This window comes from Diuraphis noxia, unplaced genomic scaffold (genome assembly GCF_037042655.1).
Source record: "Diuraphis noxia isolate RWA-SAM2 unplaced genomic scaffold, SU_Dnox_SAM2 contig0001, whole genome shotgun sequence".
In the NCBI taxonomy this organism is placed as follows: Eukaryota; Metazoa; Arthropoda; class Insecta; order Hemiptera; family Aphididae; genus Diuraphis; species Diuraphis noxia.
In genome coordinates this window covers 78,857,306-78,929,394 of record NW_028301711.1, presented here as the reverse complement: position 1 = coordinate 78,929,394, position 72,089 = coordinate 78,857,306, and the positions used below count along the sequence as shown (strand labels likewise).

Sequence of the window (72,089 nt, the reverse complement as noted above, 5' to 3'; positions counted from 1 at the left end):
AGTTGGCACCGCGTCAATTAAAAAATAGTTTATTACGTACGTGTATACCTAAGTATAATATGATATGAAATTACCTGCAATACCACTATTTCACACCGCCGAATACTTTTACATATTGATTAATTACACTTTTCCAAAATATGTCATAGACGATCATGAACATGTCAAATGTAAGTATTGCAAAAAATGAAAAAAAATATGATTAATATAGGTACAGTGTATTATATTTACGCGTTCGTCATAACATTATCATATTATGATTTATTTTATAGCGAATGATATATAGGTATTGATGATAACACCATGACAACTGATAGAAAGTGCAATAAATAAAAAGTTTTATAATAGTAAATTTTAAATTTACCACCTGCTGCAGCCTATAAAGACGCTTGTTTGTGTCAAAATATTTTTGTCATAAGCGTTGATATACAAGGATAAAATGCTTTACTAGCTAATAGTCTTAACATCGTCGTTCAATGCAAAAACACAATATTATTTTAAACAATCTCGTCTAATAAATAATAATCGGAAATTATTTATCGAACAATAGAACACAGAATAGGTAGCAAACCTCATAAATTTCAATTAATCGGATTTGGATTATCGAGACACTTGTCCGAGGAACATATACAATATTATATTATTGTATTTTATATCGAGGGCCGAATTGGGGAATCGGACAATGTGCTAGGAATAACGCCTGGTCCTTGTATCCATACAATAGCCAACAAACACGTGCCAAATACATCGGAAATTTCTAACAATACTCCGTAATTTTACACTACCAAGTTCGCAAGCGGTAAGTTAATAATTGTGTCGGTCAAAACTATGAGAAAAAAAAAACAATGACTATGCGATTATACTTTTTTCCTAAATTGAATTATACGACATCACTTTACTGCGTTTATTTGTTCGCTGTGCAATTGATGGATAATTTATTTTGATTCGAACCTTTTGAAATGAGATTTTCAGTGTACCACATCAATTACAATAATATATAATCATCTATACTGATTTTTATTTTACTAAATTATAACTTTCGTTGTTTGCCATCAACGCGCAAACAATTCATTTGAATAATAATCTTCGATTTGTCTGAAAATCTACGATAATTTATTATATTACTCGTTTATTTTTCATTATTGAATAGTAGAACTTGATCAACGAATTCAACAAATTCGATGGGTCATCCAAAAAATAATTAATCAAATAGATATTTTGTCTTATAGGATAATAATGTTTTTCCCCTTAACACTCGTTTTATTGCATGATAAATACAAAAAATGCTTTCAAATATCCTTAGTTCTTGCTGGACAGTTTCAACAATAGTTACAATCTATTTTAATCGCATATACTTTAATTTATAGTCTAATAGAATTGCTAAAATGTAAAATTGTTTTCTTTTGCTATTATTAGGCGATAGACGCTAAACATTTCAGTAAAATAAAGAACATTATGAGTTAATAATTAGCAATAAAAAGCGAAAAGTACTAATTTTTCAGACTAAAGATAATGAAATTCAAAATCGCATTAATAATTAACCAATAAATAATTTTTAAATTTTAGAGTAGAGAAGAAAAAAACAAAATTGATATAATTTGAGTAGGTTGGACAGACCACGACTTCTTCACTTAAAGTATTTTATTCATCATTTCATTATTACATATATAAGTGTTGATGTTTTTTAACGACTAGAAATCATGTGAAAATTTTGTTTCAAAAATTTCAATACTTTTTGTCTTAAATAATGAGTAGTTTATGATAAAAGAGTCACTTGCTATACAAACATTATTTTAAATCACTGTCTTGGATTTCACCGTTTGATATCAATGTGTTGATCCGGATGGAGTCCGTTATAGGAGTGTGGTTCATTCTGATTGTCAATCTTACATAACTTATATTTATAAACGTAATACCCATAATCTAATGAGATATATCATATGGTTTTTGTGTCAGAAAGGCTGCTACCGATATTTTATTTCTACATTTGCTCTTCGTCCCCCTTAAGGGTTTATGCGATTTGCGTGACCTTGAAACTAAGTGTTTGTACCCTATGCCCCGTAAAAGGTTTTCAGATAACAATTTCGTTGTTATATTACTATGTTTTTTCGGCGTCGTCAGCAAAACGCATAATTTATAAAATACGTAAAGGTTGAGTTTATTTGTCGGCTTGTGCTCTCAGTGTGTGTTATTTTATAAGATTCGGTGAGTATTATGGTCAATTCACATGTGGCAACATTTAGGATGGCCAAAACGAGCAATATGCCCCAGGTGGTAATTTTATTTCTGATACAGTATTGAAAAATTTTAATTCAATTGGTTTTTTTTTATTATGTGTTCATGACTTATACATCGTTTATACTTATCTATTCGAAATGCATATTAAGATAAATAGATTATGTGTGGTGTGGTGGCGAAAAAAAGAATTTAGAATTTTTAATAGATTTCATTCATTTAAAAATCATCTAAATCAACATATAGACACGCATATAAATACACCTATGTCTTGTAACTTGCATGCCATAACAACAACTTCTCGAGGAAGCTCTGATTTAAACGATCTCCATTATTTCATTGAAAATGATAAATACCCTCCAAAACCTCAGGCAGAACCAATTACAATTACTGAATTTGTTGAAACACTTCAATCCAGTACAGTATCTTTAGCATCAAAATGGTATACTAATAATTCAATTCCCAGAAAAAATAATTAAAACATTTTTGATGACGTTCAGTTTTTTAATGATTCGTTTTTATGTAATTCAAAACAAAAATGTTAGAAATCATAAATTTAAATCAGATTGATCCTAATCAATCAAAAGATTTATTTTGTACCTATGTTTGATGAACTTTCCAATACATTTTCTAATATCAAGTCAGAACATCTTCGTTTTAAAATGTTTGATAAAATGGGTGTTTTAATTCGTCTAAAAATTATTGAGATTGGGTACAGATTAAGTGACAAGCTGAGAAATAGAAGTTGTGTTATTTTTGAACTCAAAACAGTTACAATGTCTTTTATTTGATTGAGGCCCGTTCTTAAAATTCTATTCCAAAATTGTAAATTTATTTCATGTGATTCTTGAATTTATGAATCACTTAGATTCTAGTTCAGGCAGGGATCGAAACCGGTTTTTCAAAAACCGGTTAGAACCGCGTTTTTTTCATTATTGAACGCCGGAACCGGAACTGACATCAAAAGCTTTAAAACACCGATTAAAAAACCATAACTGAAACCCGAGGCCTTTAAAAAACCGTTTATAAAACCCAAACCGAAATCATAGAATTGAAAAACCGTTCTTGATAAGTTCTTGAAAAACCGATTAAAATTTAAAATCAATATCGGTTTCTTCAAATTTTAATAATTTTATAGTTAATTATATTATTTATAATTCTAGTTAAAACGAGTATTTTCATTTGAAGAAAATAATATTATGTTGGAATTTATTAATAAAAATCCCGATGCTCTTAGGTTATCACTAATCAGTATTACGAAATATTAATATCTATTGGTAATACGAATATTGTTCTATTTATATTTTATATTATTCCTATACTTATTGTATTGGTTCTAAATTAAAATATAATAAAACTACTATTATTTTGTCCGCCCCTATGCGGTTATACATGTTTGTAATCAATAATCAGTAATCTGTATTGTTGTTATTTGAAGTATTTGTGTAAATTATGATATTAGTTATTTATAGTACTTATTAGTTGTTACAATAATTATTGTTTCGTATTTCGACGATCCTTGTCCGTCCTGCAGTCTTGATCTCTGTGTTATTCTCACGATCTCATCAGTAATACTATGCTCAGAACTACTTGAGAAAATAATGTTGATACGAGCAAATAAACCTGGTACCTACAATGAACATGATTACAAAAGTACCTACATATTATATTTAATACTTCTTAAGTATTTACAAACTATTATTTTATTTATACATTTAACAGACAGTTTTTTTGTTTATATACTTATGACCTATGAAGTAAAACGTAATTACGTGCCTACCAATAGTTATAATTTATGTTTAAATAAACACTGGAATCCACAGTTAAATGTATTAGCTTTTCTTAATAATTTAGCTGTATATATATTGTGGTTTATTTTTTATAAAAACAAGTATTGGCATATGAATAAATAAATAAATTAATATTACACGAAATTAGTTCTGTTGATCATAACTTGGCATATTGTATGTACATTCTACACAAAGTGTACAAATCGGATACCTATATTTTAATTTTTAGGGCTTTAGGCTCAGCCCTCAATAGTTAATAGATGGATAATAAAAATTGGGACAACGGTTTTTAGATGTAGAAAAATATAATGAAAATTTAAAACACCGTTCCAAAAACCCAAAACCAAACATTTTCAAAAACCGTTCTTGAAACCGATAAATTTTTTTAAAAACCTTTTTTGAAGCCGGAACCAAAACCAAAAAGTATGAAAAACCAATCTTAAAATCTAAACCAAAACCAGAAAATTTAGAAAACCGTTCTCAAAAACCGAAACCGAAACCGTTAAATATGAAACGGTTTCGATCCCTGAGTTCAGGATGTAATACTATTAGTAATTTTGTACAATCACAATTTTGACAAAGTAAATCTAAAAAAAATCCAGGAAAAATATTAATACCACAATTTTTGTACTTTGACGATTTTGAAATAAATAATGCATTAGGATCCCATGCAGGAAATACTAAACTAGGTGCTGTTTATGTATTCTTACCGTGTTTGCCTCCTGAATTGGCATCTTCATTGGAAAATATATTCTTGGTACAATTATTTAATTCTAATGAAAGACAAGAATTTGGAAATCAAGTTATTTTTGCAGAACTTATATCTGAATTAAATTTTGTAAAGAATGTAGATATTGATATTTTATATAATGGTGAAATGCATAGGGTATTTTTTTCTTTAGGCTTAATTTTGGGCGATAACTTGGGTTTGCACTCAATATTAGGCTTCACTGAAAGTTTTATAGCTCGATTTCCCTCTCGTTTTTGTAAATCACCAAAACTAAATTGTCATAGTCAAGTTACTCAAGTTGATGAGATGCTTAAATATAAAACAAAATATGGTGAGGATATTTCAATAAATAACATTACTCTCACTGGTTTAAAAGAAGTGTGTGTTTTCAATCAAATAAATTCATTTAATGGGACTCAGAATTTTGCAGTTGATATTATACAGATTTATGATTTTAATTATTTCACAATTGATACATTAAACAATAGAATTGAATCTTTTAACTATGAAACATTGATATTTGTAATAGACCACCTCTTTTATCAACTGCTCTATTAAAAAATGGTTTAATAAAAATGTTTGCAAGTGAGATGCTTTGTTTTACTAAGTATTTTGCTTTAATTATTATAGGAAATTTAATACCATCAAATTCAGAAATAAGTATCATTATAATTTTCACTTTTAATTTCAATTTATAATGGAAAATAAAAGGAAAACAATTAAACTTGAATGTCTTAAGTGTGGTGGTGTATTTAATAAAGATTATCGTGCTAAACATGAAAATCAGTAACATAATGGAAAACGAGTTTCAGTAAAGCATTTCGGTGCACCAGAAAATTCATTCGTAGCTTCAATTAAGGACCTGCCATAAGAAATGGTATTTTTATTTAACTTATTTTTTCAAATGATAGAAAACCAGCACAAGTTTTACTATGAAACATTCCTATAGGTACCTAATTGATAAATATAATGATAAATAATAATATACATATATCTTAATGTATATTGCATTGCATTTTAGACTACCCATGCATAATATGTACTTATGTAGTATTTAATTTACATTAAAAGATTATTTTAAAATTACATTCGTTGTTATTACTCCGGTTTAAAATTTTTTTTTTTAGTTTGCAAAGATATTTGGAGTCATCAATTTTGGTATGACAACCCTCCCCCTCCCATCATATTTTTCTAGTGTCTAGTGTTTTAAAGAAATAATGAGTCAGCATAAATTAAATTTCAGTCGGCAAACTCTTGAACTCAACCCCCCGTCAAAATTGTATAACGCCGGCCCTGCCTAATCCGATATAAATAAATAAAGTACCAACATATATTATTATTGTAAATAGCAATCGCAGAGTACGATCACATTTAAAACCTACACCCTATAAAATAAACAAATAATCGGTATTTGTATCCTAAACATTAATGTTTATTATACACTAATGGAGTACACTTAAATATGTATATACATTTCTTTTATCAAACATTTTGAATATTAAATTTCATATTGAATTTGTAAGCTTACTAAAACTACAACTATGGCCTTTCCTTTATTGTCAAGAGGACGGGTTGCCTACCTCATCTGCCTAATTGACAGAAAAAAATCCTTAACTGCAAGCGAAATTCAGCACTTTGAATCAAAAGCATCGACTCATCGGGTGTGCGATACTACACGTTCCTTATATTTGTGTTATCAATCTTTTAAATAGAAACAAACCAACTGATTACTTATAAACCTGAAGACTAAATTATTACAGGGCGGTGACTTACCACCCGTGAGCGCCGTCATAAACATAACTATTTAAATTTTACATCTGTTTCAATGCTAACATCCATTTTACATCTGTTTCAATGCAAATACCTATTTTACATCTGATTCAATGCAAACACATATTTTTCATTTATCAGTTTCGAAATTTAACAATAACATCCAAGTAATTTTAAAAAAGTAAAAATTAATACTTATCTAAAACCCATCGTTGTATCATGCATTATATATAAGAAATATTACAATTAGAACTATTAATAAATTATTTATTATATAATTAGAACTAGGTTAAGTAAATAATCGTATGTAACTGCCAACTGGTAAAATACTAAAACAATTAAGTAACGGCGTAATACAATAACAATTAGTATAATTTTAAGCTTAGTCAGTAAGTATAATGTAACTAGGTTAAACTCAATATCGATATTACGCGATAGTGTTTCGATTGTAAAACTTATATTTAAGGAATATGTGAAGACAGAAAAGAGGTCGTTGGCGGTAGTCGTGTGACTCGATTACCACTGACCACCAGTGTCAGAGCCAGGTGGTGATCGTGTGACTCGATCGCCACTGGACGTCAAAGTGTTCAATAAAAGTGCTTATAATTAATTTGTTCGTTTATTTGTGTACGCCAGTGATCGGCGTATACGACACCATATAGTTTTTAAATTAAGAGGAAGTGATACCCGCATGTAGTATGAAATATAAAATACTTTCTGTCTTCATTGTTTTTAAATCATTAATATTTGTTTCAGATAAATAAAGTAGTATTTGATTATATAATTGAGGAAATGAAACCTATTGTCACATGTGAAAAACCTTCTTTTTCAAAAGTTAATCATGGAGTTAACTGGGATTACTGATACTGCTTTATTACCAAATAGAAAACAATAAATTAGCGTGTTATTTAAAAAATAGATACATACGTAAAATGTATACAATATACAAAGATACACTTACAGATTGATAAAAAAAAACATTTGTACATTTGTATCACTGCTGACATATGGACCGGCAACAATAAAAGCTACATGGGTATGACATGACACTTCATTGACATTGATTCTTTCATACGCCGTTACTCCTATATTCTTGGATGTAGAAGAATGAAAGGTTCACATTATTACTTAAATATTGCTAAAGTTATTACAGAAATAATGGAAACATACAATTTAAATAATTCGAAAATCACACACATTGTTACAGACAATGCTACAAACTTTGGAAAGTGTTTTCGAACTTTTTCCAATGTATTAGAACAGTCAAATGAATACGATGTTGTTAATTTTAATACTGATGATTCAGATACTGAGAGTACAATCAATTATAATCATGAATCATAAAGTGATAATGAAAACAATTAATCTAACATCGAAAGAACTAATGTCAGTTCAGTGTTAACAAGCTATTATGGACTTGAACTTCAAGCTTTTTGGAACCTAGTTAGTAGAAGCTCTGTAGTATCAGATAAAGTGTATGAGCATTGTAATTGTAAGTTTCCAATTCCAGTTGTAACCAGATGGAACTCTAAGCATGATGCTACAAAAAAAAAATGTTATTTCATAAAAAAAAGTTGAAGGTGTATTTGATATACTAAAGTTAAATAAGTTCAAACCTAATGAATGGTTGTTTTTTGATGAATACTGCAAATTGATGGAACCATTAAAAAGTTCGTTGGACAAATTACAAGGTGAAAAACATTGTTACCTAGGTTATGCTTGCAGCCATGCCCCCTGCGGATCTGATCGGGCACGAGAGACAAAGAATAGCGTCTGACTGGCTGAGGCCAGAGAGCCTGGAGCGACACCATTGTCAAGAAACGCGATAAAAAGAGAGTAGAGGAAGATCACAATTCGTCACTGGCAGGCGAGATGGTTGGCTACGAGTAAAGCGTCGTGGACGCACACGCTCATTCTGGACGTGGGAAGGTGGCTCGGGAAGCCAGTCCCCAATGTGCCCCTGTCATTCCATATGACTTTCAGGCATACCTACACAGAATGGGTAGAGCCTCCTCGCCAGATTGAATACACTGCGGCCACGAGTTGGACGACGCCGACCACACGCTCTTTGAGAGCGAGTTCTTCAGAGGGCATAGAGACGAACTCAGAGATCGTCTAGGTCGGATCCCGAGCGCGGCTGATATGGCCGAGTTGGTGTGTGGCCCGGACTTCGAGGGTCTTCCCGCCAACGACGTTGAAAGGAACAGGATCCTTCTTGAAGCCGACGAAGACTTCTGGCAGTTATACAGGATGGTGGAGTCAATCTTGACATTGAAAGAACTCGAGGAGAGAACGAGGCAAGCCGCGGAAGGAAGATTTCCGGCTGTTAGATGAACAGCCGTTCCCAGAACGGGACTTCCAGACCGGCGGGCTTCGGCCGGGTCGAGAAGAAAAAAAGGATGGTACGAGACTCCAGGCCGGCGGGCCAGGTCGGCAGGATGTCCAATCACTGTCAGTAGATAGCCAGAGAGATCCGGAGACCGACGGCACCGCATTCAACCGTTATTTGTAAATGTACATATTATTGTAATCGTTCTCATGTAACTCTATTTAAATTGTGAGGAGATGAGGTGGGGGACTGTCCCACCTTCCTTCAGTTGTTGATGTTATTTATTGTTTTTAAATAAACGATGGGGGCCGGAGCGGAAGCAATGCGAAAGCAGTCTCCGCTCCGATCCTCGATACCACGGGGGGGGGGGGGGAGGTTATGTTGCTCCTACATTAACAGGTTTAAGAAAATTGTTGATTCAGTCAAGTAATAAAAAATATTGCAAACCATTAGCTTCAGCATAAATAATTTCTTTAGAAAAAAGGTTTAATTGCATTTATGATTTGAGTAATGCAAAAAGCAAACATTATATTATTGCCTCGATAAGTCATCCAAAGTTTAAAATGAAATGGGTTCCTACTAGATATATAAGCTTATGTAAGGCATTATTTTTAAACGAATGCAATACATTTAAAGATCGAAATTCCGTACCTGGATCTTCATCTGATAATAAGAATAGTGATGCTAGTGATGACTTCTACAACAATTTATCGGGACAAACTAAATCGTATCATTCATCGTGTACTCAGTTTAACACTGAAGGATTTTTCAACTGGAAAAATTCTAATGAATGACTTCTGGAACATGAACCTTTAAACAATTATCTCAATACCTTATAGAATTTATAGATTGTTCAATCATTCAATCATTCTAGGTCGTATTGATGTCAAACTTCAAAAACAAATGGACAAAGAAAAATGTTATTGGAAAATGGTTTTGACGAGAGTTGTGAGTGTTTATAAAAACGCGGATTGGCTTTATGAGTAGATAATGAACTTATTGGTTCTCAAAGTAATAGAAACTAGCTTGATTTACAAGTAGGTATACTTATTGCTGAATATGACGAGTTTTTGAAAAAAACATATTCAAGAAAACGGTAATTGAGGAAGTGGCAATACTAATTTTTATCTTCAACTGTTTATGAAGAGTTAATACAATGTATGTGATATCAAGTATTTAACACTATAGTTTCACGTATAACAAAATCATATTACTATTCTATATCTATAGATTCAAGGCCTGAAGAAGGTCATGTCGATCAATTTTTAGTTTTTTTTTTTCTTTGGAACAAAATGTTAATTTTTTACTGCTAGGTAGGAATTTCAAAAAATCGATTTGCTCCAGGCACCCGAAAGTGTAAATCCGGCCCTGGAATCAAAACCGGATGATAATTGAGTTACTAAATTCAGATTATTTAGTCGATACATAGGTACATATCTAACAACTAATATATGTGAATCATTTCATACACATCTTCATTCAAGTTTCAATTCAACTCACCCCAATTTACATTGCATCATTACAAAACTAAAAGAAGTACAAACAGAAACGTACATTAAGATCAACAGCCTAAATGTACCATTTCAATTTCAAAATACAAAGGCTAAAAACAAAAAAGAATTCTTAGATAGAACAATTATCACTTGTGGTTGTGTCCTCTGGGTAATGCTAAATCTAAATGGTTCCCAAAACTATCATGAGAAATTTATATTTTTTTTCAGACCAAGTTTACACGTCTATCATTTTTAACTGAAAAAAAATCAACTATTTAATTTATAAAAATATATAATATTCTGTTAAATATTACAATTTTGTGGTCAGTAACAAATCGTCACGGTATAACGTTTATACACGAACTTTCATACAGTTTTTGCATTAAATTTAGTATTTGTACTTAAGTGTAAAAGTTTTAGCAATCGTGTTCTACCCAAAATGACATGTCGACAGAATATATAGTATATACAAACCATGGATGCCAAACTACGGATGGCGCCTGAAAGTTTTTATAATAATAGGTAGCCTATATTATTCTTCTTCCTGCTTTATATTTTATTTTTCAATAAATTGTGTTTCTCACAAACCTATTTCGCTGACCACCTCTTATAAACAATATATTTTCATATTATACTGTAAATGACATTGATGTTTGGGTGTCAGAAACGTATACGAAATAATAATCAGACTGATTAATGACTATAGAGTCAACATTATACTTTAATCGATATAAGTTGTTTTATTTATAAAAAAAATGCATTAAACAATTTAAACTTCTTAACTGCAGCAGTATAAACACATAGGTTTGTGTCAACCTACTCAACCTACGATATCCGTCGCAGAGGTAGCTATTGTGTTTAAATCTTCGGCATCCATTTATTTTCCGATATATCCTACACCTGATTGTTTTACCTGAAATATGCAGGGAGGACGTTTGAAAGAATTTCGTAAAAAAAAAAAAAACGACATAATGTTCATTTACGATTATTATACTATTCTTTATTACACATAAAACATTCACTTACACGGTATAATAATATATATTATAATTTCAATAGTGTTACACACTCGAGTAAAACGGTTTAAATATTTACAAATCATACGAGATATATATATAATATGTAGGTACGACAGAAAATTCAAACATATACATATTATAATAATTATTATATTTAAATTTATATTTTTATTATTATTATTATTATTGTTTTGTTAAAAATTAAATATAATAATTAATATAATAGCGAGATATATGATTTAATAGAAAATATCTAATAATTATAATAATATAATATAATAATTTACATAGACGTATCGAGCCACGTACGGTAAATAATTAAATAAATAAAAAAAGATTTCTAACGATATTTACAGCGTACGTATAAATAAATAAAAACACACATAACACATTTCGCGACAGCCATCTGCAGAGCGAAACGCACAATAATAATAATATAATAATAAGAAACATCTTTGGTTACCTAGTTTTTATCAATCCATTACACCTATTCATCTATGTATATCTAAAATGCAATGTACATTCATTTTATGTATATAATCTTAATATGTTATGTGTGTGTAAGTAATTGAATAAGCCAATAAATACGAATTCTAAAATGTTTTTTTTTTTATTATTATTTTTTTTTTTTTCGTTAATGTGTCAAAGGAAAGAAAAAAAACCAAAAATGTATAATATAATAATGATGAAACATTATTAAATATAAATAATAATAGTTATTGGTAACTGCGAGAATTTCGTAAATATAAATCATATTGATCGTTATTGTAACAAAAACGTCATTCTTGCTGTTCGTTATTGCATACCAACCAATGCGTGACTCTATTTCAGGGCTACACACCAATGAACTGACTCTACAGTTGACAACAATTTCCGTCAGTCTTAATAGATATTTAGATTATATTATGAGAATAAGTTTCCATGTCGCGTAGTCTACCTGCGTACGTAGACTAGAGTAGTTTTTGTAACGATTGTGATAACTAATAAAAATTACAACTAACACAAAATGAACGAATAATTACGACTTCTTAAAACGCTTTTTACATTTTTTTTTTTTGGCAAACCGAAGAATATATATCATAATACATAATAATAATAGTGTACAACTGGAAGAAACGAAAAAAACACGACGAATTAATATTCTAATAATATATTGCACATAAATCTCGCGGACCTCACCGCAGTACCATCAAAGCCGGTCGTAAAGATTGTGGGGGTGGAGGGGGGATGTTTTTCGATTCCCAGGTATTGACGATATATATTTGCACGTAAATCGGAAAAAAAGTGATTAGAAAACGAAAAAAAATGTCAGCTCCCAGACACGGGTTGAACGCAAAGACCGGCTTTTGAAGGTGATTGATCCTGCAGGAGGCGTGCGGAAAGAAAAAAAAACGGGTATTAAAACAGGACTTGTTCGCGGTGTCACAAACCTATACCCAATATAATACACCCCAAAAAAAAAAAAAAAAAAATGAACTATGCAGATTGTCCGACATCGGTAGGAGGTAAGCGGTAATACAAAATACATATTATTATTATTATCATCATAAATATTAAGTAGTAGGCAGGTAAATATATAGTAATAGTAATAAGTAGTATAATATAATAATATATATAACATAATAATAGTAGCTTCCGGTGGATAGATATTATATATAAACATGATACAATATATATTTACAAAACGGGTTAGGACAAGGGGCGGGGGGGGGGCGTTAGGGGATGACGGGTGGGGAAATTTGTACAGAAAAACACGGTCAGGACGAGCGGAACGGATTACGATTCGTCGGCCTTGACGGCGTCGAATGGCGAATACCTGGCGACGGACGGCGAACGGCGCTTCTGGTACTTGGTGGCCGACCTGCCGTCCACGTCCGGCGATGGCAGCGACTCGGCCGACGACGAACCGCCAGCGCCGGGTGGCGTTCGCGCGGGACTGTACGCCCGGTGGTGGTGGTGGTGCTGCTGTGGCTGGTGCAACCCGGCGCCGTGGTGATGATGGTGATGGACGACGGCCGCGGCGGTGGACGACGACGCCGCCGATGACGACGACGACGACGACGTGGACGACGTGGATGGCTGAGGCTGTTGTTGGAGAGTAGGTGGCGGCGGTGGCTGGAGCGACGAATGCGGCGGCGATTGCGACGGGCCGGCTGCGGTGGACGACGAAGCCGCGGGCTGTTGCTGTTGCGGCGGCGGCGGCTGAAAAGCGGTGGCCGCAGACACGTACCTAGGGTATTGCGACTGCGGTGGCCACGTGAACATGGATGACGGGTGCGGCGGCGGCGGTGGTCCCGGGTACGAAGATGCCGCGGCTGCTGCCGCTGCAGCCGCAGCGGCGGCAAAACGCGACTGCGACTGTTGGAAATGGTTGCCGTACACTATGAGCGAGTGCATGCCGGCTGCAGCGGCCGCTGCGGCTGCGGCCGAGTGCTGGTAGTGCTGAGCAGCCGGTCCACCGGCGCCACCGCTGCCGTCGCCACCCGACTGTGCCCTTCCGCCACCGGACGCCGCGGCCGCGGCCGCCGCGTTGTTCAACATGTGAAACTGAGCTCGAGCAGCGGCCGCGGCGGCCAACATGAATCCCGAATTGCCACCGCCGTTGCTTTGCTCCTGCTGTTGCTGTTGTTGCTGGTGGTGGAGGTGGTGCTGCTGCTGCAGCTGATGTTGTTGCTGGTTCAGTTGGTGCTGGTGGTGCTGTTCCATCGCAGACTGCTGTCCGGGGTGAACGCCGCCGTCCTGCGATGACGGCCAGAACATGGGCGTAGCTGCTCGGCTGAGCAAGTGCTGGTTGTACTGATGTTCCAAGAACATCAAGTCCACTGGATCTCTGCAAAATGAAATGGACATCACGTGTGATTATTACATAAGCTCGTCGAGTTATTTTACTGTGACGTTCAAACAAATAAATATCACTTCGTTAGGGTAAAATTTCAAGTTTTCAGAGTTACTCCAAAAATACACACACACACACACACACACACACACGTCACATGGAAGCAGGGGCGTCATTTCAGGTTTTTTTTTTTGGGTGTGCAAAGTTTCAAGCAGGCCATTTTGAAATTTCACCAGGCCATGTAAAAATATAGATATACATACGTATCTATATTATCCTGCATTCAATTATTTCCATACATTATAGACCGGTTATTACAATTTGATTTTAATCATATAAATAATTGTGCATTCTTGGCTCGTGCATTATTTTAGGCTTCAGCAAAGCGCAGGCCAATTGTAACATTCTAAAAGTAAGGGTGCAACCGCACCCCCCCCCAAATGACGCCTCTGCTTGGAAGGGACTAGCGCGCAACGAGGGTGGGTGAGTGGTAAAATCGTCGGTGTGAGGATAAATTCGGATATGAAGTATCTACTGCACAAACGGCTTTGCGAGAGGCGTGTGGGGCGTCATCGAGATCGCCCTCGGTGTAAAAATATCTCCGCTGCACATCACACCGGAACTGTGGTGCACGCGCATCATTATTAAAATATATCACCATCACAGACATATTATTATTATTACCAGGATTGTGCCTATAGTTACGAGAGGGCAGCTCATTATTGTTATACGTCATGTGCGCAGGGACACGCGGGTAAGCCGCGTTCGGCGTTGTCTCGTCGTATGTGTCAATTATTTATCGTCGTCCTACAACGGGGTGTATGTCGGGCTGGGCGGCACGTGTCAATTTGTCGACTATATCGTTAGCCGAACCGATAACAACACGTGTAGATGCGTGTATAACGTCGGGTTACAAATCCGCCGGAAGACGCCGTCTGCGATTATATTGATAACAATATCGAGTGGCGCCACCAATCGCGTGTATCAATATTATTGTAAACATACCCTATTCCGGAACTCCATTCCTACTACTTTTAATTGCTCGATCAGAAAATTAATGAAAAATGTATTGCCCTGAACTGTGAATAAAAGCATACAATTACTGAGATAAACGAAACAAATCTCGTAAAGCTATATAAGCCTATAAACAAGGTCATCGTCCTTTTCTGTATTACTTTTATCCATAAAAATGCATTTTTAAATTATCCAGACATTGTTTAGCATTACATTTTTGGTTATATTGACTACTAAATAACATTTTATGGCACAGACGAATTTATATATTGCATACCGAACGCGTGTAACAAATAATATTAAATTCAATTTATAATAATATGATAAGCATTATACGGTTTTATTTACCAACGCCATCGCCAAAATTGAATATATAAATTAAGGGTTCGGTGAAAAGTCGCGGTGACAGTGGTCGCATCTCCGGATCAGAATTTCAAAAAAAAAAGTCTCAGTGTCGCACCGCTGCAACATAAATAATAGGTATCTATACCTACCTATATTAAACGCTGTCGGTCCGTTCGTCAAACGGTTTGGTAAAAAATTCGTCGCGCCCCTCGCGGGCGTAAATAGGCCACGACGTATTATTATTATTTATTATTATTATTACGACGAGCGAGTCACCGCCGCGCCGAACCGGTCAGCGGAGGCGCGTGAAAACCGAGGCCGGCCATGATCCATTAGCAGTTGTTATAACAACGTGCCGATGGATTTCGTCACACAAACACGCACACACAAGCTGTGTGCCGCCGGCGGACCGCGGGAGCTTAATAATAATAAAAACGAAAAATAATAATAATAATAATAAAAACGAAAAAATAATAACATAACGTCAAACGCGGTTCGCGTTGCGCCCGGCTTGTTATTAAAATATTATTATTATGCATGTCTGAGAGGTGCGAAGAAATTTCCAGCCGACGACGCGTCGTCATCGCCGTCGTATACGATGCATCTACATGGGTTTTTGTGTGTGTATAATTTACGCGGTGGACGTGTTAAACACTACACGATAATAATATTAATAATAATATTCCCGTTGAAGAAGTATAGGTGTACTAGCAGAGAGTGAGTGAGGAGTATAAAAATATAATATTATTGTGCGTTTAGACGGAGAGAAAAAACACGAAAAATTATACACGATAATAATAATTAGAAGCCGACGGCGATTTTCCGTTTGCCCCGGTCAAATTACCGGTTTTAATAACATAATATAGTAACGATATCGCCCCCCCCCCACATACATCACTTGTGATACCGATCGGCGGTGGCTCGGACATCCGAAACAATAGATCCGTCGATTAATTATTATTAAAGCGCTTCGCGATGATGCGCACCGTTCTCACAAATTTTTTTCTCACCTTCGCACAGTTTACGCCCACAGTGCGCATAATCAAATCGACCGCCTCCGGCCAAGGTTTTTGAAAAAAAAAAAAAAAACCGCTTTGAAAAACAGCCACGCGCCGACTACCGCAGAAATTCTCTATATAGTTGGCTCGTTGCGAGGGGTGGTGGGGACTTGATAGCGTTGTCACACTGTCGTCTCATTTAATTAACTACATTGACGAATTAACCAATCATACGTATTGGAGTACAATTCGAGGAAAATTAACTCCTGGGTGGAAATCCCATCTGCAGGGGGAGGGTTGAGATTGGTTAGAACAATTTTAATTTTTTTATTGGTCCCCATCATTTACCGTCTAGAATCGGCATTATGTTTATGATTTTTAATGTATCTTGGATCGCACCTGTATCGGAAAAAATTAAAATTTTTTTTTATATGTAATATAGGTAGTCTATAAAAACTTATGTTATATTTTGAAATTTTAGATACACTTTGAGCCGTATACCTTGTGGGCTTGTACGAAAGTGGCCTTCATCTTCATACATATTAAGCTCTGCTACCATAAAATCAGAGGTTAACTGCGTGTCAAGTTCAACGCACAAAAACAGAGTTAACCTAACCCACATTGATAATACTTTAACATAAATGATAGATCAACAATAAAGTAATAGAACGGTTTTCAAAGAAAATTAACATTATATTAAAAATAAATATATATTTTTTTTAATTAACACCTGAAACTATTTTACACGGCATAATATCTTATGTAACCTACTTAAATGGATATACGCTGCAGCTTGTTTTATTTTTTACACGAAAAGTTGTTTTTATTCGACACATGTTTCCTTAAAACATAACTATTCATAATTAATACAATTAAAAATGTTGTTAACACGATAAATTGTGCGCATGACTAAAATATTAGCAACAAAGCTGCACAGTCAAACACTTCCCAGATCATTATTGAGATAGTTGGTTGGTTGACGGTTTTAAAAAACAGCAATTCATTATAATATGGTAATAATCGTGAATGTGTGAAATGGAAAAAAATTTTAACCTCCGTCCCGACAAAAAACTACACTATATGACTGAAATTCCAGGACAATGACACACCACCAACTTTCAGTAAAACAGCGAAAATTCAGATTCAATAGAATATTATAAAGGTGTGATATTTAGTTTAATAGTATTCCTCCGTGACAGAGGTATTTTCAATTCCCATATCTCCGCAAGACGGAGGTTTTCAGGATCGCGGACACTGAAGCAAAGGGAAGGGTTTCGCCGTAAAACGTAATAAATAAAAATAATTATTCTATTTATTATTATTAATACGTATACACACCGGGTATATATATATATATATATATTATAATATGCGGACGTAATCGTTTTTATAAGCGGTTGGTATGCGGTAGGTACATACTTATACAGTGGATATACCTACCTACCGCCTACTGTTATTATGTTATATTGTACAGGTTAAGGCATTGGTATCGATGTGTGCACGGCAGTAATAAAATATATATACATCATTACCAACGAATAATACCTATGTTTTATAATGAAATGAATCGTATCCCCCGCGTGGCCGATCGCTACGACGACGAGAAGCGATAAAACGGACGACGACTCCCGCGTGCAGCAGCAGCTGCAACTGCATTGTGGCGGTGCAATACACGATTGCGCACAAATTTCACGTGCACAGTTCAAAAATTATCATAGACTGTTTATTATTATGTACGGTTATTGGTTTTATTTCATAGTTAAAAATACTTTTAAATAAATAAAAAATATCGTTTTAATGAAAACATACATCACAGTCATGACAAAACGAATCAATCACAAATATTCGTTTGCATTCAAAAATCGTTGCCACATGCACATATAATTACGTTCATCACTTATCAGTTATTTCTGTCTGATTAAACTCTTCCCGTTCTACTTCCTACTAATTGCATACTTAATGATTTCCACGGCGTTTAATATAAATATAATAATGATACTAATAAAATAATGATCCTATACTACCTATTATAGTTCCCACTATTAATATTGTCTATACACAATATATAAGACGTGTTCGATAGTTCGATTGAAGCTACGACCAGCTCTATGGCTAAAATACAAGCGTCTATTGTATGAGATTTATACATTTGAGTTATACCTGCGATTTTAAAATTACTACATCTCGACGACTATAAAAAGCAATTAATATTTTTATTAATTTATAATAAAATGGTTGTTATTTTTATTTGTACGCGACAATGGGATGCTTAATGTAGGTATGACCCATCAGGTACCTATCTCATATATTGTAGGTGTGGTTGTTATTGGGTATCGGTATCTCCCAGTGGTTTCTCCCAAGGTTGGCGTATCGTCTGGTCAAAACACGTTTTGTATTTATCACTAAAAACAATTAAAAATCACGTGTTTATTCCACTGTTAAAATGAAAAACACAAATTTTGTCAGTCTCGATTTGTCACTCATCCCACAAACAATCGACCTGTAAAGGATATTGTAGAAAAAAAATAATATGAAGCTGCGTGTATAAACGCGAAGGTAATAATGTGTAGATAGTACACTTTGTTACTATACCTATAGATTTAGATTATATAATTCATCTTATATCTACACCTATCTACCTGGATAACACAACAATTTAAAAGTTCCCACGAAAAACTCCACAAAGTAAATGGAGTTCGTCACTACAACATCGGCAAGAGATCCACAAATCTGAGATCCCAATGAAGACATCTCAACCTCAGATACCGATCCAGACTCATAGCTAACCAAAACTATTATACATCATATAATATTATGATCTGTTATCTGTAAAATAGTAACATTGTAAAAATACCAGGTGTATTGAAACAGTTATATTAATAAATAAAATAAAAAAATTTCATTTTTGTATTTTTTGCGTTTCGACCACCGATATTAGAATAATAGTATAAAATATAATAATATCACATAAAGTGATGATATCAAAATATTATCATTTTGAACAATAACTTCAGAATGGTTTTGTGGAAGCTAGACTGTCGGCGCGTATTTTTACAATCATAATACAATCACACGAGTATTATTGTCGAACTTGGTGAGATGCATGATGGGCACTGTCGGTACCACAAGGGAAGAAGTCAACCAACACGTGAGATGACCATTATTTTGATTATTTTTCGGATTTATAGTCTCTTTTTTAACGAACTCAAGTTTTGCGGTTGTCCGTTACTATAGGTATATAATATATTATTATGTACGTGAGGCCCGAGAAATTAAAATTAGTTGAATCTTCGTCGGCGCTGTACGCTTACTGTGTAACGGTGCGCTGCCAGTGCAGCTATATTAAATATTTGGAATTGCGCCGTTTTTACGGACGATAATAATTTAGGAAAACAAAACACAAAACCCAGTAGGTAGTCGGTATAATATTATTGCGAGCGTAATAAGAACGTTCGCACGAGTCGGACGGGAGTGGTAATAATTCAATTATTTAAACGACGTTTTGTCCTTGGCGATTTTACGATTTCTTTATACCTACCTGCCTATCTATATATTATATTGTACGTGCATATTATACGTCGAACGGCAGCGGTATCATTTATTCACATACAATAATGTATAATAATATATAGGTGGGTACCTACACTGCTACGGGTATAATGATAATATTATACCATATATCATGCATGCACCGTGGGTATACATCATATTATTATGTGCATTATGTACGACACCGCCGTTTTTGTTGTTACACTGTGTATACAGTAATACGATTTCGACTTTTCGGCGTGTGCAGTATTATACGCGCTCGAGAAGGTATCGCTTACACCTGAATAAATAGTTTGATAAATTATTGTTATCGACGTGTCGAAACCGCGAGTGTAATATATTATCGCGTACCTATTGAGGTCGAATCGCTTAGCCTTCGCCTAGCTCCTACATATTATAGTATCGCATCGTTATAGAGTAGTAATAAAATGATTTTATATTCAATATACGTGTGCGTCTGTGTCTCGGGATGGTGATTTATTTTCGAAATCGCAACGTATCGAATTTTATTTTATAAACCGTAGATGTCTGTAAAATCGAGATTTATATTAATTATAAATCATGTAAGTACTCAAAATTAATTTTACAAGTGCTGTGGTTAAAACCAATAGAAAATATAATCAAAGCAACATAACCAGAAGAGCGTACGTCTGTTGTCAAACCTATTTATGACAAAGTTTTTGTAAAATTAATGAACATAACTACAAATCGCAACAATTTTTTGTACTCAAAACTTATCTTGTGGCTTGACTGTCATTTTTTTATTAAAGTGGTATTGATTAGTGATTACTGATTTACACTTGGTAAATTCCTAGCTAGTCGTATATTATTGTATATAGCACAAGAAAATATAATTAAGTCTCTCACTCGGAACGTGCACAAAAGATAATAAACCGTCACTGCGATCATAGGACATTGTGATTATTAACACATTATTATTATCGTAAAAAAATTTTTAGATTTAAAGATGACAGCCGCTAGTTGGTCCCTCATATCTCAACGCGGTGACGTCGTTCAATGCATATCAACTATACTGATGTTGGCCGCAGATTCGCTCAGCAGCATCCACATTATTAAAAGGTACAGTCGAGGCATTATAAGCACAGGAAATGAAATGGAGTTTGCAAGTGCATACTCGATGTACGCTGGCGTTCCGCCTTCGAATGTTGGTTCTAACGATGGTGAAACACGATTTCACGTTCTCAAGAAATTGATCCATATAACGTAGGTATACCAAGGAGCAGCCGCTTTGGTGACTAATTCAGAATTGCAAAGTCTCACCTAACCTAACCTAACCAGGAAAATGTATACATATATTTTCCTTTTTAGTTTAATATAATATCTAATTTATATTTTGCATATGTATGGCCATGTAGTCCATCTGTTACCATCTAAAAGTGATCTAGTGAGTGCGGGGGGGGGGGGGTACTGGAGTCTCAAATCCTCCAGTAACGCTCACTAACACGAGAATCTATTAATGAGAAACTGAAAACTGAAATTATTGCTGTTACTCTATTATATTGTTATTATTTAAAAGCGGTGTTGACTACTCCAACGATAATTTTATTCGACTTTCTTGCACCTGCTTACAACTCAGAGCACGCATTACTGCAATAATTACGGCACTATGAGGTAGATATAGGTTAGGTACATACAGGTGACTTCTAGTGCGCGGTCGAAACGGAGCGTAAAAAAGAAGAAAATAATAATAATATAATTCTATTAAGGATATAGTTACGCGACTATATTATTATTGTGCGTGGTTTTTCCTCGCCGTCGTCGTTTCCGACTCGCAACACTGACGACATTTCCACGATGACTGGCATGGTCGTGCGTCCGTGTATAATCTCTTTTTAATGATTTTCGTTTCGGAGCAGTACACAGAATTATCGTGGAAACCATCACCCGGCGCTCACTGGGTCCCAACCCGACCGACAGTCAACTAGGCGCATTACCTGGGATATACTTAAGTATATTATATGCTTTATTAAAAAAAAAAAAATAAAAATAATAAAGACGTCGTATATATTTCTATTACGTATATTATACTTCAAGCATCAGCTGCTGTGGTCGCTGACGCGATGAAAGCTGAAAAATGGTATATAATATGTATCTTTTTATCCCAAGCGAATTAATTTTAAAATTATGAATAATACAGTGTGTTGCAAACAGTGTTAAAGAAATCGGTTGTACACAGCAGTGATGGCATACGACTCATTCTATAGACCAAACTTGGACTCACTGTGAATTCAGAATACGTGTTTTTGTTAATGATACGATATATACCTATATTAAATATTCGATTTCTACCTTCTATGTCTTATGTCATAAATGAATTACTACAAGTGCGCTGGTATTTTAGGTCCCACTGGAAACGAAGAAGTAAAGACAAACCTCATCGTTATAATACCTATACAAAACTATTAAAAAAATATTGAAATAAAATTCCCATATTAAAAGCTACAAGAATATATTAACCTAGTTTTAAAGGAACGCGTATCAATATAAATTGTAATTCAAAATCGGCAGTAAGTGCACACAACGGGCGTATACAAACTGCGATCAAAGCGAACGAGTTATTTATCGTAACACGTCGGTTGAGTCTATATATGAATATAAAATTGTTTATAGATTTACGTTTTTTTTATACACAGTTTAAACGCAATTATTATCGTGGTACGTTGATCGACCTGTGCATGATGCGGTTCTGTAACGATATAATATACAAGACGATAAAGTATTGTGTGCAGTTGTATTTCAAAGCGCATATGGCACATGGCCCTATACACAGCTCCGGTCTCGAAAACGTCTAAGAGGGTAAAACACGTCGAGTGTACGATCTTGCTAATGGACGAACCCATATATAGATGTATCTATTATACAGCGAGTATCTACTGCAGTAGGGTTAAAAGACGATAACGAAAAGCCTGTGAAACAGTGATCATCCCATCAAGACGAATATATATATATAATAATATATATGGCAGTAGATATATATAATAACATGGATATATAGCGACGCGTAACCTTTTAGACCGATGCACAAAATGTTGATATAAAATATCTTATGTACGTGTATAAGACTGCGTGCATGTGCGGGGCGCAACATCATTATACTATTAAAACGATATTATCAAACAGTATGGTGCCTATGGTTTATGGTTTTATCTGACGCCCGAGCCAGATAAACGAGCACGGCGTTGAAACACATTTCATCCACAGCGATTGGCTTTTGAGAGTAAAACGAACCTGTGGTGGTATACCACATTAGCACGTGTGTAGTAAACAAGTTATTATATGGTCATGTGCGTAAATGTCATCTATATTAAGTGTAGGTGTTGTGTTACGATATTATAGAAGCTGAATGAATTTGTCATGGAAATTGACATACAGAAATTTATATTATTATGACACAATTATTTATTTTTATTTTTTTTATTACATGAGAATCTAAAAATGTAAACTACAATAGTTTCGTTATAGTTAGAAGCGGAAATATTTACATTTTTGGAGCACATTTATGATCACAAAATTAATAGTATAAAATACATCGACACTGTTGTAGGTACCTATACTAATATAGTGTGTTCAGCGAAACGGGCCCTGTTCAAACCGTCTGGAATATTGAATATTAAATATTAAGAATTGAAAAATCGAATATAATATATAATATGCACGCAGGCACCATGCTCGTCAATCGTGAACCGCGGTGTTTCTCGTGTGTTGTCGGGCCTGCATTATTATTATTCTATATTTATATGGGAAAAAATCCAGGGGAAAATAAGGGAAGTCAATAACTTCGACAACACACAGTATTACCTAGTATAGCGATCCGACATGAATGGCACCACACAATGTATATTACGCGTATACGATCGTGTGTCTGTCGTTATACGGCTCGAGGGGAAACACGCAATGGTTTCGTTTTTTTTTTTTTACAAATAATACTATTTTCGTTATTTGTTACAGAAATTATACTGCGTTCACGCGTTCGGTTTTGACAGACTTTAATAATTGATACATACATTTACGTACTCACGAGAGAACACACAAGTGTGACGTTATTGGTAGGTAAATTATAAATTTAATATAATATATTGGCATATGCGTCATATTATATTATATATTGTACGATACAATTGCGCGGGCGATATATGCGAAAAAAAATGCGTTGCACATACCTAGCGTATAATTTAATCATTATAAATTAATAGTAATTAACTAATAAAACAAAACACCTCAACTTAACATCCGGTCGGGTTAAATTCGGTGGATACGACCGGGCAGGGCTTATCCGTATCCATCACTGCGCTATACGTCTTGTACGTGGCGTATTTGATATACACACGCAAAAGTTCCTACTTAAATTCATATATATATATATATATATACGGGTATATTAAAACCCGCTACACCTCAAAGCGAATATATATAGGTACACTGTGTGTGTGTGTACAGTGCAATGCGTATATAATAATAATAATATATATATATAGGTGTAAACGGAATCGCGTGTAAAATTCATCGCGGCGATACCGTGCCCTGTAATTTTGTGGCACGACTGGAACCCGATTCTATATATATACATCAACCGTGCGTAAATTTGCCATATAACAACGTGTCAAAATGATAGGTTTTAAGGGGACCGTATTTTATATACGTAAATGTGTATGTGTGTGTGTGTGTGTTACTTTTTCTTTTCTTTTGTGACCGGCTCTTTTCCGCCGCCGGTGGTTATATATCGAGTAGGAGGTGTCGAAACATAAAAAAACAATATAATACGCATACGGAGAAAATAACAGTTTCAGTACCTATATATATATATATATTAGTTATATTACAGCGGAATATATATATATATATACAAATGTAATATAATGGTATGAAACAAAAACGCAATGTTGTAAGCACAAGAAATAATTATCGTTTTTTTATTTTTATTTTTTAACAACGAAATATTTTGCACAGCGGCGCTCGTTACCAACAGCTTATTAAATATATTTAAATATACTATATATATATATAATACAGAATTGAGTAATTGCACATTTCGTGGAATGAGCAGTTTTGTACAGAGTCCAACTCCTCTTACTACCAAGTAGAATTAATAGTTTCATAGTCTGTAAATATTTTAAAATTTGGCTTCTTTGTTGCACAAAAATCACATTTATCAGTGTTTTATGCGTTATTTACGTACAGCTTCGTGACACACTATTGATGAGAAATAATAACCATTGTTTAACATATCTACATTGAAGTAGGTACGTTACGGAAATTAAAAAAATTTCGAGTTAAAACAGAAATCGTAAGCCATTTAGGGTACTGATTTTTTATTTTTAGATGGAGAACAATGCAAATAGATTACTGGTTTCAAACTATTACAAGTGATATATAAATATTCTTATGAAACGGATTTAGTTTAAGAAAAAACATTATATAGGCGCGTTACACGAATTCAAGTATATAGGTACATAGTTCCGATTTTTTTTTAGTTTTTTAGCCCCATAACTACAATGTAGACAATATCGTACATTAAAAATCGATCACTCACCTTTCGAGTTCGCCTAGTCGAGAAGAATCACGGAATCCTTTGGCAAATGGGTTGCTATCGATTTTCAATTTTGTGATCTGTAATGGAAAAAATTAAAACATCAAAAACCTTTGTCAATTTAATAATAAAAATAAATATCAATAATAATGATAGTATTACAATTATTCGCACGTGAGCGTTGATGTGCTATGGTAGGTAGACCTTATTACGATTAAAGTTGAAAATTTTTAAATGTAGTGTTAGTTGATAATACGAATTTAAAAAATAAAATAGTCAGTTTATGTGAACAAAATTATAAACACGACAATCGCTACAGTGTCGAATGTTGATCACCATAACATTATAAAACTCCAACGCGATGGTATGCCGCCTGTTATTGTGTGGTTTGTCAATTGAAATGTTTAGTCATCCTTGATGGAATAGAGTTAACATTTATTAGTTATGAGTTATGACTACCAACTACCGAAGACATAAAATGTGTAATTAAAATTATAGTGCGATAAAAAAAAATTACGATCTGACATAACATGTATACACGGTATAGAATGTATAGTGTGTTAGCAATTTTCGGTGCAAACAATACATCATGAGATATAAAGATGACGCTGCAACTAAGCTTTGGTAGGAGGGAGGAGAGTTCGGGTTTGGCGCTCATAAAAAAATGCGGAACAAAGCGTTGCGAAACGGTGGCGGTGATATTATCACGTTTGGATTTCAATTCGAGTGGAGATAATATTAATATAACTATTATTATTCGTATACTACACACGAGGTAAATATATGTCGTACATAAACTCGCGTAATTACATATATGATATATATATATGTGATATTATGTAAACGTCACATATTATACGTGAAACGAAATTCTACACCAACGTTCGCCGGGGGAAATGAATTACGCGTAGAGTGAAAAGAGGAACTATTGGTTGGAAAAAAAACAATTTTTGTCAGGTGAACGGCTACCGCGGTACCCATACCAATACGCGTGTTTAAAATAATACACACAACGTGCACACGACCTGTCTACTTATCTGCTGTTAGCTGTCAACTAAATCCCCAAAGACCTATGCGAAGCGCGCGCGCCGTTGACGATCAGACAGACATATACATATTGTCGAAATGTCGAATTATTAGGTACCTACACCTATACGTGAACCGGTCGGAAATGCCTTAGGAAATACTTGGATTATTTTTTTAATATATTTTATATACATATATTTACTAACGTTTAAGAACATAATATTATACTAATAATGCACCATTTTACATTTTTCCATAATATGTGGTCATCGGTATATTATGTTTTGTTCTTGAATTTGAAAAATGTCTCGTATACTGTTAATATATTGCAGCCACGGTTTTTAATGGGATCTCAGTGTCTATAAATATACATTCCATATACCGACCCGCGCGTACATTATTATATTATTCAGAAGTCGAATGCTACCGTCATCGTAATATTATTTATATATATATATATATATATATATATATATATATATATATATATATATATATATATATATAGGTTCATATTATGCAGTTTTGTACTTACCAGTTGATTTTGATAAGCCGTGACGGCCGTGAACACGGTTTCTGGGAACACGAAAGACCGGTACTTTTCCGCGTCCAAGTCGGTCACCATTCCTCTCCACTTGACCAGATGTATCCGGGGCTGATATCTGTGCATCGAGTTCAAAATGATCTGCGGGGATAAAAAAAATGACGGATTGATATTATGATGTATGTATAATATAAACGAAGACGAAGACGACGACGTATAATGTATATACTATGCGTGAGAAATATCGATACAATATGGTGTGTTCGTTCTATATAGAGAGATGTGTAAGTACTAAGTAGGTCAATACGAGTTATGTACATATATATAGATTATATATACATAATTTAGTATCTGCTATATGATATAGTGTGCTGCAGACGGGGCTTTGGATAATGTAACATCGTTCAATCGTTGTGAAATGGGTAAGTCTCCCTCTCTCTTTCTCACTCATTTTACATTGGTCTGCTGTCTATCGAGCGACATCGCTCTCGGCGTACCACTATACCTACATCTTATATATATGCATATACATAAAGTGCTACACTGCATAGTTTCCAAAGTGAATAAAAAACCGTTTTCAGTGTAATTGATTTCGAGTGCACGTTAAGATCATAACGTTATAACATCATTTCCGCCGGCTATACAGACTATTGCAGCTACATATTATCATTATTATTATTATTATTATTATTATGAACATTGAAACCGCCACAGCAGTTTGTCTGTTTCCATCGGCTCTCAGAAAATTTTGTTGTACATCACAAACACATATGATATATGTATATTAGTGTATTTATATGCCTAAAGACGAACCAGCAGTCAGTATCATGTTATAACTACAATGAATATTATCGTTGATCGATTTCGGCAAGAGGCTTAGCCTCTTTACAATATAATACGTAGGTGCCTATTTTTGTCGATCCCGAATTCTTCTACTACACTACATTGCATATAACTGGCTAAATTTAGCAGTCTCCATTTATCTTTTGATTTTACAAGTTCGACTTGTATGCACACAGGACGTGAGCCACCCCTACCCAATTGATATTGAACTTTCATCATCAATGGAGGATGGCTTAGTGTAACGTCTTATTTATATTAAGTAGTTATAGTTAAATATAGTGATGTTCAATAGTAATGTTGAAATATTAAATTATAATTTATTTGTTACTCTCTTTGATTGTATACAATAAGTAGTATTGTAGTATTAACTATGTAGTTATATATATATATAAGGAAAGTGAAAATGCTGCAGAGATGACAATGATGACATATTTTAATATTGTGTGTTTATATGTGTGTGTGTGAGGTAGAAATATTAGCTAGGTATATAGTATGATTATGAACACAGCAGTTCTTATAGCAGTCGATATATGGGACCCATTGCTGGTATAAGTTTACCAGTGTGTTATATTATAATTCACTATATTAATTTATTCCATTCGACAAGTAATACATTTTCTACATTATGTTTGAAATTTGAAGGAAGTCATCGCGAAAACGGTCTTAACACTTGAGCCGATAGCATATATAACTGCAAATATACGACGCTAAGCGAACAAAATAAAAGACCCCAAACACAATTTAGCAACTATATCGGCAAGTGACGGGACGCGGTGTTGGTATAATATGAGTTAGGTACGATTACGCTGCACAATAATAATAAAATAATAATATAATGTGTAGTACCTATGTTATAATAACGCGTGTATTAGGTAGGTATATCATATACATCGCCGCGGCCGTCGTCGTCTAGCCCCCGTCCGTCATCGGTGGTCGTATAATGGATAACTAACCGGCAATTAACCGTTTTTTTTTTTTTTTTTTTTTTAATATAACTGACACCTTGGGCCGACGATGATGGTATCTATCCCGTTTCTACACCGCTGCACGTATTAAACGCGCGGTAAATACTCGTATACTACGGTCTTCCGCCCGCCACAGCCACCACCGCTGCCGCCGCCCTACGGGTCAGAGCCGTCATAAATTTCAAATTGCCTTCGAAAAATTAAATAATAATAAAAAAAAAAAAAAAACAAAAACAAAAACAAAATAATAACACGAAGACCGGCTCTACAATATTACATATTATTATTATTACTGTTGTTGTTGTAGTACAAGCCGCCGCAACAACACCATACGGCGGCGGTGGCGGTAATGGGAATAGAAAGAGAGGCAGCACCGTCAATTGTCACTCATAATTCCTGTGCTTACGCCCACTTCCTAATTATCAGGTGTTGGACAAAAGGTTTCTCCGACTCACCGCGCGACGATAATAATTATTATAAAACCGGGCCCGGACGCGCGCGCATCTATATCATATCTGTAGTGTTACGTTCAAGTATTCAAGTATATATAATATACCCACTCTGATGCACCTTCATGAAAATATGTGTATGTGATAGTCGAGAGGGGGGAGGGGTAATGACGACCACTACTCATTCGCGAAACCAAGTTGTTGTTTTAACGTTGTTAAAATATAACAGTTTGAATTTGCAAACGATAATTTTGTTTTTTGCTCCCTCCCCTCCGCGCCGCGCCGGCGATGACGACGCTATCGACCGCGACTAGTAATATACGATGCGACGGTATGGGCGGGTAGTTAAACGGAGAGAAGAATACAAAATAGGCATATATAGGTATCGACACGTCCGGCCAACGCCACCACTGCTGCTGCAAGAGATTTGTTATTAGATATTATATTCTTCGTCAGAGATCAAAAAAGCCGCTAGCCGTCACTGCGACCAATAGACCTTCGACACGTCTTACGCGCAGCAATTCATAATATAATAATAATCATTTACACGCGCGATTTGCAAACGACCGGTAATTTTTCTCCCAAACGATGATTTGTACGATAACATTATAATAGTAATAATGATGATCAGTGGCGTAACTAGAGTTTACTATACAGTGCTGATGGTAAAATAATCCGGTTTAACAATAATATATGATGCAGTTCAAACGTATGTTTCCAGAGTAAAAAAAATCACATTATTTAAAGAAAAAATATAACTTTGCGATATGAAAATATTATTTTTTGATCATATTTTATAACAGTGTAACAATACTTAAAAGTTCATTATGCATCCAAAGTCGTAAGCCCACGCTACTTTATGTCCACCTAATGCCTATATAGTCGCTCAAATAACTCAGAATGGGTTTTACGTTGTGGTAAGACTTCGATCGACCGTCTTAGCAGCACAATAATATATTGTACTATAATCTTACTGCAGTAGCACAGCGCGGTGTTCTTGGAGTATTTTTTTTTCGGTTTCGGCGCAAAAAACTTTCGTGGGACGTCGTTAAGACAAAAAAATAAAACAGTATTGTTTTTATTGTACGGTTTCGACGAGACCTGCCTATCAACCTATTATAGGTGCGTAATGGCGATGTGTACGATAAACACGACAGTATTATTATGATCGTCACACGATAACACGAAAACAGCCGTAAACGCGACGTAAATTGCGTTGTCGTCGTTGTCCCGCCGATACATAATAAAATCACTTCCATCGGTCATAAAATATTACAATTCATACGCATGTGTAAATCAAACGTAATCGAGGCGGCAGCCATCTATTGTAATATTATTATATTGTTTTGTGTAATGCATCTACGTCGAGCGTTCATTTTCATACCCATAAGTTCTGTACAGTTGTATGATATTGTTTTTTTTTTTAAATCGTTTCGTTTGTCGTCCGACGACATCATTGTTTACAATATTTGTCCTCGAGCTTGCAGGGTTACAACTTACCCCTATAATGACATAAAAATATCATCGTATTATGTATTCCATAACGCGTGCGCTAAAGCAACGCAATACGCCACCAGGACTTGGCTGTCGTCATGATGTGTATAATAAAGCTGATAATGAATAATGATAATAAGTCGGTAAAAAAGAGGAAACCTGCAATAACGACATAATCGTTCACAATACAAACGAATTGAAAACGCGCGCGAGGCGACGTCTGCGACATCAAAATATTATTCTTATTCAAAAAGAGAAAACCGTATAATATTATATATTATGTTTACTCTTATTACGGTCTGCTCAGCATCCAGTAGTGTCGCGTCTAAATGTTAAACAACGACTTTACGGCTTAAAATCTCCCCGTGCTTTATTGGCTGTAAATATTCGTCACGCGTCTGTCCGAAGAAGTGGGAAATATAGTGAGGTTATGTTTTTTTACTTCGAGTCGTTAAAAGTGAAAAAAAAAAAAATTAAAATGGAAACGAACGGAGGAAATTTGTCGACTGTCATACGACGACGAGTGTCCGCTGCGGGGGGGCGCGCACGAGCAGCATTCCACAGCGTTTGAACCGCGTGCACTCACACCAAGCTCGCATACATATAATATCATATAGGTGTAGGTCGTATGTGTCTGTGAGCGTGTGTGTACGGGTAACTGCTGCCGGTGGTGGTCAGACCCGCGATAGACGTCGTCGTGTCCGGCGCGTTTTTCTTTTTCGTTATTATTTATTTATATATTTTTTTATTATTATTATTATTTATGTTTTAATGTATAAAAATGTGTATATAACGCGCGTACGCACATAAAAATAAACCGTCACTACTGCCGCTTATAACGATCGTCATATAATATGTAGGTATACATATATATCTTGCGTATAATGTGTGCTCGCAATGGCTTTCACACTGTCACACACACATACAAATATTTCGGCTAACGATTATCCAATTAACATGACAAAAGATTTATAGATATTGTTATTGTACACACACACACTGCATATGCTGCACGTGCGTCAACCACCTTCGGTCGTCGCATCGTCTGCTCTCGCTGGCCTGCTGCAGCTCCGATCCCCTACCCGCGGCGTGGTCCACGGCACAGGTCCTCGAGTCGTGGTCGTCGTCGTTTTGGGTGCAGTGTTTACAAAGAAATTGAGTCTTTAAAAAACGGTCGCGCGCGCGCCGCCTTTCTAACCGTTAAATCATCGGCAAGTTTAAATCTTCTATAGGTATACACACGGGGCCTGGTCGTAATATTATAAATATTATTTAATAATGACGTGTATAATGATATGCGCGAGTATTGTGTACGTATATACATTTACGGGGATAACGATGACGATCCAGCTTATCCTATTTACCTACACACCATACAATAATAATATGTAATATTTTAGTAATATGCCACACGTAAATATGCGTAATAATATTATTATAATATATTACTGCGACACCGCGCACTGACGACATTCTGAAACCGAGTATTCCAATATTAACGAGACAATGACGATGGCGACGCTGCAATCATTTTATTTTATGCGAGTCTCGTATTTGATATGCGATTTTTTATTTGAAAAATCACGTTAACGTATTTCGAATTTATTTGTTAATCAGTTAATGTATTATATTAAATAAACCGTCGTACAGAAAATATCATCATATCGCTCCCCTACTATAACAGCCCAGACTGTACATCAGTTTTTTAAAGATATTTTATAAACAAAAAACCATTTTTATTTTTATTTGCATACTTAATTCAAATATTTTCCCTACATTTTTTTTCCTTATCGTAAACGTGTTATTTTTATAATAGCGCGTTAAGAATTATCTTGGATTTCTATAGCGATCTATATTATTTATTTATTGATCTATAGCACTATACTTTTTGAATTTGTTTTAATTCTGCTTCAGAGCATATCGTGATATTATACTAATATATATGCGTATATAAGCTGCAAATATATATAGTTTTCATTCTCGCGCTAGAGATGATAATTATTAAGCGTTAGACCAACTGGCGTATGTTTGAATAATATTACTATAGATACAATTACAGTATAGTCAGTTGTCAGAATATATAGACAAACTATATATGACAGACGTAGAAATAGTATAGAAATGTATACTATATAAGTTACTAGGTATCCATAATTCTAAATAGGCCATGTCGTAGGAGAATGCATGAGCCGACGTAGCATATCATAATGCATGTTAATGTAAAACAGAATAATACTAGGTATTATAAATACCTTAATAATATATAACAGATATAGTGAGATCGAAAAATGGAGAGTATAAGTAATTTCAAAAGTAAAAGTCGATGAGGATTGTAGGAGAACTGAAGAAGTATTATATTATATGAATCATCTATAGCGAGCAGTCATTGTTTTTAATATTATGTTGCTGTTTCGTTTTAAAATCCAAAGTGCTTAATAATCGAAATCGCAGTTATAAATTATATCGTATAGATTGGTGCCACTGTCGTATATCAATAATGTACAATTATGCGTGAGCATTTATGACAATATTATAATATGTCATACCTAACCAAATAAATAAATAAATATACTGCGACTCGACACATGTAACGTGCTTTGTATTTAAGTACTCATTCATTTTATACTGAAATAATATTCCTATAATAATACCTATACAACGTGCGCACTGTTCGCGTATCGTTTATATTGATGGTCAATTGTGAGGTTTTTGGCGATAATTCGGAGATTATTTTTTTTAAATGTTCTTAGACTGGACGGCGAGAAGCCTAGGATGTACCCGTGAAAAATAATATCTCGCTGTCAAAATGTGTAATCCGACTCCGCGACGACTGAGACCTTAAAAATATATAATCGGTATAACACCCAAACGCGTCGCGCGTATGGCCCGCCGCCGCCGGTAAATGGAAACTGTTATTACGAAATAATAACATTATGTTTATGATATAGACACGCGCGCGTGGGTCGGATAAAGGTAGGTATATTATATTATACCTAGACGAATTTAATAATAATTACGTTTTCCATTTATTTTTTTTTTCTTATACGAATTCGCCGAGTGTACCTATAATACCTACGCGGAGTTTAAAAGTGATTAACAAAAACCTTACTTATGGTTTCCAATAATTATCGTGACGTCATTTTTTTTATACGCTCAAAGATTAATAAGATTATCAAAATAATAATAATAATAACAATAATAACAAAAACCGTGAATATGTTACAACTTACAAGCCCTCCCATGTAGTTGTGCAAAAAACACAATATTTCACACACTTGTTTAAATTTTACTTATGGTTTCCGATAATTGTCTTGAAACCATTTTCTGGTGCAGTTAAAGATTAATAAGTTTATATAAATTAAAAATTATAAGCCCTCACATAGTTGTAAAAAAAAAAAAAAACAAATAGGTATTATATTATACACGTGAGTACCTATCAATAGGTAACTATGTTAGATGGAATCGGAGACCTATTTATTTATAGCCGTATATATTTTCGTTGAAACCATACCCCTACCAAAAAAAAAAAAAAAAAAATAGAATTTTGGGAATATTTTATTTGCATTACATTTATATTTACTATTAACATTTTATATTTTATTTATTTTTTGTACATATAATTTACACAATACATTTCATAATATTACATTTATTATAATAAATAGTAGGTACCTACCTACTGCAGTTTTAGCTATTGTTAGTACATATCCAACGTTTTTTTCATTTATTAAATTTTAATCGTTTCAACACTTGTTTTACAATTTTTTTTATCTAACCTAACCGTATACTTGAAGAATAAGTTATAAAAATAAGAAACGAATTCAAAAGTTATTAATCCGGTAGAAAATTAAAAATGCATAACATAATACGATAGTTAAGGAAATTGTATATATTTGACTACCTATAATAAAATATATACATATGTATATAAAGCACACTGACAATCAAAATCTTAAATTCACAAATGCGTATAAACACGCCGGTTTGATCCAAAGAAAAGAATTAAAATGGATTTTCAAAATTCAAATTATACGTATTCATATTAGCCTGGGTCTGTGGCGCTGAAATATACGCCCATGACGTGAGCATGATCCGGAACGTCATATAATAATACCTAACATAATATACGTACTATATTACTGTGTAATAATAATAGCAAGCACCTATAATGAGTACACGTTAAGGTATTATGAATTTCAAAAACCAAAAAGAAATCTTGAGAAAAACAATAACATAAATTAATTTAAGAATTTATAAAATATTTATAGGCTTTAGAAATAAACAACAAAAATATTAGTTTTTAGACTTTTTTTTGTTATCTACAATAAGTATGTTTGACTTTAATTTTTGGCCATTGCATTTTTGACCTCATATGCATATCGTACATTTGTATATGATTATTGAATTTTTGAACTTAATGATCTCGATGTCAAATTTAATAAATGATGATATGTAAAACCAATGAATTTTAACGACATCACTATAAGTATAGGTATATTTCTAGTCTTAAGAATGAATAATATATATTTTACTACGCAACATTACTGCATATTGTACCTACCTACTAACCACTGTATAATATAATAGATATTAATCGAGTAAAAATATAGGTATCTGGTTTTTATCGCCAAGTATGTTGAAAACTATATGAATAATACTGTCATATCCTCTTAATAAGCACTCTTTATAGGAGTGGTCTTTCAACATTTAATTATTTGTACATAACTGTTAATAATATGCAAGTGTATTTAAAATCTAAATATATTTATTGGTACAATAGCTATATATAATATATTACATATTCAACTACCAGTTACTTAAAAATCGTTTATGAATCTGATGATATTTTTTTAAACGAGTCATTTTATTCATCACACCTTAAAATATTTATGTTGTGACTCGTAGTATTTTACAAAATTCTTCATTAACATTGGAAAATCCAAAAACAAGTTTTCTAAAAACGTTATCACATATTAGGTAGTTGAGTAGGTAGTGACATTATAAAACTGGCAGAATAAAATTTAAAAAATTAAGATATGCAGGTGAATATGGATCCGAGTATTATATTAGTTTGTTTTATATTTCTGAATCAATTGTTAATAAAAAAAAAATATGTAATAATAATAATAATATTGGTTGTAAAAAATTATGTATAATTTAATGATATCTAATTTTCGTATGAATTTTTCTTAACTTTCAATAATTTTTTTGATATTATACTTGGTAATAACAATAAAATAAATAAGTATAACTATATATACATTTGTATGGAAAACAGTGAAAACAATAACCTACCACAATATATAGATCAACTTTAAAGTATGTATAATATTTCTCAATGCGAAGAAAAAATTATAAAACGTCACCGTCCTGCTGTTGGATCATACATGGGAAACGCGGAAAAAATTGTTTTATTGTTGTACCTACGCTCATCGGACACTTTATATGATGGTATAACTAAACCAAATGTTTAGGTACTGCGGAATCGGCGATTATTTTAATCTGTTTCTGATGAAAGAGAAGCATTCGGAAAACACATTAATCAGCTTAAATCTCGGAGGGAAAAAAATTATTTGCGCACGTTTAGTACACACTAGTCCCGAATTCTGAGCGTGTACAGCTGTGCGTAAGTATGTGATGAGGTCGACGAGGGCGGCGATGATGGTGTCTAAGACCTGTGCAAGACAAGTCGAAAATACGCGCGCCCGCGTCATTCGATACCTTTGCGTCCGTCCGACCAACTTCTTCGTCCTAACACATTCGCCGGCCGTGTCTCTCGTCGGCCACGAAAAAAAAGCATTTTTTCCTCTCTTCCTTTTTTTTCTTTTTCTTGTTCGCGTCTCTCCCCGTTGACACGTCACCGCCGACGGTGTCACGTGCAACACAGATATATATATATATATATATATAATATAATTATACGCTGCGCCTTATAATATATCGTTCATCAATCATCGCGTCTTGTCAAAATTGGATACGCTCACACAGAGAGAAAAAAACAAAGAAATAGATCTAAAGAGAGCCATTTTGTGCGCACGTCTACTGCATAATATTGTATTCGACTCAGTTTCACCGGCGAAAGACCGCACAGATCAAGTGTAATATTATTAATTATAGCATACGAATATACCATATCCTTTTATTATATACTATTATATTAATCGCTCTTAACGTGAAATAGATACGTATTGTAAAAAATTTAAAAAAAAAAACGTTTTGCTATAAGCCGTTTACGACTTTCATAATTTAGACTCGCAAAATGTATAATATAGTTAATATAGTGTTATATGAAAATTTATATGTTCGATTTTCGATGTCTGTTGATCAAATATATTATGGTAAGTGGTAACCGTAATGGACCAAATTAAGTGATGGTGTTAACTTTTTCAGTCTTAGAAGTAATACTTTTATAATTTAAATTTGCGTCATAACCACTATCCGTTTCAGTGTAAATTAAATGTTTAAAAAAATAACGTTTATATATATTATTAGTATTACGTATATTACGTAAAGTTTAAATTCATAAATTTCAGTATCATCATCCAATTATGTTTCAATCAACTTTTACAATGAGTTATGACGCTAAGTCAATAATACTCATCTATATAGAGATGTATAATTTAAATGAATGTAAGATTTATAGTTTTGACAAAATTTGAGAACATGTCATTAGCAATATATCATAAGAAATCACTCTCACCTGTCCGCTGATGTCCATCTCGTTGTTGGTGAGCTTGACTTTTTCAAACGACACAAACGTCTTGTGCAGCTGGTCACCCGTGAACGGCGAATCGGGGTGTGTGTACAGCCGATGCGGGGCTGGTGGATCCGCCTTGCCGGCCACCAGCCACGATGACTTGTGGTATGCGTACCGGTACCGTTTGTTGTCCACCGGCACAATGTCTATTAGCACCGAATACTTTTGGTTTGGGTCCAGCTTCCGGAAGCACACGCGCAGTGTGGGAAACATCCTCCTGAAAACCACGACGGTCGTCAAAACCAAATAATATTGCAAACGGAACATACATTTTATTAAACATATGACCCCCCTCCTCCGGACGGCTTATGATACCAGTAGCTTCACCCCTACGACCCAAGACCCAAGTGTTGTTTATAACATGAAATTTAATATAATCTGTAATCTAATTCGTTAATTATATACAACAATATGAGCAGCAGCATTATGATTTCATAAAAACCTAATTGTTAACTATCACTCTAATAATTTCAAAACACGCTTTTAAACTAAATTTTATTAAATTAATTAATCTTATTATATGATGAATACATGTATAATATAGATAATGGAAAATAATATGAATATATGATGTAAACCTTTATATTATTACTCACCACACGTGTTGCGTTTTTTAATAGTTTATATGACATTTATTGACAACATATATTAGGTATCTACCTATAGTGCTACTACCATACAGGTATTAATAATTGTTAATCGGTATTAAGAGTCCGTACTTTGTACATATACGAATTTAAAGTTTAACTGTATTATACGATCACAATCAATCCCCACACGTGTGACGAGGTCGGACGTCCCGCATCCATTACTTGCAAAGCCGAGCCACTAACTTGTTTAGAAAGTTAAAATTAAGTTTATAAGTTACTTGTGCGATAACAATTTTATAACTCTATCGGTTAGTTTCCATTCTTTATATAGTGCATCAACTAACTTATAGTTTGTAATTCGTTGTATCGAAAACGTGAAAGTATATACTTACTTATATAGAACTCAACTTATTAATGCTCTACGACTATAAATATATAACAATATTGTCGTAACTTTCAGTCAACTTCCTAATGCATGTCGTTATTTTAATTTTATTTTTTGTACAAAAGATTGCTAAACATCAATAGGTTAAAAATAAAATTCACTGCTTGATCATAAAATATAAACTATTTAATGTAACACACACGATTTATGAAAGTATGAATTTATATTTTATATATACTGTATATATATATACTTCATTCACGTTATCGATGCGAGTGACTACAATATATTATATTATGCCATTACGAGAGCAGACATTTTTACTCAATCAAAAAGATTTTCACTGACGGTTGTTACATGTTCAATCGGATATCCGTAATGTGCATATAAATAGATATATTTGCGTCGTAGTGCAGTGCGTCGAGTCTGCCGGTTGAAAAGTATATGCATCTTATATATAAGTAGCTGTAATAATAGTTGTTGTTTTAGAATGTATTATACGGTACAAATATTATAACGATATGTAATAGTTGATTATGAAAAAAAAAAATCGATTAAAATTGAATATAATATACTCCGACTCAAATAATTGTGGACTGGTTTTATACAACACTATAATAATACATGACATTCGCTGCAGAGAGGCTTGAGAAAAAGAAACTTAGTAGAGTATAATTTTATTTAAACTCGAGCTATAATCATTTGCCCCGAGTGCACATGCACTGCACTACTGCAGTTAGCAGTTCTATCTGACCACAGGTTAAGAAATGTATGAATTTCAACAATTCAATAGTATTATAAACTCGATCTACATTTCTGACGAGTCCTTATATCATAATATATTCTCTGCAAATCGAAGATAAAATTATTGATCTCGTATGATCGTGCTGTATGCAAACTATACGAGTTCGTTTTTCGTATATACATTCGACATATATACAACCTATTAGGTACGTACAATAATACTAAAAATAATAAATAAAATATAATAATTTCAAATCGATTGGATTTTATATCTTCCGCCATTTCGACAGTATACAATTTAAGAGATCGTACGCAACTTGTCGTCGTCATCACAGCATATATAGTTTCAGTACCGACATATCATCGTCGAGTAGCACCTGCAGTTTAAGCGCGTACATATGTATATATATTTAAATATATAATATATGAGCATGTTATGTATATAATATATATATATATATATATATATATATATTAGGTAGGTACATAGACGGTGAAAAAGCGCAGGTGAAACAAAGCACAGCTAATAATTATCCGTTAAGTCGGAATATTATATTTTATGAATTATCGTTTTCGTCGGACGTGCAGCTCGGAAGCGGCTTTTATTATTAATTACGGCCATCCCCGTATTATGCACTCACACACATATAATATTTTATGAGCGTTTGTAGGTATATGAGGGTATGTGAGCATCTCCATCCCTCTCACGTTCAATGGATGAAGGCGGCGAAGATATATTACTGTTATCATTATTATTGTTCACCAAATATTATAGCACTACTTGGTGCGAGCGGTCATAATAACATTACAATATTATTGCAGCACTGTTGTCCGAGGTCACTTCCGAATTCCACAGAAAAAACATATAAATTGCGAATAAAATATAAACAACGTTTCAATTCGACAGATAAGTCGGTGTTATCGATTTTTTTAGTTAAAACAGGTAGATGAAAATTTTTATATTTGTTAATATTTAATTCTGAACAATACAACGTATGCGAATGGATGATTGCGCTGAATAGTAATACTATATGTACTATCTCTGACTTTTCGGCTATTTTAATATCTATGTGTAGTGTCCACGGACCGACACGGCTGTATTATCATACATACGTCGTGTATACACAATTATATATAAAAACGGTTTATGAATAACATACACACCCGCGTCCCCCGCCAAACATAATTATAATAATATAGGTTTGCCGCATCGCAGCGCTCCGGGTGGTGACCGTAATTTCCTCGTCGTCGTCGCCATGTATAATGATAATAATATATTACACGAATGCTCGTGTAGGTATATGATATATATACTCTTACACCTAAATCGTATTATACGGATGCCTAAAACGTTATTTGTCGACGACGACGGTATACCGCAGCGAGATGTTTGGTTAAAAATAATGACACTATAGGTTTGATTTAATTATCGCGCGTTTAGTGGGCTCGAAACGACCGTCGATCGTGATAATAAAATATATCGCACCCATAGCTATTACAATAATATGTTATTACAATGTTTGGAGGATCGCGAAGGCAAAGAATATTATAGTAGTATTGTGCATTTCAACGAAATGGGACGGGAAATTCATGGCGTGGGCACATGCAAAAACGAATTTTAGCAATAATTAATTCACAACTATTTGGCAGTGTTTTGAGCCGCGTACAGTAGAAAAAAAAAACGCTAATAAATTTTAGAACGGCGTCGATATAACTATAAATGTGTATACATATATATATAATTTAATATAATATACGGTATATAATAGATACGCGTCATCATCATCATCATCATAAAGGCACGATATACCGCCAAACCTTGACATAAAAATAATAATAAATAATAAAATTATTAATATAATGTTTTCGCAATCCTATATGCGAAACGACTTGTAAAAATGCGGTATAAGAGTTTGTCGACCAATAAAAAAGCGAGTGGTTTTAACGACACGATCACGAAATTAAACCCGTACCTACCTTCCGGTAAAAAAGGAAAAAAAAATAATCACACCAACTAAATTATGATATTTTATAATTTTTCTAGCTTGTGCTGTTATTTTTATATTTTTGTGATCGATATCTTGCATAATATGTAATACGATTATAATAATATGATTATAAGTAAGTATAAGTTATAAAAAGGGAAACTATAATTCTTTATTAAACTGCTGAATATTGTATTTTTTTTTTTTTTAATAGCATGTTAGTATATGTCACGGCTAGTGAGTTGTCGATACTTTATATATATAAGTTATCTAACCGCTCATTGCGGCGCCAATGTTGTCGGGGGGGGAGGGGGATAGTTAAATATAAGATATCCAGTGAGAGTGATGGTAGGACCCATTAGGGGGTATTAACCCTATACATATATAATTACCAAGGCCGGGGGTAGATGGATATCAGAATCTTAAATATATTTAAATGACTAGAATTCTGTATTTTTAGTTATCACTAAAATTTTAAATTTTAAATTTTAAACTACATAACTATCACTATCCCATCTCCTCCGCTTGCTCAATGTCGCTGTATTCAAGAGAATATAGCCCACCCACCACAAGTATATTATAATCATCAGTTTTCCTCGCGACACTTCAAGACACGATCGCGCTCATTACCCTGTATAATAACGAACCCGATGTGTGTTACATGCAGTGATGGTTTGACAGATAGAGAGAACAAAAAAAAAATCGGTTGATATTTGTCAACGTCGTGAGATTTCCTGAAGGCTGCGACCGTCGACCGCATGCTGAGCTCAGTGTAGAGCTGATAGTAGTCACTCTGTCGAACCAGCGATGAGCGGATAGGGCTACCCGAAACGATAATCTTAAGTGGTAAACGTACATAATATATAGTCACATTGCAGGCATATTGATAAATAAGATTCCTACTGAATATCCAGTTTTTTTTTTTTGTCTATATACAAGTCGTCTTTGATTATGTGATGACGTGTAGTCGCAATATATGTGTAGAACTAGTATAGTTATGTTGAAACAACTATATAGAAACGATTAATATGGATATTGAAGAATGGTTGCAAAAATACCATGTGACGTGGGCCTTTTATTCATATTATGTTGTTATAATAATAACAGAATACTTTCCATAATAACAGAATATTATAATTGACACGATAATTTATACAACCACTTATTGTTGTTATTTTAACATTATATTTGATACCGGGTCAATAAAATATAAATAGGTTGTCATTCAGAGAAATGACATTCAACAATATATTTTCATCATTAGCCTACCAATGATTTATGTCAATCGAGTTACTAGCAGCGATTTAACACGACGATGACAAGAAAAGAGAACTATATAGAGTACTACTAAGATACATATATAAATATATATTATGCATATAAAAAAAAAAATAAAAATAAATTTCATTTAAAAAATAAGTTTCCATCATCTCAACAGGACGATCCTTGAATAAATAATACAAATTATTAAAGAATACTACAATTATCTCCTGATAAATACTACTCTGTATATTATTATCATCACGGTCGTAAGTATCACAATATATTATTAATAAACTACAATAACTTGCACCTAAATACCTATACCGTTGGTATGCGGAATTGGTCGCGATACTATCATTGTATGCATAATTTTTTTTTTTTTATTCACCATCCACAATCGTCCGTATATTATTTTAATACACGAATTATTATTTATGTGGTCTCCGCGGCGCGATGTATATTAATGATGGCGCGTCAAGTCAACGCCGCGCGACGTCCCCCCGCCGTTTCGCTCGCCGGCGACTTTAATGCAATTTTTTTTTTTTAATTATCATATACACGTTTACACAGACGCCGCAGACACGCGCACTGAAGATATAAGTAGAGGTATATTATAGGCACGACGACATCGCGAATCCGGACAAACTGCATTCCCTGAACAATATAACATGTTTAGTTTTATAATATTATGCTGCACGCGCATCAAGCTTTTATTATATTATTATGTTATTGGTACCTATGTAGGTGCGAATAAAAATCAGTATCACTTCGGCGTCGGATTGGCTTAGACCACTAATAAATGGCAAGGCCCTCGGTTTTGCGTAGGTCCCTGGCCGCTCCATATACACATATATTCGTGATTAAATTAAGTTTTCAAATAACACAAAAACTAAATTAATATTATTGTTCTATAAAGTATATGATTAGCGTTATTTATTTTTTTAGGTTCAATCAATTGGTTTAAACATTTAGGGTACATGTTTTTATTAAGAGGACGTTGCTATCACTCGCATGTGATGTCGCCAATTTGCCATGCATAATGCGTTGTCATATTATGTGTATACAACATTACAAATTCATATGTTTAGGAGATTCTATAACATGCCAATCATTTATTTATAACGGTGGACTGCCTTTTACAATTTAAGGCTGAAAACATTATTATCGATATTTAAATTTAAAAGCCATAGCTATGAGCATTTTAAAGTGTATTATTAATAAAACGTAAAAGTGATATCCCACCCAGATAATATATTCTCATTTCTCACCTTAATATTTAATTATAGACTAGTTCACTATACAACATTGAAATGAACAATTACAAAATGGATTCGTCCGAACAAAAATTTTCTGTATTACTTATAATATATTTGTATATGGTAGACGGAGACACATAGAGTAGTACTCATAATATGATATATTATACGTGGCTATTAATTTGTTTTACAAGTATATAACTTGAATAAAAGGATCATTAGCGAGTAGTTGGTAGGTACATTATATTTTGAAAATTGTTTACTCATGATAAGAAGTGAGAACACAATATTATTATCATACTATTATTCCCTCCCAGTTCCCACCCACCTATCAACAACATCAACACAAAACCATCGCGGTATTGTTGTAACCGACGCCAAACTATATACGTACAAGATATTATTAAACATGGTCATGTTGGCCCGTTATTAAAATATAATATGTTTCATTATTACAAATGAGTCCGAACACGTGTCTACACTTGCGTATGCCACTTTATATATATGGAAAATAGTTATATAATATAATCATAATAAACGTTGTTTATCGAGCCCGCAGCAACTGTACATACTAAATACACACGATCATTGAGGTACACATAAATAATATTATATTATATATAATGTGATGTACCTACTATAGTCTGTGTGCACCTCCGTTCGTTTCATCGCCTGCAAACGTTTAAAATAATATGTAACTTGGCGGAACCAGTTGACGACCGCGAATATTTCGAATTGATTATAAGTACACGCGCGTGTGCAGTTGACTGTTGTCTTTCACTTTTTCGTCGTTGGATTTTCCGAAAATGATCAATCAATAGAAATATAGAATATTAATAAAAAAAATAAAAAATGTAATCTCTATTGTGCAAAAAATGTGATCTTCCATAGTATATTTTAATAATTCATAATATTATGAATTACAGCCATTAAATTTCAGGATTTTAAGGGACGGTGGCAGGGCCGTCCCGAACTAAAATTCATGGGAGGGGGGTTGTAGACCTATCAATTTGCCGACTCAAAAAATTTTTTTTTATTATATGAAAATTTTAATTAATTTTTAATCCAACTAATTTTACATTTATTAGATATTAAGCATTTGCCGACTCTAATATTTAGAAAACAAAAATCTGTGGGCCACACCCCCCTCCCCCCGTCGGAACGGCTCTGGACGGCGGAAGATATTTTGATAATACATAAGTTTTAAAATATTAGTGACCATCGCGGTTCCTGTTTAAGTCATGTCTTTCTCAATTGAAATATTGCTATAATAGTTATAACTGTTATAAGTTATACAAATAAATAATGGTTATTTGCTAAGACGGATTGAATAGTAGAAAAGTTAAAGCCTGCAGTAAGTTAGTTTTCCTTTTTCTGATTTTATAAATTAATAACTTAAATTTGTTCAATTAGTTTGAAAAATAATTGGTATAATCTAGCAAATCTTCATTTGGCAGAACCAATGTTGTATTGTAAGCATTAAAATGTAATTTTAGGTGAATATTAAGGTGGTAATTAAACTTGACTTAAGTAAGAACACAATCTGTGTCAATGTGTTGTTTTTATATATACATAAATATTTATTTTGTTCCATAAAATAATCAATTTTATTATGACTGAGTGATTGGGTTAGGTTAGGTATGGTTATGCCCGAGTACCTAATAGTTTAAAGTTTCGATAATATTAAATTATCACCAATATTGTTAAATTCTAATACCTATATATTTTTTTATGTGTAAATTTTTACCATAAGTTTTTTTAAATTGATATTTAATATACAAAACGATCATTTATTGTTTTTATTTTTTTTTTTTTCAATGAATTTAAATACATTTTAAACATTTATTATTATTTTTAACGTATTCAAGTTCGTACCCCACTAATGTTATAATTTATAACATACTTTGTATCGACCGGATATCGTTTCTTCTTGCACCCAAATGGCTAAAGGATATATATAATATTATAAATATATATCATATATTTATGTGCAGTGCGAAGTACCTATATAAGTAGGTATATATTAAATTATAAATACTATATAATATAAACGGACCAAATATAATATGTCGGCATATTATATTTACGAATTTATTACGTGTGCGTACAGGTGTCGTCGTCTTCGGTACTAAATTCACAATATAATAATAATAATAATGTACACGACGACGCGATCACGCTGTTCTACCGAGAATCGTGTGCACACGTAAAGACGCAAGCACACACACACACACACACACACACATGTATATGCATGCACGGTTAGAAAATGTCTCTCGTTATTATTATCACCATCGTAACATTGGTCCTATGCAAATAAGATGCCGTAAACAAGTGACAATAATAATATTCGTCGAGTTAACGATATTGCGTTTTGTGGCTGTCCAGGAACCACGTTTAACATATATTATATACATGTTATAGCTGCTGTTATATTATTATTATATACGGTTGCTACTTCTGCTGCTGCTGTTAAGGCGTCGTTGTTATAATATTATTGATGAAAGCGATAAAATTTGTTTTTTTTTTGACAGGCTATTATGGTTGGTTATATAATTTTATTTTATCTCATTTTACACCACGTTGTTCGTCTTCAAAAATTACACACGGTCGCCGCGCGATTTCGATGATGACGCTCAATCGTGGGACGTACCAGTGATTTTGTATACCTATGTATATTAGTTAATAATATTAAAAACTATTATGTATAATGCATCATATAATAAATTTTGCATTAAAAAAAAAAAAAAAAAACCGAACAGGTGGATAAAACGACCAGTATTAGTTTTAGTATTTAGTGAATCCAACATATATTCCAAGGCCCAAACATTAATACAAATGATAATTTTAATATTACAACTCGACACGTCATCCTGTATTAATGCATCCGGCGAAAATTATAATCAACAATATTGCTTGAAAATAGGTATGTGTAGCAAAAATTAACAGAATATTATGATAATTTTTAAAGAAATCGAAATATAAAATATAGAATCATATATAACGTAGGTACCTACGTCCTACCGGGCAATAAAAAATGAACAGGACATCAATTTTTCACGATCGTTCTTAAACATGGTATATAATTATTACCATATGTGGTAGCCATATTTTGGTCAATGATAATTGAAAATATTATATATATTATATATATATATATTTAAAGTTTCGTGATACCTACGTTCGATAGATAGATTTCACCAAAAACTATACTATGCATAATTTATGCACGCGAATTTGCAAATGTGTACTTAAAGTAACAATAGCATATATTTAATCTACCAACAACTCGACAGAGGCTGATATTTTTTAAATTTGAATTACGATGACTATCAACAATAAATAGTAGGTATCCATAATGAACGGTTGCATTGTGTATGCCACAACATGGTTTCCTCCCGTGTTATACGGTCTTCCCGGGTCATTCCAATTGATCTATCACTATAAGTAATCAGTTATATTACGACGAAAGTGTGTTTCTTCCCCAACAATAATCCGCTCTAAAGAGAATAATATTAATTCCAGCGGAATCCCTCCCCCCTCCAAACGAAAACTATAATAATTCCAGCTATCTGCAGCAGCTGCAGTCTTGACGACTGTATAACACAGAATTATCGCATTCGAGTTACATCATTAATTTTGAATTAAAAATATTCCTTAAATACGCAATGCATACCTATTGTATATACAGTACCTATACGGAGAGTATATATATATTCAAATTTATAATGATATGCAGTGCCGCGTTAATCAATTCTCTGCAGGTCGCCGCACAGTGCGACTGCTGAGTTGGACCGCGACCGAGTGACTATATACCAAATATTATACAATATATGTGGCAGCTGATGATCATATTATTTCTATTATACATCACAGTCGTCGACCATACACTGTGGCGAGTTTCACATAAACATGTATAGTAAATATGTCATAAAAATTAATTCGAATTACATATGCGCCGAGACTACTGAAGGTGCTGCAGTAGTTTATAATATATACATCATATATGTGCGCAGTGTATTAATATTTTGTTAATAATATTAGATTTAAATGAATAAAAAAGTTAACAAGGCTGACTTTTTTATGGGTATACAATCATGTTTGTTTTCAACTTCCTCGTATGACCCTCACTCAAATAACATCACCACAACCACCACCACCACCCATATATATACTTATATATAGATTAATAACACATTAAAAATCTACATTTATATTTTTATTGCTTTTTCCGTTTTTACATACACGGCGGTTTAATACATCAATTTAAATTTCTGAATTTTTACTATAAATATTATTATACTACCAGAGCGAAGATATGCCGTACATAACATGATGCTTCGATGAGATTTCAACATGAAAAGTGCTCATAATACAGCTGGATATGTCTGAAAGAACTGAGCAGTATATTCGCGGTGCTTACAACGACAATTATAAATTATACGAGTGTAGAATATAGTGTCATCTACGAAGTATCGTATTTTTTCCTTTCTTATAAACGCCGTTTTTCGAGTGAGAGAAAAAATGAGAAATGATGTTAAGATAATATAATATATAATTGGGTAGTCCCCGTGTGGAGAGTCGTTTGCAACTATATACGCTGCTGCCGGCATCAACTCGGCATCATTAATCTTCTCTTTTTCTCGAAAAAGAAATTTTTAACAGAAAAATTAGGCCTGCACGTGTTCAAGAAACGATATATACCCAAAACGACGACGTTTTATCCTTTCTCGCGCTCACGTAGGTCCTGAGTGAAATATACAATACTTACAATATAATACGATTTATCATATGTTCAACGGATTTGGCAAACAAAACGTGTTCTGAAACAACTTACAACACAACCAGAAAACCAATAGAATACATATAATAGGTACGGGAAGAAAACTGTATATCTATATTACCTACACTATACATTATATGCACATGTATCATTATTATTGTAATTATTATTTATATTAATGATTATTATTATTATGTGCACATAATATGAAGATTACGTATTTGATTTTAATTGTATATACATGTACTATATAAGTAAACTATTTATTATTGGGGTGTGCAGACATAAGCAGCAGGGAAGTCATGCATAATTCTATAGTATTCAAATGCATACTTATGTTCTTACCTAACTATATGAGATGAGGTAACATTTTTGTAACCACTATAACCATATAACATTTTAACTATTACCATCAAATATTCAAATACACATGCAAACCACATTCGATAATCACTGAAATATATTAAAAATTAAAATCATACTTAATATTATTCACAAACTTGAAATGTTATTGTATTTAATAGGTTAGGCATATCTAACCAATTAACCAAACAAAACCTATTTGATTATATTAATCGCCATACCCACTAGTAAGTTTTACCGGGTCACTAGTCGAACTGCTATCATACCAAAAATACAAAATACAAGATATATTAAGATTTAAATCTAGTTATCTAGGTATTTTATCAAATCGAACGTCAACGAACAATTTTGTTATATATTATATATACTATTATAATATGCGCAATAATATAAATGATAGCGTCGTTAATTAATTTCATGTCGTCATCACATTTAATGATGTATCTATAAATAGTATTATTGTTCACAGTTTTCAGACCTGTCACCCTCCGCACAACCGTTACATTATATACATAAAGAGCGAACGCGCCATCACTGCGCGTATATACAGTATCAATGCATAATATTATTACATAAACGAAACGTATAAGTGGCGCCGATCCACCCGTTCCCGAAAGTGGCCCGGTGGGGTCGGCGGTGGCGTAGAAAACCATCGATCGCCTCCCTTCGCCGAACCCCTCATCGCAAGCCACCACTGTCGCCGCCGACCGACAAACCACGCCCTTGTCGGCAGGCCTGTTAACGGTGGCGGTGGAAAAAAAAAATAATATCATCGTATGTCTATTGTTGTCTAGATAATATTATTATGTGTGTTTGTGAAACCACCAAGTCGATTTTTGGCCATCGGCCGAATTTTTTTTTTTCCATCATGTCGTAAATTTTTTACGCGACGCCCTCCAGCGATCGTTGCTGATTGATTACGAATCGCAGACGCCTTGACCCGATCGAATACAATGATTTTATTTGTATATACTGTGCGTAGTTGTAGTACACGGCTATGCATGTTATGGTGAGGATGCCATTCTTGTAATATAATATATTATAATATGTAAGCCGGCTCAACCATTTATTTTCTGCCAATATTCTCAGATCTCATATGTCATAGACTCTCTCTAAAATTGGCTGTAGATGACTTTATGAACTTTTATAAAACTTTAGGATAACACAATAAATAGGCACATATCTGAATCAATAACTTGATTTTTCTACTTAATTCAGTCTCCAAAACCATAATTCGTTCACTTTCATCATGCGATTAAAACATTTTTCCTAATATCCATGAATTAAGTTTAAAAAAAAAAAAAACTATATTTAATAATTCCAACAGATCAGTTCAAATCATATTATAGACTAATGATAATTAAATTTAATATTGGATTTTAATTTATAAACATTGTTCAATACCTCTCGATGCAATAAAACAATTAATATTATGATGCACATTTCTATATTTTTTATTGGGGTTTATTTAGAACCCATTTTCCGAAGAGACAATTTAAAATCCACTGTATTGCGTATTAGGCTCTTCGTATATAAGTAATAGAAATATTTTAACACTATATTATAATATATATAATAACAACGATATCTATGTATATTATTCTACTTGTTATTATTATTTTAATTTTTTAATTAATGCAATAAATGCACAGAGTTTGAAAATGGCCATGTAACAAATTCGAATATTTAAATTGAAACATACCTACATTTATCATTTGACCTATTAAATTACTCGCCAAAGAGCGTCTACTACTGAATTTTTATTTAACATAGAAACAAATTACGATGAAATTTCACCACTTATAGTTTAATATTGTTATTAACTATAGACTTGTTTTCAAATAAAATAAAAATTAAGAGATACGCAACAGTCAAAAATTAAAATTCACATCGTTTTGCGTTATAAAATAATTATTATGTGAAGCGTATTAGTATGCGAATTAGAACAGTTTGTAGTTATATAATATTATTAATGTTAGGAGACTAGTAATGTGTACCAAGACCAGACCCTGGGCCTCTGAGATTCGCGTAGCATATATAATGCCATAAATAGGAGAAAATACATATTTATAGGCTGTAAAACAATAAAATGATAAAATCTTTCGTTTCAAATCGGATCAACTAAATACGTAATAAAATTAAATATTAAACAATACATACTCATAAGAATGTTACAGGAAATACTTAATAGAATAACTCTAGTTTAACGCTTTTCGTAAAAAATCTTATACATATATAATATCAAATACCACATACCTAAAGAGCAGTGCTTAAACCAGGAAAAATTAAGTAGAGGAGCTTAATCCAACGACTTAAAAACAATTAATTAACACAGACCCGTGGGGGCTTCAGCTAACCGTCCCCCGTCTAAGTAAAAAGAAATAGTAGGGGTACGCAAAAAAAATAGGGGGAGCTCCGTCCCCCTGCGCACCCCCCCCCCCCCCCAATTTGAGCACTGCTAAAGAGGTATATACGGACAATAAGTTATGCATTATGGAAATATAAAAATTTACACAATAACGAATTCAACTGACGTTTTCAGTAAGTTAAATTATAGCCTATATAGGCAGATTGAAAAATTTGAAGTGACGCACTGGCCAGTCTCCTGCGCTTAATAATATATAATAATTATGATATATTATAAGAACACAAATACATATTTTTTGCTGCATCTGTATATGTATATATATATATATATATATACAATATACATTATGACATGACATACAACTATTGTAAACATGAGTACATAATATTACGATATAGGTATATAGTATAAAGTAGGTATATAAATAATTTTATTTTATATAAATATGGACGACCGTAATTTCATTTGTATTATATTATTGTTTGTGGAGCAGTTTCCAGTAGGCACTAGGCAGTATACCTATACCTACATTATTCAATATACATACTATATAATATCCAGCGTGGCGACAACGACAACATTTTATCAAATATAGACATAAAGTACTGCAGATAATATGTAATTTCGTTACTATCTTAGTAACGAAATATTAATTGTTGTAGGTACCTACCTATAAGGTTTTTTTTTTAATGGTTTTTATTTTTATACGGCTGGCGCGAGGGCATTTCTGTTGTTGCGCCAGGACATCCGGATGTAATAAACGAAAGTAATAACTCGCACGAAAACTATTGTACAACATATAAACATATTTGATATATATATATATGTATACATAATAAAATCATTTTTATTACTCAAACATGACCGTGAGTAGATTTCTGTGTAATTCCACATCGGGAGACCCAGTGCGCACGATAGGTATCCGTTGTTGATACATTTTTGTTCATTAGTCGTAATTACTAATTATTATTACCTATTATTACATCTGTGTTCTGTACGTAGAGTGCGAAAAAACTTTGTTGCTATATGCTGTTATGAGTATATACTGCAACTACTTCATTACCATACTATTATAGACTGTCTAGGCTATAAAGGTATTTTAATAGTCACAAATATATAAATACGGTGCACCTACTTTGTGCAGGCTGTATTTTGTATATCCTGCGCATGTTAATACATTTAAATGTATTACAGTATTATTGCTACCTACTAATTCAAGATAGCGTTACTTAGTGTAAAATACAACAATCATATTGTCTTGACCTACCGATATTATTAAATAATAACATTAACTAGGACTTTACAGTGACTACTATATACTCAACAGTATAAAATCGAATAATTATATGTACATATAAATTTATTAAGAATATTCATCTATACCAAATATTTATTTTAAATGGCTGCGGTATACCGCATCACTGCAGTTGCATAAAACCGGTTCATGACAAATGTCAAGAGACAGTCAACAGACACATTTGATAAAACAAATTTTGTAATATAGGTATAGTGCCGATAGTATATTATACAAATAAGCTATGAATTGATGAATAGTTTTCTTGAAATACAATAAAGCTTTCGATTATGAGTGATTACATTTTTTTTCAGTTAAATAATTTTGAAAGACAATTTTTGCAAAAAATATAAAGTAAAATAATGAATAAGAAATAACATGTATGCAAAATTAGACAAAAACGTTGATATATGCTAATTAAATTAAATAATTTTTGTTTAAACCACTTAATTAAACTAATTATAATTTCCAGTAGACGTGATATCTTGAAATAAGTACTGCATTAAATACGACTTATTGGTTGAATCACAAATTCTAGAAGTTGCGCAAGCCTTGAGCCACAATTAGTATTTAAAAGATTTGCGATCAAAAACGTTTCGATGTGATTTATTTTGATGATTTCGGCATATATATTAAGTATATAAAATCTACATAATACTATACATGAAGTTGAAGTAGGTATTTGAATATTTAATACGTACATATGACGGCATCGGTGATGGGACAACAATCAATCGGTTTTGCCGCGCTAAGCCGTTTGATCCGGACCGGAAGTTAAGTATAAAATAACATATAATCCGCGGTGCCGATTCTAATTTTCGGTCCAGTAACAATTTCACACCTACAGATTGATCGGCGGCAGAGAGGGCAGATTAAAATAGTCAAATTCGTCTATTAACACAGCCCGTCGGGTACGGCTCAGCGCAGGATTAGCGTCGGGTCCGAAAACAACGAGGAATCGTATATTATACATTTATAATTTTTGCTGGCGTATTATGATAATATTTCCCACATCCGCGTAAATTAATATTCGTTTTAACGCTCGTATGCAGCGGTTATTATAATCCAATTGATTATTGCAGGCAAATATATAACTAGCTGCGTGTTGTGGCGATCGAGTTTTTAGTCACCTCATCATACGCGGCGACCGATATATGGTCATATGGATATGCATAATCCGCACGTGCGTTGTTAAAACATATTTTAAGCGCACAGTTTCGGGTCTATGGTATAATCCGAGAATATGTTCAAACTTGTTTTTATGTCTTCATTCTCCACACGTCGAAGTTGTCGCATTAACGAATTACGTTTGGTTTGTAAAAATATATCAAATATATTATATTATAGTAAACTATAAAATAGCTGTACTTCTACGGCTTCTATACGGGTATTTACAAATTTAACGAATGTCTATTTCTTGAGATTTATTAATTTTAAGTTATAGGTAATTGTAACCTTTCTGACTTTCCAATTTTAACAATTAAGATATAACCCACACTGGCGATTATTCCCCAGGCAATTTCGTATTAAAAATGTTGATAATTCGCTATTTAATATTTTATATTAAGGTATGTGCGTTACTATGACGTGATATACATATATTATGTATGTATGTATAAAAGTATGTGATATTTTTAATTACGATTAATATGCAATAATAATTGTTGTTTGTGTGAGCGCGTGTATGAATAATTCACGAGCTTAACAACACATAGTACGTCTTCAGATGGACGACGTGAATGGATCGCACATCGAATGGGAGGAATAACTTAAGAGCGTGCAGTACAGACACATTAAACTGCACATCGTATACCTAAATGTACGTAATAGTACATATATATATATATATATAGGTACAAGCGATAGGAAAGGTCTTATACACGTCGCCTTACACTCGAAAAACGAAACAAAACAGAAAACACGGGCCGTACACATAATTTAATATAATAATAATAATAGTAGTATAAAACTATCGGGCGTATTCTTGTACCTCTTTACGCATTACAAAACATACACATAGGTATGTTACGAGTGCGCACACGAAAAAGGAGGAAGCCCGCCGCCGCTAATTGCGTTCTAATGTTTTGTCGGCGAGCGTACAATAATTTGTGACGGTATCGCGTTCGCGTAAAAAAACGCGTATAAATGTATATAAAATATACCTACGTGTGCGCGGTTTTATTTTTAAATTCATTATATTATGAGGGATATGTACCTACGTCGCGGTCGGTACGTTATTTTATTAATATATTATGTATATATACAGTGCGTATAATATATTATTGTTGTCGGGTAATTTTTTTTTTTATACTATTCTTATGAAGTGACACACACACGCGTTGTAATGATGATGATGACGACCGAGATAGAGTACTCGCGACGGGGTGGTAGCGGCGGCGGGCTTAATAATAACCGGAAGTCGAATGGGCGGAGCCAACCGACGGCTGTCACCGGGCTGCCGCCGCCGAATATCACGCGAACCGCTCATCAGCGCCTATAAATTATCATGTACATTACAATAATATATTTAATTTACTATTATAATATACGAAGCGCGCGTTGACTGCAACAACGACGACAATACGTCCTGAAAACGCGTAAAATATTCGTTTAATATATGATCTACAAACCTTGTGACCTACGTATTTGTTATTCGTATATTATTTTTAGTCAAATTATAAATTTTAAAATTATTTTATTTTATTATTATTAAAAAATAATAAGTAATATAAACATAAACTAATACATTGAATATACACATACCTATTACAATGTTTACAATTATTTTATCATAGAACAAATAGAATTTCAATTCAAAAAATATTTAGCAATAGGTACACTCTTCGTGTATCATTTAATGTATTTTATCTGTTAATAGATCGACACACATACTGTGCCCACTGCCAATACATATAATTATGTATATAAATAAAAGTATTGGTAGGACACATATTATACTAAACGAATACCAACTACCAACGCATAATTTCCACCTTATATCTACAACGTATATGCATAGGGCGGTGGCTAATGTTAGCAAATAAAGGCGAGTAAAGACATAATACCTAAATAATACGCCACAACAGGGCACCAATGTCAACCGCGGTGCGATGTGTAACGCGCGGGGAGTACCTATGGAAAAACAGAAAATGATAATAAAAACAAATTAATGACGATATTAACCGACTACAAAAAACAGAAGAAATTACGGTAGGTATTATATTGTTATTTTAAGTGTAGGTACCTGCCGCTATATAAATATATCTGAACCGCAGCGGAGGCATCGGTATATGTATATATAATAAGCGCACAAATTATATGGTAATTCACGTCGTTTAGTCGCGCACACGTGAAATAAAAAACAATTTGAGAGATTTCAGTATTTTTCGTCCGTTCCGCGCCCGTAGGTAATCCGTGCACCATACGTGTATTTACGCCCGCGGGGATAATGCGCGTCGGTATTTTTTATTATTTTTTTTTTTTTGTTTCCATTATTCGCTGTTTACAACATAAATGCATAATAAGAATATACGTGTCCCTATAATATATATTAAACTGTGGTGGAATTTGTAAAATCTAGTGCTATATTATATCAGGTCACCCTCCCCTCACTACCTGCTAGCTCATCGGTCATCCACACATCACAGACTATTATTGCGCATTTTTGCACATTACTGAATATATATATATATGCCGCCGGCCCACCGACTCGTGTGAGATACATTTTCCAGCGAACATATATAGGTTGCCCTATATACCTACAGGTAACCTACTTATCCCACGGACAACTTTTTTTTTTAAAATAAACATAAACACGGCACACACTAAAATTATATTTAAAATTTTTTTAAATACAAATGGAAACGAATCGCGTACATATACGTGCGTACTTTTAATGCGTTAATGGTGTGTACGTGTTGTAAATATCGCAATATAGTTTCCCATGGAAACGGCAAAAATAATAATTATTATTATTGTCTTGGGGTGCAGGTTCAGTGGTTTTGTATATACCTACAAATGTATAATATTAATATATATAATGTATACGCGCGATCACCGAACATTCATATATATATATATAATAAAAAGTACTTATATATGTATATATTATTCGGGTAAAAATACTGTGTATATACACTTTTGGTAATTTCACAAATTATATATAATATCGTACACCACACGCCGCTCGCGAAACACGCATATTTTGTCGCCATTAGATTATAACTATTATTATTAATATCACGTGGATATAATATATACATATATATTATGTATTACATTACGCGTGTGTTCGAACGCAATTCGAGACCAGTGAAAATGTAATTAAAAAGGAAATAAAAATAAAATATCAACAAAATATTTCGTAGTTATTTCCTATTATTCGAGTTCTGCGAGCGGTGGAAATACAGTACATTATTATTATTATTATTATTTTAAACGCGATTTTTTTTAATTTTTTTTTTTTCATATCGTTACTTGTGATTAGTGGTAAACTTCGCGGTAGTAGGTAACCTACGTGCTGTTATCGTTACAACAATAATATATTAATAATAATTTCTCTCGGCGATTCTAACATGCAACGAGGGTTAACACTCACTTCGTGAATCGAATACGCGAAAATGTAACAATCGCGACGTAAAGTACGAAAATAGTTTTAATTAGGCGAGCCGCATAATATAAGTATTATAATAAATTTATAATTTATTCATTTTATTTCGATTGTAAACTAAAAAGTATAGATGGCTAAAAATTTGGCTTGATCCTGCCCACTTGGAAGACATATATTATTTTGAAACGCCCATAAAATTCCAAAGACAACTCGTGCGTTGAATTTACCTACACATTATGTACCTACCTATATGAACCGTATACGTAGTATTCTGCAGCCATACGATACAATATGAATAGAATACTTACATGGTGCAGATATAATATGATGGTGTGTATGTACAGCGTATGTAAACAAAACGACGTGCACACGAGGCCCCCTCGGACGGGGTGCGAAATAATACGCGTACATAGGTACACTATCATATACGATCATATGTACAAAACGCTGAAACCGAGAGTGTTGTGTCAAAGGTGTTTTTTTGTCACTCTTCTCTCTTTCTCTCTGCTGCTGTGTTTTTCCATCCACCCGGCAAACAAACGATCAATTTTGTCGCGCGGAGGTGGTGGTGGTGGCGACGGCAGTTAAACTCGACGTGTGAATGCGCACCATACAAAGGCCACGGTGGCGAAAACCACGTTTTGTGTTTTATCATCATCGCGTATTATTATTATTTTTGTTATTGCTGTTGTGTGTACATTACAATATACACGCAGTTGTGAATTTCATGCACAGATGACAGACACGCGTATCTATATATATATATACAATATACAAAATGCGATTTTTATTGTGCACGCGAGTTTACACTACACATGTATATAATATGAGCATGCGTATACGGTGCAGGTCGGTCAATGTAATATAATTTACGTATATCGTATACACATTATAGCCACCACCGAATTGTGGGTATATATAATAATAATTTGTGGTTTTATGTATACCTACTATATTATGTTTGTATAATATATTATTGTGGTGTCACTAGGAAGAGCGCTTAACAAGCGCCCGTTGTACTTTTCAGTCGGACCGTGACCGGGGTGCTGCTTTGTACGCGTTTATTATTACTATTATTATTGTACACGAATATAGCTGAAAAATTCGATCACTGATAGCGAATTTGCAATTTGTGTTATTATTGTTACATAGCCAATTGCAGCAGCATCAGAATAAACGACGAAACCAGCTATAACACCATATTATAAGTACTAGCGCGATCGTGCAAAACGGTATATTTATAGGCGTATAAGTATAACTGATTAACTGATGTCTGGTCACTGGTCAGTAGTATAGTGACTTATTGTTTGGTGCTCTAAAAGATTATTTCCTGTCGCAGGACTTTGCATATTGTATCATGTGAACCTCATAACAATAATATTTGTTTAGTTTCCCGCTTATGTAAATAAAATATTATAATATCAAGTTGGCGACCGTTTACTTTTTTCCGTGTGCACACAAAACAATAAGCGTCAGAAGCAACAGCAGCCGATGATATTATACCATGATTATCATTGTTATGTATTATTTGAATAACAACGGGCGTAAAATTACGTTTGACATGTGTCAGTCAGTCAGTGCGTGTGATACGTGTGTGCGACTCGTCAACGGACGTACAATGTATATGGGGTATAAAATCACGTCCCCAATATCACACCACAAATATCAAAATAAATAAATATAATTTATTAATACAATATAAAGAATAATATTATATTGTAATTTTCGAATATATATTGTAATAAATACACAACGAATTTTACGAATGTTGGTAAGTAGCAACTTTCATTTTTTATTTCGCTACCCCGTTGACTTTTAGGATTTATAATGTTAATACATAGCGTATGCAGTCAAAAACTCAAAACTGCAGTTGTTGGTATAATAATATTTTTTACATAGGTACAATAATGCATATCAATTTGGGTTTAAGGAAATGCTTAAAATCTATATAGTCTTAATTGCATCCATCAACGTAGAAATGTAGAATATATAAACATCGATGATGAGAAAGTAGGTATATATAGATACAGCATTTACATTATTTTCGCAATAAAATGTATGTTAAATGCTACCAGATGTTTGACTTCGATATTATTACTCTTCAAAAATTATAGTAAAAAACATATTTCAGCCAGATCTCATAATAGCCATATAAAAAAGTAGCGATCACCTACAACAGGTAAATTTAAATAAAATCTAATGGCACATATGCCATGTAATAAATAACAATAATATTATAATATAATAAATAATAATATGTGATACGTATACAATATAATATTAGTTATATAAGGAATACTCGCGTAACGTACTGACGTGTGAACGTTGGACGAGTTACAATGAGTGTATATTGCTCACAGTGCAAATCGAACCACAAAATGTGCACAAAATCGGCAATCAGCGCGGACCATTGTACGCACATACACAACGAAATAATATATTTATGACGTGTATTGTGTACACATTTTTAATAATATAATGCCACCACCTCTTTACACGCGGGTCGACGTCAATATTCGAATAATAAAAAAACTCAACGATAATTTTCTATGGCGTCGTGACGTATATAACGTTATATCACCGCGGGTAGGTCGGTGTATAATAATAATATAATATATAGAAATACCTACACGTTTTATTATTATTCGGTGTCCGGTCACAAAATTGTCAAAAACCCGCCACCATATTATAAAGGTGAGAATTATTATTGTTTTTTATTGGCGACACCTATGTATAGCTGGATATATTATATATGCAGTGGAACACACACACACATTTGTATATACAGGGTGATTGATTTATCAAAATCACTCATTATTAAAAAAAGTATTGACTTTTTTCAAAATATTTTTTTACATGGTTTCAATTTGTTAAAAAACCAACGTTTTTATTAAAAATTAAATTTTTATCCTCATCATTTTTTATGTTTTTTTAATTTTTTGAATGGCAACATTGAGTTTTAAATTCATATTCCAAAGCAGAATATTTTTCTAAGTATTTTGATAAATAAAAATCGAATTTGGGGCTAGTAGTTTATGAGTTATAAGTATTTAAAGTTTAGATTGGCAGAGTAGAGTGGTACGGGGTTACCCCGCAAAATGTTTGTCCACTACTCTGCTTGTCTAAACTTTAAATACTTATAACTCATAAACTACTAGCCCCAAATTTGATTTCTATGTATCAAAATACTTAGAAAAATATTCTGCTTTGGAATATGAAATTAAAACTCTATGTTGTCATAAAAAAAATTTTAAAAACATAAAAAATGATAAGGATAAAAAATATTTAAAAATATAATTTTTTAATAAAAACGTTGGTTTTTTAACAACTTGAAACCATGTAAAAAAATATTTTGAAAAAGTCAATACTTTTTGAAATAATGAGTGTTTTATGATAAATTAATCACCCTGTATATATATTGTGTATGTGTGTAATGGTTATAACCAGTCGAGAGACACGCTGTATGTTCACATTTTATTATATTTTATTCATCGCGTTATTATACTCGTATATTATTGTTCAAATGTTCAATACTAATATACTTCAGCGCGCGGTATAGAGATGGTATGCATTGGATATATGTATAGATGGTGAAAAATAATTTTTCATCTGATTGTGAGGTCGTGTATAGCCAGAATAATTGCAATATTATGTTGTAGAGCTGTACATACCAATACTATTATATACGTATCACAAAAGCATGTTAGTTATTAAAGGTAAAATAACAATATTTAGTGAACAGCAAGCCGTTGCATATACAATATTATAATACACCTGTTTAACAATGTTTAATACTGGCTTAATATTCAGAATTTGATTTGGGAGGATATATACATTTTTAGTAAAAATCTGTTAACCTCATATCTCCTACAAAATAACCTTAATCTCGCTAAGAAATGCAATTATTTCTACTATAGTTGAATAATAAATACATAATATAATATTAAAATATGTTTACTAAGATAATCATAACCTATAATATTGTACATATATTAAAATATTATACATTTTATAAAACTAGATTCAATTTCCTTGAGCTTTTAGAAATACGAAATATATTCAATATAATTATATAATATACAGAATTTATTTTTCTACCCCGCTGTACAATGTGGGCACCTAAATCTAAGTTAAATTTAGCCCTTTTGGCCATTTAATCAAAATTTTGTTAATGTCGAGAAGGTTCTGAGGTAGATTTGTCATTAATAATTTCACCAGAAAAACAAGGTGTTTAGAAATATATCATGGCTCTCATCTTCCACTTAATCACGCCAATGCTGTTTTATTATATATTTATGTACCAATTGCTTGGAACATAATATTAATTTATACACATGGTTGTACCAAAAATGTAAATCCGTAAATCGTTTGGTTAAAATGTGTATGTACGAACGAAACCCGAGATGCACAAGTATTTTTGTGTTAATAATAATAATATGTAAGTAATTCGAGATAACACGCGTCAATTATACGTCAGCAATGTTTGTATATTATGTTTAATTCATTAGCACCTATATCTATACATAGTAAGGAGTGGTGAAGTGATTTATAACATTACATTTCAAGATTGCAGGACTGTAGCGATGTAAACGGAAACGTGTATGTAGAACGAGGAAACTTTCATTACATGTAGGTAGCTGATTATAGGTAATATTATATTGTTAATTGTTATTATTATTGTGTTTTAACCGCGGTATACCAAGGGCTAATGCGCTTATACACCCGTATATATTTTTACCTCCTACTGTAGATATACGTCAGCGATATCATATTATTGTAGGTTAATATAAAATATCATTACCACCTAAACAGTCTCCAAAGTAAGTTTAGTGTACACACAATGAATTGTATGATATTTTATGAAATACAAAACCCTAAATAATTAATCAGAATTTTGTGACATCGGGGTGCGTACACAAGACGCGATAGGTCTAACAACGAATTCGAAAAATATCTTGGTGTTAATACATAGGTACATTTATATAAATACATTTGATAAACATAGCATTACATCATTAACCGCTATAATCGAAAACTAAACTTACTGGTATATGTAAGTATATCGAATAAACGAATTCACGCGGTTATAAGTGTAACATACACATTACTGTGAAATTTAATGAGCTTATTATATATAAATGTCATACAAAACAGAATAGGTAGGTGGTATTTTAAATTTGTTTGTTTTTAATGTTATTATATACAGTTGTATAGAAACACAATGTTACAATATTTTTATTGAGAAATTTGGTTTGTCGCGGTAAAATATTAAACAATTAGTGCCTAAATTATTATTAAATTAATCAGAATTCAGAAATCCGTACAGAATGCTCTTTTGTGATCCTCAGTAATAACGGAGCATATTATTATACTACTATGCCCATATATTTTGCTATAATACGATTGTGGTTAAGCAAATACTGTAATACCTTTTTATATACACCACCACCGTCTTCTGACGGACGGCCGAAAATTAAGTTTCGACAAGTCTCGCGGACAGTCGGGACGAAGAGATAGGGTGGCAGAACATATCTCGCTGCATATCTCTAGGGATTATTATACAATATATTGTTGTTATTATTTCTGTGTTCTCAACATCACAGGCACAGAGAAAAGAGTCCGAGGGTAATTTATCAATCATTGTGCTATGTATCACGTTTACAAGACTGACAAACTCGCCCCTACACTGCGCGGACCTCGGGGATTAAGCGGACGTTCGATGTGGGTATATATCAAATAATTTTTTTTTATAGAAACAAAAATACAATTTAATGTGTCTACAATATATTTATCGTTCATATTATCATATTATATTATATATACGTCTCTAATGCACTCTCGATTGATATGCGTCCAAATAATAATAATAATAAAACGGTCGAGTCACCACTGTTGTACAGGCTACGTGTATGCGTGTGGAAAACGGGTAGGTATGTCGGACGTGCGTATTATAGCAACTATTTATAATATAATATATATGTATTATATAATGTCGGGCGGCAAGACGATCGTTTTGTAACAAGTTATATTGTCGCGCGCACGGATTGCACCCTGAATTGCACGGTGGCGGCGGCGGCGGCGGCGACGCCAAAGGATTACAAGAAGGGATTGTTGCGCCGAAAGGATATATTTATTATAGCCCCTATTAGGTACATACATCGACGAACTGCAGTTAAGCACTATATATTATCGCATCCCCGCGGGCAGAAAGGTTTGTGCGGATAGAGGAAAAAACGCACAGCGTGATTCGGGTCTTATGGGTGTATTGTATATATATTTTGATATTATTAGAGACATACTGAACGTACGGCGGGGGTATACATTATACATCGTGTGACGTTTTCTCTTATTCACAAGGACAATAGCCCCGAAGGAGGAAAGATATAGCGATAATAGAGAGTGAGTGAGAGATAGTGAGAGAGAGTACGAGGAGAGAAAAACGTAAAAATACTCCAGCTATCGTTTATTTACAATGAATTGTGCACGGGTTTTTTTGTGTGTGTATGTACACACACACACACACACACACACACACGTGGGAGACGCAAAGTATTTAGCCACTATATATAAACGACGACGATCGCGCGACGTAACCGATGGGGCGCGGTGTGAGGTCTTGACGAGCGTGGTTTTATCATCTCTCCATGAAAGGGACAATAGCCGCTTGTATTATATGCTTTTTAACAACGTCAAAACACACACTCACACATACATGTATGATATATATACACATATTTCTGTGTGAGCGCGAGCGCGTGTGTATGTGTACGGCTACTCTCTTGGTTCCAACACACACACACACACACACGTTATAATATACGTATGCACAATAATATAATAACAATATATAATACGCGTTTTATACACGCGGCGGTCTGTCTCGGGTATCTCGCGCTCGCGCCTCCGAGAGTCCGTCGTGGACCAATACGTACCAGAGCTATGGCGTTTGAGGAATTCACGAGGACTATTAACTTCTGCCGCAGCAGCCGCTCGCCGCATTATATTATTATTTTATCATCGTCATATACACACGTCGTATAGTTGATGTATATATATATATATATATATATATATATATATATATATATATATATATAATATAATACTGCCATATGGGTATATTATGTTATGTACCTCCTATATGCACCTATATAATACATTGTACACGCGAGGCAGACCTACAGCGGCGAAACCTACTGCGGTAACGCACGATTAGAATATATAATATATATTATAACATAATAATATGATCGATGCGGTATGACCGCGCGGCCACCCCCTTTGTCGTGACGTCAACTGTCCCTTTGAGTTATCTGTAAGCGGTCAACCTAAATATGGTTCATTATGTAAAGAATGTCGTCGTCCTAAGATATTTCATATCATTGCTATTGAGAGAGTTGGTCGAATAGGTTCCTTGAGCAGGAACCTATATTATATTATTATATAGCTGATGTAGTAATTCCGGTGGACGAAATAAGTTTACGTATTCCGGAATATGTACCATAATAATTTTAGTTGCTTACATAACATAATATTTTATAAGGTTTTATAATACTACAAGTAAACGTCTTATTTGATTGAAAATGTTACTTGTGGGGTGTGAGAGTTATAACGGCCATCGTGCGACGTGCATGTATGATGGATACACATTTATGATATCTACAAGTTCTACAACCATGCGCTCGTAAACACGCAAAATCTGATATCAACTCGGGGTGCGGTATTGGGTATACGCTAATCAATATCATAGAAATCCAAACGACCATAATTGACCAAAGTTGATAATAATATAACAATATAATAGTAATAAATAATAAATAGGTTATTACTGTTGGAAAGTCGTTTCGGGACATCGATAAAACGTCATTAATAATAACTTCTGTCCTATGTATACTTTTATATATTTATGAATGTGTGTGCCAGGATATTTAAACACGCGATTCGGTTTTATATTCTTTTATTCCACGTCCCTTATCGAACTCGTCCAAAATGTATAATACCAACTCAATAATAGGTGCCGTAATGATATATCTATAGGTATAAACTAATAATTAATAGCATATTTTTATTATTTGTTTCATTGTAATACTTTGAGTTGTATTATTATTTACGCATTCGAGATAATAATATTATTGTGACTGTTCTTTATTATTTTATTGTGTACTAATAACTCATGTGAATTAATTCAAAGGAACGATAGTTGATATCATTAGTAACTATTATTTATCATATTATTGTATAAAAATGCATAGGTACTACAGTCTAAAAATATCACTGCAACATTATTTGGATAGTTGTTAAAATATTTTGCGTATTTAATAAGATCTTTCTAAAAACAGTATGAAGATTTTTTATGACATAGAATTTCAGAAATTAAAATTATTCAGGTAAGTATTTAGAGTACATAGGTAAATAGATATGTATCTACGAAATAACTTATAAGTAATAACTAGCATGAACTTAAACGACATTAAAGCAATAGCGTCCTCGAAAAATAAACACACCGTACAGATTTTATCAATACCTTTATGATATATATATATAGAGAGAGATTGTAATGAATTAGCATCGAATAAAAAACATTTAGGCCAATGTATTAATCTACAAATTTTAAGACATAGCAAGTTGTTTGCTAAATAAATATAATTTATTGATAATTTCAAATATTCGGTACTTTTTTAAGGGTTCGGGACTTTGCATTTGCTTTTTTTCCGAATTTCCAACATTCTAATATATAATAAATAATCGTAGGTTATACTGCAAAGATAGAAAGTCAAAATATTAGTTATTTGGAGAAACCCATTGTTTTAATCGTTATAGTCGGACTGATCGACGCGATAATGAAAGATTATCGGTCGCGTTTTTATTTCGATGTCGTATGTGTTTATGTATAATTTATACATTTATAGTCGAAAAAACATGAGATATCTATTTAATAGTGAAGTTTTAAAAAGTTACATACGTCAATGGTCAATTCATTTATAAAGTAAAAAAGGAAAATTATAAGAGACAATTACATTTTTTTTGATTAGGGAGTGAGGTACAAATGTTGAAATTATTATTTTTTTTACTTTCACGTTTAAATGTATTTTTACTTTACGTTTATTTTGTTGGTTTTAGGAGTTACACACACATAAATATATAATATAATAACTCTGTTACTTGGCAGCTAAAAATTATAATGACGTTTCAGAAAATGTGGTACTTATTTATGGATAAAATATAGGTAACTGTTGAAGAGCATATTGCCGTGAAATAAGAATAGGTTTAAACCTAACGTTATATTACCTAATTATACCATACGCTCCACGAGATATACACAATAATAGGTACTTATAATTTGTAATAATGTATTTATTTTACACAGTATGAATAGTATGATGCATACCTTCCGGTTTTGGTGATGATCATTTCCGTGCCCAGTTCGTGAAATTTGGACCAGAGTTCTTTTGAGACAGACTCAAGGTAGCATTCTGTGGATGCCAAATCCGGACTAGTACATTTTGCCAACATTGTTGCCAGGTTCTTGGATGTGGCCTGTGCAGAATCTTGCGGGGGCGGTGTCCGATCACCGTCTTCGGATGAAGCGCTAACCGTTTCTCGGCATCTTTTTTTCTTCGAACCACTAGCAGTGCCATTTTGCTTTCCGGTACCCGCATCCACCGAAGACCGACGATGATAGCGGTTGGCGGCCAAATCTTCTGGTTCTGAAGTCTCAACGACGTCCACTTCAATGTCTAAATCATCAGTCCCACCCATCGAACCTTCGCCCTCTGTGCCTGCATGAAATTCAATAATAATATATAAATAATAACATTTGATCGAAGTTGCACGTAGATATGATTTTACTATGTATAATATTATTATGCTTATACTGTATACAAGGTATAATTAAAAATAATAATAAGTGCGTTGGTAGCAATAATAATCGATATAATAATACTATGTAACAAAATTTAATCCATACAAATAATTATATTCCAGCTAGGTACTAAACAATAATAGCGTAGGTACCTACATATAGATTATTATATCATTTTAAATTATAATAGCCCAAATTATTGATTTTAATGAAATTCAGTTGGTTTTAAAAATAGTTAGAAGTTAATAATATTAATAGGGAATAACAATATTTGAAGAAAATATGCAATTATTTATAAAACATTTTCTACAGTATAAAATACAAATATTACAATATCATAATTCTATTGTACTATACTAAAAATAAACCCATAAAAATAAGTAATAATACATTTTATAATTCCCTATTCCATTGCTATTTTTAGAGGCAAAAAATAGTTTATATGTAATAAAACGATTATTAAAATACTCATAACGCGAAGTGGTATATATAAATAGGTACACAAAAATACACGGCCAAGGTTTTTATTTATCAAAAAATATATTTTTATTTTTAAATAAGGCGCAATGAAATAAATATGATGATATTTAGTTCATCATCTTATAGTCTATAGTTAAGGAAAAAAAGGTTTTTAAATATCCAATGTAAAAGACCATGGCATGTTATAAATATACTAAATAGATTGACAGCTTGGATTAGAAATTTTTACAATAATATATTTAGTAAGTTGTGTAAAAAAAAAAAATATAATAGAAAAATTACTGTAGCTATTGTTCAAGTAATACTAAATTTCTTTCAAGAAAATGAAAATAACTGGTTAATAATATTTGATAGGTGTAAAATCAATCAATTACCTAATTTATTAATACGTACCTACTTAGAGTAATGTTGAAAAAACTTAAGTCGCGTGTGTTTTATATTATATTCATAAATAGGTTATGTAGATTTATAATATCAACAATATTTTGGCACTTACCGAACATGATGTTGTGTCTCGAATCGGCGGCAGTGGCGGCGACGTCATCTTTGCGCATAATAGCGTCGATCGAAAAGTCCGTGGGCTTTTTGATCGCGCTGGCTGGATGCTGTTCCTGGTTGGCCGTACCCATTATCATATTATTACCGGTGTATCGTTACCGTACCTATGTGGCCGGGTGGACGGATTATATACCTAGGTATCCACGACACGGTATACGGGTATACCAATGATTTAGGCAGTTAAACGGTGGATCTACGATAAGACGAAATTCTTTTGGTGCAAAATGTCGTGAAATACACTCGCAAACCGATGGACGAAACGGAACGTATTTTCGTAACTATACGGGTCAAACTCGAACGGCTGCGGCGTCGGCGGCCGTCGTCGTCGTCGACTTGCGGACCATATCGCGTGGTGTGCGTTTCGTAATAATAATAATAATATTATTATTATTATATTGTTATGAAAAATAAAACGCGGCGGAACGGACGGGCCGAGAGCGAATGCGATCACCGCGCCCGTGGTCGACTGATGGGTGTAGGTTTGGTATACGGTGTATATACCTGCGAGACTGCGTCGCCGTCGTCGGTCGTCAAGTACGCGGTGCAACGTGCGTGTGCGATGTGTGCGGCCGGTCGGTCGGGTTAACGTCACGATACTAAAACGAGGCGGCCGTCAGTGCGCAGGTCGAGACGCTCGGTGGTGGCTGCGGCCGTCGCGGTCCCGTCGGAGCCCGGCCCACGAACGCGGTCGCGGGGGGTGGGGCGTGTCCGTCGGCATATCGATCTCGCCCTCCTCCCTCACCGACCGACCGACCGCTCGACGGGGCCTGATCCGATGGGCGTTCCCCCGTCATCCCGCTGCTTCTACACTGCCCACAAATAGGTACAGCGCCGCGGTCGGAGCGACATCGGCGACGGCGATAATGTGTGCGGGCCCGTCGTTGATTTTCTCAGTTCCCCCCTCCGTCACCACCTTCCACCGAACAAGCCGAAACCGCATACCCCCCCCCCCCCTTCACCCGCCATCCGCAAAGCACGTTCATCGCCCGCCCATTAAACACCGTCTCGGCGTGAACACAACCGCTATATTATTATTATTATTATTCTTATAAGTAATAATAATTATTGCACCGCGAGTTTATATTATGTACATTATTAAAATATACAATGTAAATACCTACCTACGTAGCTCGTACCTTTACACTCTGCGCAGCACTGTTTTTCCGCGTATACATCACTGCACAGTTTCGTAGACAGATTTGCATAATAATAATCTCGTGTATAAAACGCGTGATATTCTTATTTAAAAAAAAAAAACCCTCCGGTACCTATGCGCTTCAGCAGTTTTTCGCCACGACTATTTATAATATGTCTTATGTGCGGCATATACCGCTGTACCACTTCCCAGCCTAATTCATATACACATACAATATATAGGTACTTTCAGTCATGTAGGCGGTCTATCTTGTTCAGTGATGACATGGCGAGAACATTTTTTAAACTCTATAATACCTATACATAATTGTTGTATAACTAACACATTTATACATATACAATGAAATGTATCAAACATCGTTATAAATACACACATACATATATATATATATATATATATATATATATATTATATACGTGTTGTAGAATATCATTTTAGATTCGAGTACTTAAATAATATTCTATACATCACTCAGAAAAAAAAAAGTTTTAGTTTAAATGATTGGGTAACCATTCTTAATTTGTTGCATTAAAATGTGTTTAAAAGTAATGATAGGTAATATACATAAAAACCAAGGGAATATTATTAATTAATTTAAGAAGTATATTTACTTTGATTTTATTATAAAAATATCAAACTAAATTAATGCTTACTAATCAATTATATTCCAATTAATTAATTAAAATAATTATATTCAAGTATTTCAATCATATAATCATCCGCAACATTTTTATAATAAAATAAATGATATAAAGACAATTTTTAACGACATATTTTAATCGTTTTTAACTTTTATCAGTTAATTAAAGTTATGCCAGATCAGGTTAAAACTAATAAAAAAAATATTTGAATTTTATCACTTTTGATTAATTTAATTTACCTACTTGATTTAATGAATCTTTGAGAATCTTTGATTTAATTATTAAAAATAAACAGCTTATCATCCATAATTATTAGATGATATTTACTTGAAGTTAGGGTTGACGGTATTGAAATTTGAAACCGGTATTGCGGTATTAGATTCGGTACCGGTGTCACCGGCGAATTATACCCCCTATACATTTTACCGGGGGGGTAAAAATCGCCTGAGGTAAAATTCCCCTACCGTAACAGGCGATTTTTACCCCCCTATAAATTTTACCTAGTGGGTAAAAATCGCCTGAGGTAAAATTCCCCTACCGTAACAGGCGATTTTTACCCCCCTATAAATTTTACCTAGTGGGTAAAAATCACCTGAGGTAAAATTCGCCTACACTAACAGGCGATTTTTACCCCCCCTATAAATTTTACCTAGTGGGTAAAAATCACCTGAGGTAAAATTCGCCTACCCTAACAGGCGATTTTTACCCCCCCTATAAATTTTACCTAGTGGGTAAAAATCACCTGAGGTAAAATTCCCCTACCGTAACAGGCGATTTTTACCCACCCTATAAATTTTACCGAGAGGGTAAAAATTGCCTGAGGTAAAATTCGCCTACCGTAATAGGCGATTTTTACCCCCCTATAAATTTTACCGTAGGGAGGTAAAAATCACATGAGGTAAAATTTTACTGAGGAGGTAAAAATCGCCTGTTATGTTTGACGATTTTATTCTTATTAAGCTTGAAAACACTGGAAAAATTTTTTTTTCTTAATCGATTAATTTTTAAACGTTTAAGAAGATTATGAGAAAAACCTACTTTTATAGATCATTTCTTTTTGAATTACTTACCAGAAATTATACAAAACTGCAAAAATTAATTAATGTGTTCTAAATACTTGAATAATACTAATAATAGTAGGTACCTAATTATCGAATTAGCGAACTACTTAAATTTATTATTGTGGCTATCCAACTTATGTTATAAAGTTATAACTTATAACTAACTTATCCGTTTTTAATATTTTTTTTAGTATATTTCATGTACTTAATTTTTTTTTATAACATCAATTATTGAAGTTTAGAATGTTAAAATTAAGAACACAATTTTACTTAATATTTTAACATTTTGCTTAATATTTTATGGTTTTTTTTCATAATATTACATTTAGACCATTTAGTTACATTTTAATTTGATTTTTTATGTAGGTAGGGTATCTAGGTACCTACAATAATATATTATACTTAGGTAAGTAATTACCGATAAAAAAATGATAAAATTTGTTAAAACATAAAATAAAATTGATCATAATAAAAAAAAAAAAAATAAATAAATATTCATATTAATGTTACAAATTTAACATGGTTATCCCTTGGCTTTTGTAATAACTGCATAACATAATACCTATATCTAGTGCAGTGTTTCCCAAAGGGCGTGCCGTGGCACACTAGTTTGTCGTGAAATTTGAAAGGTGTGCCGTGACAATTTGAACTTATTATTCGATAAGTAGATAATACTTAACCCTTGATTATATACGATCTAATATTTATCCAAAGTGTGCCGTGACTTATAATAACTAATAATAATGCGTCGTGATGGGAAAAAGATTGGGAACCGCTGATCTAGTGTGTACTAATTGTACACCGGAAAAGCATATGTATTATAGCTGATATATAACAAATGCAAACGTTTTAGATAACTTTTTAACTAATATCCAACAGTCCAAGACACTTTGGAGAACCGCAACAGAAATCTATAGTCTTGTTTGTCAAAGAATGTAATCATTGAAAGCCAAGTTA

General features: G+C 33.3%; 1 protein-coding gene across 1 annotated transcript; it reads right to left on the bottom strand.

Annotated features, from left to right (window-relative positions):
* Positions 1-11,901: 11,901 nt before the first annotated feature.
* On the bottom strand, positions 11,902-68,861 carry LOC107172139 (uncharacterized). The gene is made up of 6 exons (XM_089216673.1): positions 68,213-68,861; positions 66,763-67,153; positions 37,678-37,951; positions 27,218-27,367; positions 25,660-25,736; positions 11,902-14,196 (listed from the first exon to the last, which is right to left on the bottom strand). The coding sequence occupies exons 1-6, from the start codon at positions 68,349-68,351 to the stop codon at positions 13,143-13,145; spliced, it is 2,085 nt and encodes a 694-aa protein (XP_089072799.1). The 5' UTR covers positions 68,352-68,861; the 3' UTR covers positions 11,902-13,142.
* Between the last annotated feature and the right edge of the window lie 3,228 nt (positions 68,862-72,089).

Coding starts and splice junctions, on each gene's coding strand:
- LOC107172139 (XM_089216673.1), bottom strand. CDS start 68,351: ATGATAATGGGTACGGCCAACCAGGAACAGCATCCAGCCAGCGCGATC. Junction 67,154..68,212: donor GAGACACAACATCATGTTCG/GTAAGTGCCAAA, acceptor AATTTCATGCAG/GCACAGAGGGCGAAGGTTCG. Junction 25,737..27,217: donor CGGCTTATCAAAATCAACTG/GTAAGTACAAAA, acceptor TTTCCATTACAG/ATCACAAAATTGAAAATCGA.